The sequence below is a fragment of the Eubalaena glacialis genome, chromosome 13 (genome assembly GCF_028564815.1).
Source record: "Eubalaena glacialis isolate mEubGla1 chromosome 13, mEubGla1.1.hap2.+ XY, whole genome shotgun sequence".
NCBI lineage: Eukaryota > Metazoa > Chordata > Mammalia > Artiodactyla > Balaenidae > Eubalaena > Eubalaena glacialis.
The window spans coordinates 88859810-88930803 of NC_083728.1; the positions used below are offsets into that span (position 1 = coordinate 88859810).

General features: G+C 50.7%; 1 protein-coding gene across 1 annotated transcript; it reads right to left on the bottom strand.

The window, feature by feature from the left end:
* Nucleotides 1-1655: 1655 nt before the first annotated feature.
* LOC133103734 (myosin-16-like) lies at nucleotides 1656-54492 on the bottom strand. Its single transcript, XM_061209248.1, is given in 43 exon segments — nucleotides 1656-1856; nucleotides 2898-3098; nucleotides 3643-3813; nucleotides 4719-4844; nucleotides 5801-6004; nucleotides 7246-7438; nucleotides 9454-9557; nucleotides 9650-9786; nucleotides 10950-11166; nucleotides 12219-12351; nucleotides 13640-13836; nucleotides 14211-14338; nucleotides 15931-16048; nucleotides 16932-17177; nucleotides 17471-17557; nucleotides 18216-18272; nucleotides 18722-18812; nucleotides 20165-20310; nucleotides 20534-20620; nucleotides 23129-23233; nucleotides 24250-24477; nucleotides 26142-26315; nucleotides 28210-28291; nucleotides 29637-29773; nucleotides 33049-33169; nucleotides 34348-34465; nucleotides 34848-34935; nucleotides 35852-35910; nucleotides 36703-36829; nucleotides 38534-38644; nucleotides 38646-38714; nucleotides 40217-40387; nucleotides 41997-42265; nucleotides 43135-43269; nucleotides 44079-44186; nucleotides 45627-45725; nucleotides 46100-46163; nucleotides 47119-47211; nucleotides 47933-48029; nucleotides 48355-48382; nucleotides 48984-49140; nucleotides 51764-51907; nucleotides 54283-54492. Coding segments are annotated over 43 exon segments (5838 nt in total).
* Nucleotides 54493-70994: the final 16502 nt, after the last annotated feature.

Genomic DNA, 70994 nt, shown 5'->3' on the forward strand with positions numbered 1-70994 from the left:
TTTTGCTCCCTCCCTAAGCAAATGGTGAGAAAAGGCTCAGCTTGAATTCAAAGGTCAATGGGGTTATCACTTCTGGCTAGAACCCAAACTGACCCGGTCCTGAGAGATAGAGAGCTGTGAGTGGGGGACCTTACCCTCACCAAGGGCTGACTCAACTGGATGCTTGAACACGAGGCCAGAAAAAAATTCCCAGAATCCGTGGAGGTTGAACATCAGCACGTGGCACTGAGACTCCAAATCCCTGCCCCTCCCAACCTAAACCAAGTCCTTGATCATGAGTTGTCCCGGTTCATCCTAATCAGACGGTAACCTTATCAATCTCTACAGTAATTAAAATAAAGGACAGCCTGCCTTACCATAGCACAGGGCTTGTGTGACCATGGGCGTCACTGAACTTCCCTGAGCTCATTTTCCTCACCTGACCAATGCAGATATTTATACCTACCTCACGGGGTAAATTAGAGTGAGAAACATTTACCACATGTCTGGCTCTTGTGAAAGTAGAAGAAACCTGCATTCCCTGGCTCCTGTTTCTGTAAGGGGAGATTTCTGCTACAGCACTGGTTCTCAAACTTGCCCATATGTCTGAATCACCTGGAGGGCTGGTTAAACCTCAAATGCAGGGCCCACCCCCAGAGCTTCTGCTTCAGTAGGTCTGGCATGGAGGCCAAGAATTCGCATTTCTAACAACTTCCCAGGTGATGCTGAGGTGGCTGCTGGTCCAAAGGACCACATTTTGGGAACCACTGCTCTAGAATAATGTTCTTTGCTTCTCACCTTTCCCTTGCTCCTCTCATGGGAAGAGGAGTGGTTTATCCTGTGCTTGGAAGAAGGAACCAGGAAGGCGGGGATGAACCCCATCTGGTCTCCTTTTGGATCTACCTGCAGGGTCGATGAGCTCTGGTCATTCCTGCCCTTGGAGTAGGGGCTGCTCCCCAGGGAGCAGGGCTGCGGTTGTTCAGTTCTGCAGGTACTTTTAATTCTGGGGTGAAGTACAAGGATGCTCATGGTGGACACCCATTAATTCTCAATCTAGAGTTGTATCATAATAAAACTAACATTGTGACTTTTATGTATTTGTCTCCTGTATTCTCAATTGGCTCTGGATTAAGGAAAATAATAAAAGACTATTAAAAAAAATTTCCCCTAAAATCCCACCTGCACTCAGTGCTCAAGAAATGGTAGCTGTGATGATGATGATTTCCTTGATGTTAGAAAGCTAAATTCAGCCAGCATTGATGAAATCCTCAGGGATGATACTGTGGGGGATATGAAAGATGAATGCACACCACCTATAAGCTTGCAAATGTCCCTACGGTTCTCCAGTGAAAACAAGCATGTACTGAGCACCTATCTGCCAGGCCTAGTGTGAAGGGGCATCAGACGCAGAACTTGCCTCCCAAGAGCTTCCACTCAGATGGGGGAGCATCACGACCACCAGCACCTGTGACACAAGTGGACAGCATCACACCTGAGAGTGCTGAGGGAGTGTTGCGGCTGAAGGGACAGGGGAGGCTTTGGGATCCCCGTGGCATAAGGTCGGGGCATGGCAGACAGGAAGCAGAGAAGTTGGAAAGAGCAAAGCAAGAGCAGGGAAGGTGAACTTGGAGCGTGGAGTCCACACCTACCGGCTGTGAGCTGGGACACGTGGCACCTCACTCCTCAGAAAGGGTTTTGGAGGTGCCTGTCTTGGACACCTGGATGATCTCCACAGAGGTGATGCCTTTGCTGGCCACACAGTGTCTGGTGCGCAGCTTGTTCTGGGCGGTCTCCGCCATGCCGGCCCGCTCCTCGGCGTCATCCAGCTCATGTACCGTCTTCCTATAGTGAGCCAAGGTCTGGTTGGCCTGCTCCTCCTGTGACAAAGGCACAGTGGAAAATGGGGCATAAACCTGGCTTGTTCTGGCTAAACGTGCATTGTTTTCAGTTCTACATGGACATCTTAAGAGTCCAGTCGTTCTGTAAGGCTTATTAGGAAACACAGCAGTCCTGGGTCAGGGGCATCCGCCAGGTCACCACGGACACCCACCTTCAGTGCTTTTAGCTGATTGTTTTTGGCTTTGACGTCCATATTTCTAAATAAAATGTGCTCTGTTGCGGCTTCTGTAATGTGTGGTTTTAGGCATTAGCTATTGGTACCCCACCATGGAAGATGTGGATTTGGTGTTTTCTTGAGCCCCTGTCACACATTTCCCACCCCCTCATCTTCCCAAGAGAGTCATAGTGTCGTTTTGGTTAGGACCGTATTTCCTGTAAGCCTGCCTTATTGAGCCTTTTGGGAACAGTGTTAGGTGCGTGGGTGGATGATGGAGTCAACGTGGTGGTCCCAGAACTGGCAGCAAACGACAGCAGAGTCAAATATCTACATCCTGGGTGGGGGACGATGGTGGCGGCAGGTGGGCGTGCGGTCTAGGGTTGAGACTTGAAGCTGCCATTTGCTAGCCGTGTGACTTTGACTGAAATAACATAAGTACCCTACTCTGGGCTGTTTCCTCACCTGTGAAATAGGTTAAGAGTATCAGCCTTCCTGCCTTGTGTCAAGGGGATCAAATAAGGGAAGGTCCTGGTGTTTAACCTTCTGACCAGGAGGGAGAGGCCACAAGGGGCAGTGGAAGCAGGACGGAGGCACCCGAGACCTTCCCTGGCTTTAGATCCCACCGAAGTAGGTGCTTTAGTTAGCACGGGTGTCCTCGGGGGATATTTTCATTTTTTAAACGTTCTTATCTCCGGTGTGTCGTGTCTCGTCCACTCCCCATGTGATAGCGAGGATGAAGTGCTGTGGACAGGAAGCCATCTTCTGGCCATGACTTGAGTCCTCTCCTGTGGTTCCTTCTAACCAAGGCTGGAAACCTGGGCTGGGAAGGGGGGCGAATTGGGGCCACACGGCGGGCACCCACCGCCTCCTCGATCTGCCGCTTGTAGACCTTCAGCTTGCTCTGCAGCTTCTCCACCAGCTCCTGCATGCGCTGGTTGGTCTTGTGGTCCTCCTCCGTCTGGAAGACCAGCTCTTTGAGGCGCCGCTCATGCTTCCGCAGTGTCTTGACCGTTTCCACGTGCCGTTTCTGCTCTCCATCCAGCTCCGTCTCCAGTTCTTTGATCTGGGGGTGGGGGGTGGGGAGGAGAGGAATGCGGCTGGGGGAACGCGGGTTTTTGAACTTCAGAGCTCAGTGGCCTTGGGCAGGGGTGTCGTGGTGTCCACTTCCTGCCCAGAGGTGAGCCCTGCCCAGGAGGGTTGGGTGGGCTCAGCCTTTCACAGCAGGTGGTCAGATGCCTTGAGCCTCAAGTTTCCTCCTCTGGAAAATGGGGGAGGCAGGGGTGGGACAAGGTGACCGACCCCCTGGGCCCTTCCAGCTCTTGACATTCCATGAGGTAAAGACGGAGGCTCGTTTTAAGTAAGTAGTAAGAGAGGAATAATGTTGGAAACAGAGACTGGGAACAGAGACAGAGGAAGAATATGGGGAGCCACTCTGCTTGGGGGCTAAGGACACTCTGGGGGGAAGGTGACAGGGAGAGGAGGAGGAGAGGAGACCTTTGTAGAAATAGATTAGAGGCCCAGCTCCTCATCAGATGCTTGGCACTTTTGGGGGGAAGAGACCCCCTTCCGATCTCCTCTTTCCCTCTCTGGTTCAGTGCCCCCCTCACCCTGGCTTCCAGCTTCGTGACGGTGCGTTTCCCTCCCTTGAGAGCCAGCTGCTCAGCCTCCTCCATCTTGGCCTGCAAGTCCTTGATGGTGACTTCGTAGTTCTTCTTGACTTTCTCCAGGTGCATGCAGTGGTCCTGCTCTTGCCGGAGTTCCTCGGCCATGCGGGCAGCCTGGGGGCGGAGGGGGGAGGAAGCACTGGAGCTGGAGCTGGGCCCCCATCCAGGCTCCTAGTGCCTTTGAGGGACGAGGGACCTCGTCTCCCAGCCTCTGGGACACCAAGCGGTGGACAAGAGGACCCTGGCTGACATGCTGCTGGGGTGCAGTCGAGGGGGTGCCCCATGCTCCCACGTCCCTCCGAGTGACGGGAGGAGGCAGGCGCCTGTGCTCAGAACCAGGCCGCTCAATCCCATGGACCCGCCAGCCGGCGCTCTCCAGCCAGACTCTGCTGTCTCCTCCATGAGGGGCACAGCACAGAGAGCGGGAAAAACACAGGTCTGAGTAGAAAGTCCAAGGTCTGCACCCAGCCCCAGTCATTTAACCCACTTGTTCTTGTATAAAATATTCATGGAGGGCTTACAGCGTGCCGGGTACCAGTCTATGATCTCAGGACACAGCACCAAATAAGACCAACAATGTTCCTGAGCTCCTGGCATTTCAGTCAAGCCTAAGGAGCTTGACGATAAAATCTGTGTTTCCTCATCTTTAAAGTGGGGCACGTAGCAACCACCACTGAGCACCCAAAGGGATACTAGGGTGAAAACACTTGGAGGCCTCCCTTGCCGACCTCCAGCCCTGAACCCCTGGGCACGGCACCCATCTTCCTTTCACTAACCCTCCCCTTAAGGCTGGTTCAAGGCTCCTCTCCTTGCCAAAATACCTGCCCAGATGAGCCCACTTCAACGGCTCCTTTGGTCTGTGTCCCCAGGCCTCATGCCCTAATCTCTTGGCTTTTCAGAAACCAAAGGAGGCGGCCTTCCCTGCCTAGGGTGGCCTGGTCGCTGGCAGGGGGCCTGGCTGGGGTGGGGGTAGGGTGCCCAGGCCCCGCCTGGCTGCGGCAGGCAGTGCACGCACTTACGTCCGTCATGGCTTTCTTGGCCCTCTCGTCGACCGAGCGGAACTCACTGGTGAGCTCCTCGTGCTCGTTGGAGATGCGCTGGACATCAGACTCCAGCTTACGCTTGACCACGAGGAGGCTTTGGTTCTGGAGGAGGAAACGAAGACATTGCCATGAGCCTGGAGTCTGCACAGCCCTTCCTGTGTCCAGGAAAAGCCACCCTCTCCCAGACCCCCAACAAGAAATGGCCCTGGGCCCCCTGCTTGGGGTGAAGGTCTCTATCCTGCATTCTTCTCGGAGTTTTAGATTAGAATTTGCATCACACGGAGCCTGGGAAGAACATCATTTAGGCCTGGGGTGGGTGGTAGCTCTAGTACAATCCTGAACTTGGAGCTGGGAAGACCAGGTTCAAGCCCTAGTGCTTCTGCCTGTGTGTCTACTTTTTACCCCTGGGATTGGTCTTTTTATCTCTAAAGTGGGGTTGTAATCCCTATATGTCCCATGTACGTTTTTTTCTTTTGGTGAATTCGCATGAGATGGTGAGTAAGGATGAAGCCGTGCTGCTAAAGGACTGTACTGTGAGCGGCAGGAAGGACCCGTGTCACCGCGGGGGTCCCTGGTGTTGACCATGGGTGTGCCACTCAACTCTCGGCCGCAGTTTTTCATTTGTACCACGAATGTCGGACTTTGGAATATTCTAGATCCCTTCCAGTTCTGAAGTTCTATCTTCAGTACACTGGGCTGGGGGCGGGGGTAACGGTTGTCCTTAAAATTGGCTACATCATCAGAATCTCACGAGGAGTTTCTAAAAGTTTCGATTCCCGGGGGTCCCACCACAGACTCACTGGCTCAGAATCTCCAGGGGAGAGTCTGCGAGTCTGTCTTGAAAAGCTCTGCACTGATAAATGGTTAAGATGGTACGTTTTACGTTACGGGTTTTTTTGTTTGTTTGTTTTCTAACCATAACAGAAAGCTCGCTCTGCAGGTGCATTCTGAGGATCTGCCGAGTGGGCCTTTGAGGGGAGCCCATGAGGTTGGGGCGCCGCCCCGGCCTCACCCCAGCGCCCCGCGTGGGAGTCCACGTGGCCGGGAGCTGCCCCTACCTGGACGCTGAGCTCACTGTGCCGCTCGGTGACCTCCACCACCTCCTGCTCCAGCAGCTTGCGGGCGCGCTCGCTGCCCTCCAGGGCCGAGCGCACCTCGTCCAGCTCCGTCTGCAGCAGGCTCAGGCGCCGCTCCTGCAGGCTGTACTCCTCCCGCAGCTGCGCGTGCTGCCGGGCGTCCTCGTCCATCTGGACCTGCAGGTCCTGGGGGACGAGAGACCCTGGCCTGAGCCCTTCTCCCACGGCCAGGGGTTGCCCAGGCCTGAGGGTGCTATGACCTTCCTGGCCCGGGCTCAGCGGGGAGCTGGGGTGAGGGTGGGGAGGTGGAGGCCTCAGGGGAAGAGAGTGCAAAGTGCAGCCCTGCCCTGGGGAGTTCAGGGTCTGGTTGATGCAGGGCCCAGGTGTCTGGAGGATCTGTCCAGCCTGGTCAGCATGAGGTCCGGGATTTCCTGATGACGAGGACCTGGTGTTTCCAGCAGGGTCTTCTCAAGGAGGCCTTCCTCAGTGACCTTTGACAGTTACACCCTGCCCTGGCTAATTCCCGTCTCCCTTCTCCTGTCTTGTTCTTTCTCCATAGCACTTCTCACCATTTTTTTTTTTTTTTTAGATTCGGTTGTTGCCTGTCCTTTTGAATTAAAACTTTAATCATTTTATCCAAACATAAATATTCCATAAAATATACAGTTATAACTTTTTAAAATTTATTTTTGGCTGCACTGGGTCTTCGTTGCTGCGTGTGGGCTTTCTCTAGTTGCGGCGAGCGGGGCTACTCTTCGTTGCGGTGCACGGGCTTCTCATTGCAGTGGCTTCTCTTGTTGTGGAGCACGGGCCCTAGGCGCACGGGCTCAGTAGTTGTGGCTCGCGGGCTTAGTTGCTCCGCGGCATCTCACCATTTTTAATACTACAGTTTTATTTATTTGTTGCTTATTATTTGTCTGCAGGGAAGTTTGTTTGTTTTATCCATTCTTGTACCCCTAGCACCTAATACAGTGCCAGGACAGGGCAGGGCTCCAGTAAACACATGTTGAATGCATGGGTCCAGCTATGCATGTGCTACAGACCAGGCTGATGACAGCAAGTGATAGAGCAGGCCTTCAGCTCTATTTAAGGTGAGTGGTTGGTATATGGGTGTTTGTTATGTTCTTTATTTTTCTATGTCTGTAATCATTTCTAATAAGTCAAAAATGATTTTAAAAAGCAAGACAGGCCCAACTTCCTGATTCCCTCCTTCCCTCTTTCCAGTGGTCCAGGATATGGATCTTGGTAGTTGGGGTCTCTCATTTATACGGTCCCAAGTCTCCTGCTCCCTAGGCTGCCAGCCACCCCACGTTCTTGCTCTCGTGCCTTTATCCTGGCTGGACAGGCATGTCATTCGCTCCCAGTGAGCCTGCAGGCTCGGGGATGGCTGGCTTTGTGATTAGTTCTTCCTGCTCCCAGATTGCTACCTTGATTTGCTGTTGCAGCCTTTTCAGCGTCTTCACAAGTTCGCTGTTGTTCTTGTTGGCGTGGTCCAGCTGGATTTCCATCTCATTCAGGTCTGTCTCCATCTTCTTCTTGAGCCGAAGTGCCTCTGCCCGGCCCTTGGCCTCCGCCTCCAGGCTGGCCTGCAAGGATTCGATGGCCCTCTGGTGGTTCTTCCTGCAAGTCCAAGCAGAGAAGGCCTTGGCGTACTGGGCCCACTGTTCGGGATGTGCTAAACCTCCCTAGATAAGAAGTCTTAGCAATAATGTGGATACGGCCACCATGCTGTGAGATTAAACTGTATCTCCTCTTAAAGTCTTTAAGTGGGGGAGCATCATGCTTTGGAAAAAGGAATGGAAGGTCAATGTTTACCATGTGTCTTTGTGATCTCAATTCATTTAATATGCAAAACAGCCCTGCAAGGAAACTGAGGCTCCAACATGACGAAAAACACGCCAAAGATCACCCTTTAGTCCACAATGGAGTCAGAATTCAAAGCCAGATGCTAAGGTCTCTGTTTTGTTTTCATTACAAAATGTGAGCTTTGGCTATACAGGTCAGAATCTCTCTTTTCAAAGCAACAGTCAAGTGACCAAAGAAAAAAATAGATAAATTGGACTTCATCAAAATTTAAGACTTTTGTGCTTCAAAGGATATTATCAATAAAGTGAAAAGACAACCCACAGAATGGGAGAAAATATTTGCAAATCAAATATCTGATAAGGGTCTAATATCCAGAATAAATAAAGAACTCTTAAAATCAACAATAAAAAGATAACCCAGTTTTTGGGAAAGAACTTGAATGGACATTTCTCCAAACCAGATATATAGCTGGTCAATAAGCACATAAAAGATGCTCAGCATCATTAGCCATCATGGAAATGCAATTCACGTCCACCAGGATGGCTATAATCAAATGGCTACTCTAAGTACTTCATATAAATGGAATCATACAGTATTTGTCTTCTTGTGACTGGCTTATTTCACTTAGCATAATGTCCTCAAGGTTCATTCATGTTATAGCATGTGTCAGAATTTCCTTCCTTTTTAAGGCTGAATAATATTCCACTGTATGGATGGACCACATTTTGTGTATCTATTCATTCATCACTGGGCATTTTGGTTGCTTCCCCACTTTTGCTATTATGAATAACGCTGCAATGAACTTGGGTGTACAAATATCTCTTTGAGACCCTGATTTTAATTCGTCTGGGTATATACTCAGAAGTGGAATTGCTGGATCGTATGGTAATTCTATTTAAAAAAATTTGAGGAATCTCCATACTGTTTTCCACAGCAGCTGTACCATTATTTTACATTCCCACCAACAGTGTACAAGGGTTCCAATTTCTCCACATCCTTGCCAACACTTGTTATTTTCTGTTTTTTGGATAGTAGCTATCCTAATGGAAGAGAGGTGGTATCTCGTAGTTTTGATTTGTATTTCCCTAATGACTAATGATACTGAGCATCTTTCCATGTACTTGTTGGCCATTTGTATAACTTCTTTGGAGAAATGTCTATTCGAGTCCTTTACCCATTTTTTTTAAAAAAAATATTGAAGTATAGTTGATTTACAGTGTTGCGTTAATTTCTGCTGTACAGCAAAGTGATTCAGTAATACATATATATACATTCTTTTTCATGTTCTTTTCCATTATGGTTTATTACAGGATATTGACTATAGTTCCCTGTGCTATACAGTAGGACCTTGTTGTTTATCCATTCTATATGTTTGCATCTGCTAATATCAAACTCCCAATCCATCTCTCCCCCACCTCCCCTCCCCCTTGGCAACCACAAGTCTGTTCTCTACGTCTCTGAGTCTATTTCTGTTTCATAAATAAGTTCATTTGAATCATATTTCAGATTCCACATGTAAGTGATATCATGTGGTATTTGTCTTTCTCCTTCTGATTTACTTCACTACCCATTTTTGAATTGGGTTATTATCTCATGGGGTTTTGTGATGAATCACTAAAGTACTACATTTCTAAGTGCAAACCAGAGAGTGCCACATTAGTATAAGGTACCATCATTATTCCCATTTCACAGCTGAGGAAACAGGTTCAGAGAGGCTCACCTAAATTGCCCAAGCTCACACATGACTGGTATGTGGCAGAGACCCAGGCTTCTGGACTGTGCTCCATCATGCTACCTAGACTCAGTCTCCTGCCCCATCAGCCTCATACCTAGTAGCTTCAAATTCCTCTTCTTTCTCGTGGATTCTCCGGTCGATATCAGCTTTCACCTGAGCCAGTTCCAGCTGAATTCGAATCACCTTGCTCTCTTCAACCTGCCAGGAATATAAACATCAGTCTTCCTGGCCCAGCAGGTGTGTGGTCCCTGGCCAAGGTCCAGCCCCCAATGTGATGACCACATGGTTACCTCCAGGGAAGACTCAGCTTCCTCCAGGGCCACCTGGAGTTCTTCCTTCTCAATCTCCAATTTTTTCTTCATTTTCTGCAGCTCATGTATACTCCGTCCTCCCTCACCCAGCTGATCAATCAGTTCCTTTATCTCCTCTGAGAAAGGAATATTCTTGTTAACAAGAAGCAATATTCTTGTTAACAAGAAGAATATTCTTGTTAACAAGAAGCATGAGGACTACCGGCTTCCTGGGGTAGTGGCATGTGACACAGTTATTCCTCCATCTTTTCTCACCTGCACCAGGAGCTGATAGGGGGTGGAGGCAGGGACCCTCAGCAGCACCTGATCATAACCCCCCCCCTCCTCTTTTCCTTACTCTCCTAGCCCAGTCAACCTATATCTGGTTCAGCTCTTCCTCCCCAATCTTTAACTTGTATTTACTTTATGCCCAAGTCCTTCAGTACTTACACTTCTGAAACTAAGAAAGCAGAGGCCTCAAACACTTGACTCTCAAGATTATCTCCTGTAAGCAGAGAGCTCCTCTGGGAGTGACTCATAGGACCTTGGGCAGCTTTGGGGACAATCAAGGACCATCTTTTTCTACCCTCCATTGCAGTGATGCTACATCAACCCCCCCGGGACTCAAATACAACCCTGGGGAGGAAGCAGGGTGGGGCAACCCAGATTGAGGAAACCCTGCATTGACTGAGTTTTCATTTCTGCCGCTCAGCAGAACAGGGACCCCAAAACAGTTCTTCAAAAATGGAAAAAAAGTGACGTCTCTTGAACACGGAGTTTGTGTTTAGAAAAACCACAAAAACAAATAATACAAATTTCATGTGGCAAGATTATCTTTAAGAGATAACCAACACTTTTCAAGCAATATCCAACAGAATGAAATTCCAGCCTGAGATTCCTATATGTAAGAAACACATAGGCATACACATATTATTTACATATGGTAGATGGAAGGGCTCAATATCTAAAATCTCCTGAGCCCTTATTTGACCAGCTACTCTACCGAGTGAAGACTTGAGACATTTTTATCTTATTTCATTATCGCAACAGCCTTACACGGAAGGCAGTGTTATTTCCCCATTTTACAGATGAGGCACAGAAGAACTAGGTAACTCACCTGCCTGAAGTTATACTGCTGAATGCCCACATGCTTTGACCAAGTGCTTGCCAGCCAGTCAGCAAACACTGATTGTGCACCTACTATGCGCTGGGTGCTCAGACACATGACGTGAAGGGGCGGGGGGGTGGGTCCGGCTGTGTCCTCGGCCCTGCAGGCCCGTCCATCTTCCCCCAGACTCACCCTGCAGGGTCTTGTTCTCCTTCTTCACCGACTCCAGGTGCTCCAGGGACTCCTCGAAGACGGTCTTGATCTTGAAGCTCTCCGTCATGTACATGCGGCACTCCTTCTGGGAGGCGTCCGCCTCCACCTGCAGCTCCTCGCACTTCCGCTGCCACTCAGCCAGCATCTTGTCAAAGACCCGCTGCCTCTTGTCCAGGGCGGCGGCAGCGGCGTTGGCCTGGGGTGAGGTGGGGATGGAGTCAGGGGTCTGCCTTTCCTGTGCCTTTCCCCTCCGTCTGCCCCCTCCCTTCCTTCCCTCTACCTCTCCAGTAACTCTGGTGACCCCAGACTTCTTCGAATGGGGATAGAATTCAACATTTGTGGCACAAGCACAGAACAGGGAGTCCAGAAATAATTATGTTTCGGTTCCAGAACATCTACTACTAGACGTGTGACCTTGGGCAGCCCACCTTATCTTCCCAGGTGAGGGTTTTCTCAGGTGTAAAAGGAGGGATCTGGGCCACAACAGCCTTCCCAGATTTATGACATTCACCTAACTCCCCATAACGTATTTCTCTATAACAGACTAATATACATTATATATCATTGCCCAACTCAGAGATGGGTGGGTATTATTTTTCTTGTGGATCAAAGCTCCTTATTCTTAGACATTATTTTCACAGCCCTTCCATCTTTTTCATAACTCCCCACAACTGTGTATTTGCTGCTGCACAATATTAGATGTTGTAAATTTCTGCTTAATTTCTTCTTCTTTTTTCTGCTTAACTTCTTAATTTGGAGGGAGCAAAAACCTTCTTGGGATTTTAGGACTTTTTTCCCCCAAAGCCTCTCACATGGTTATGACCTTATTTGGACCAAGACTGGGTTGGTGTGTGCCAGTGGAAATCTTATTTAATTCTGCTAAAGACTGGCAAATCAGTCTGAACTAGGGATGCAAACGGGAATATTTAGCCACACAAAGTGTGTGGGACATGGTTTGCAGAAGAGAAAGGGGAACAGGGGCAATAGGTTCCTGGACTTCCTGGGACTGAGTTTTATCCTTGTCACGGACCTATTTAAATAGTGGCTGGTTGAGTTAAGATCTTAGAATCATGAGCATGATGACACACGTTCAAGCAGTGAGCAGTGGGCCTGACTGCAAACCCTGTTCTCCACCCTCTTGGGCCACCTGTTCCTTCTTGCTAACCCAACATGTGACGGTCTCATCCAGCTTCCCATGGGCTGTTGGACCCGGCAAATGGTCAGCCTTGGAGCATTTGGCCCTCTGACCTTCTCCAAGTCGATGGTGAGGTCCTCGACTTCTGCCTGGAGTCTCTGTTTGTTTTTCTCGAGGGAGGCGGCTCGGGCCTGGGCGGCTTTGGCCGTCTCTTCTGCCTCCTGGAGCCTGGCGGCCAGTTTTCTCCTGTGGATGAGAGCAAGAGAGGCCATCAGGGAAACATAGGCATCCACCGGCAGGGGGGCCCAGCATGGCGCTGAGCTCTGGTGTCACAATGGAAAAGGTGCAGATAAAAAGGGGGGTGTTTGGAACAGAGCAACCAGTGTCCAGTCATCCATTCCACAAATATTCATTGTTTCTACTCAGTGCCAAGTCCTGTTCTAGGCATTAGGGAAACAGCAGTGAATAAAACAGACTAAGATCCCTGCCCTCATAAAACTTCTGTTCTAGAGGGGGGACAGAAAACAGAACAAAATGACATAAGCACTATGGGAAAATAAAGCAGGGAGGGGACATATATGCAAAGGGAAGGACCCTGTGGGTGTCTGGGGAAGAGGTTCCAGGCAGAGAGAGGGGAGGGTTTGAAATGGAGGTTTAGCTCGGAGTGAGAGCCTGGGGTGGGACCAGGCAGCCCCCGTAGCTCTCAATAGAAAATATTAGAAAAGGGCTGGAGGGCAGGAGGTGGAGCTGCCGGAAGGCAGGTGTAGGCTCAGCGAATAAAGAGCGCCAGATAAAGATTGATGTCAGCTGGAAGGCACTGCGCTTACTGCTGTCACCACAAATTCCAGTGGATGGAAGGCACCAGTGGCAGGCTGGGGTCCCCTCCCTGCCTGGTACCGGGGGCTCACACGCAGGCCTTCCCTGGGTGCCCTGGCCCACAGGCACCCATGCCAGCCTCTTCTTGTGCAAGAGGGCAGCTCTGAGCCACGTTCACGTGTCCACTCTTGTTTCCTCAGGCCCGTCAATCAGAGCGTTTGTGTCTCTAGTTTGAGAAGGAAGGAAGCTCAAAGGACTTGAGGGCATTCACCACAGAGCTGGGGAACTGGCCGAGGGGGGACCTCTGCCGCGGAGCGTGGCCCGTGTCCTCCCGGCCTCACCCCAGTCCCGCCAGGCCCGTGGAAGCGTCCTGAGCACTTCAGAGGCAGAGAAGCCCTGCCTGGAGGCAGATCCCACCCCCCCACCCATCCTGACTTCCCTGCAGGGAGCCTGAGCATTTCTGGGCAGAAGATGTAGGTAAGAGAGCCCTTGAAGAGGGAAGCTGAAGGCAGTGGGGCATGCAGTGCGTGAGCTGGTGAGGGCACGAAGTGGGCTCCCTGTCCTGACACTCGTCCCCCCTTTAAGAGAAGCCCCTGAACTGCCCTCTCCTGGGTGTGGCCCTGGCATCAGCTGTGGCTGTTGTGCTCAGACCCCCACCTTGTACCCACCCACCAACCCGCTGGCCTCCCCGGCCCTCCTGGTGCAGGGTGACGCTCACTTGGTCTCCTCCAGCTCCTCGGTCCTCTGGATGACGTCCATCTCGTACTTGGTCCTCCAGGTGGTCACCTCGGTGTTGAGTTTGGACACAAGGCGCTGCAGCTCCGACTTGCCTCCCTGCTCCTCCTCCAGCTGCTCCTTCAGCAGGTCCAGGTCGTGCTTGGTGTTGGCGAGACTCACCACGGCCGTGCTGCAGGACTGCGGTGACCAGACCAGCCTGTCAGGGCGCCCCCAGTCTCTGTGGCACCCAGGGCCATCACTTAGAGATACATGACATCGGATCAACACTGCAGCAAGTAAAGGCGGGGCGGGGGGCGGGGGGGAAGACACAGGAGTCTACAATCCAAACCACCAGGGTTTAACTTTCCTTGATTTCTTCCAATTACTATCCACAAGGATACGTAATTTCGTTAATTTCATTTAGTCGCACACATAGCGTACTCTGGTTTTGTTGTTAACTCTTTTACTTGCTGTGGAATCAAATATTTTTCATGTTCCTTCTACATCTTCATAACATAAGACTTTCTTCAAGGAGGCAGCTCTGTCACCCTCTACCTCACCCCCAAACCAACCTTGGACTCTTCATCCAGCTGCCTCTTGTAATCGTCCACCTGTGATGTCAGGGACGCCTTTATCCTCAGGATCTGATTAAGCTGGCTCTGGGATTCTTCATATTCCCGGCTCAGTTCACTGTTTTCAGCTGGGCGAGAAGGGAACGGGAGAAGCGTTGGGTGGAGAACTAGCTCCCCCGCCAGATCCTAAGCCTTGCTCCCAAAGTGCCCATCAATATGGTGGCTTGGCCAGCTGAGCTGGAATGGGGAGCACGGCGACCACCACATCAGCTGCCCAAATCAAGTGGGCCCAGGAGGGGAGCAAGTGCCCAAGGGTCGCCACCATCCAGGTGATTTGCATGGGATAAGCGGCTTCAGATAACGAAGCCCCTGGCAAGAGATACAGCAAAGAAGTTTGGAGAAAACAGTCGGGCTGAGAGTGTTTACTTTGAAAAATGCATTTGTCACGGTCCTAGAACCTACACTCCTGTCATTTGTGGACTGATTTCTGGAGCCAGAGGCCAGGAGAAGGTGCATGAGCCAGAGAACCAGCAAGGGTTCCCAGTTCTGCCCTGTATCTTCGGTTTTGTGACCGTGGGCAAGTCACTTCACCTCACTGAGTTTCACTCTTCTTATCCATCAAATGGGGATATTGATTTTTAAAAGTATTCAGAATGTGGGGCTTCCCTGGTGGCGCAGTGGTTGAGAATCTGCCTGCCAATGCAGGGGACGCGGGTTCGAGCCCTGGTCTGGGAAGATCCCACATGCCGCGGAGCAACTAGGCCCGTGAGCCACAATTACTGAGCCTGTGCATCTGGAGCCTGTGCTCCGCAACAAGAGAGGCCGCGATAGTGAGAGGCCCGCGCACCGCGATGAAGAGTGGCCCCCGCTTGCCGCAACTGGAGAAAGCCCTCGCACAGAAACGAAGACCCAACACAGCTATAAATAAATAAATTAATTTTAAAAAAAATTAAAAAAAAAAAAAGTATTCAGAATGTGGAACATAAGGCCAAAGGAGGTTCTCTGGTGTCAAACGAGAGTGTTGTCTAACTGGTGCGCCTCAGGAGTGTTAACTTCTCGAAGGAAATGCACCTTTGCTTGACTTAACTGTTGACCCCTCTTTAGAGCCCACACTCTGCGAAGTCAGATGTTAACTTGCATATTGATGAGTTGCAAATTATTTTTGACCTAGAGATGCAGAGAGTTTCTTCTGGTAGAAAAAACCCCAAATCAAACCTAGAGGTTGCAGTATTATTGCCGCATAGGATATGAACCAGTTTTGCATCTAACTCAGCAGAGTTACTGAAACATTCCTTTCCCGACTGGCTATGTAAATCTCGGCCCCCTCAGGTGCTTTTCAAAGGCAGTTTTACCATTTTTCTGGTTCCCTCATTAGTGACACGTGTTCGCTTTACGTTAGTAGGCAGGTCATGTTTTAAAATGTTTGAAAACTGTGTTTTGTCGGTATTACTGCTCCTCCCACTGATCTCACGGGGTGATTGAGAGAACTGATATGAAAATGTTTTGGATAGATAGTGTTCCCTGTTTTACACTGTCAAGATGTTACTTGGAGCACTCAGTGGGTGGAAGAAAATCTTCTCGTCTCGTCACAGGGGATGTGGATTTTCCAAGGTCAAGGAAGCTCTGGGAGGGCACCCAGGTACTCCTTCAGTTTCCTTGAGGATCCCCGCTCCTTTCCATGCGCTGTTCCTTAGGAAGCTGCGGGGAGGGGAGAGCTCACCTTGGAGGCGGGTCCTGATGGCGTTGATTTCCGCCTGGTTCCGCTCCAGCTCAGCCACCTTGGCATTGGCCTCTGATAAGTTATCTTCCAGCTTTCGGACGTGGGCCTCGGCGTTCATCTGCTCAGGGAGAACGAACCCAGTGGGGAAATGGGGAGGCCCAGGCCAGACCCTCCCTGCTTCCCAGCTGTGCTGCCCTAGTGCAGCCTCCCAGGCCACCTGCCTCATCCTTCTAGAACATCCCTGTCTCAGAAACCTCCAGCGGCTCACCATTTTCTATCAACGTAAGCCCAGAGACTTTGGGTTGGCACACAGCCCCTCACTTCCGGGCCCCTGCTGACCTCACCCGATAGGAAAATGCCGGGAGCCAGTTAATTTAAGGAAAAATACCAGCATTAGAGCAGGCGTCTGCAGATAAAACAGGAACTACGAAGATGCCTCGTGCGTGTCTGAAGTTTGGACACACTAGTTGGCTGGGACCTGGACCCGCAAAGCATCATCCCTGCTCACCTTCGGAGCACCACCCGCCACTTCCCTTGTGTCACAAGAAGACTCTTCCTGTGGCAGGGGCTGGATAAATGCATGTTGAGTGGCTTAATTTCACTTTAATTGTACTTAATTTTCTTTCTTGCCACGTATCACTTTTTCATTGTGGCAATGATTGTTTCTCCTACTAAGTCTCCAACTCCTGGAGGATATAGTCATACTAATGTCATGATGACCCTAATAGCTCACATTTATTGAGCTTTTCTTATGTGCCAGGAACTGTCATAGCCCTAACAACAGCACTATGAGGTGGGGATTATCATTATTCCCCATTTTACAGATGGGGAAACCGAGGCATGGTTAGGTTGTGCACCTTGGCTGAGGTTATACACACAGCCAGTGGGGTCTGTGACGGGTCCATCTTGGTTCCCTTCACAGCATCTAGAATGGGCCTCGGGCCTGTCGTGAGGCTCGGGGGATATTATTCGTGAAGGCTCTGCGGGGTGTCCCCGCTCACCTTGGACTTCTGTATGGTCCCCACGCTGGCGTTGAGGTCGTCGATCTTGGCCTTCATGACCTGCTTGTCCTTCTCCAGCTTGGACTTGACCCTCTGCAGGTTCTCCACGTGCTCGGTCAGCTCGGCCATGGAGTCTGTGTGCTTCCTGCGCAGTGTGGAGGCCGCTGCCTCGCTCTGCAGGGCCGCCTCCTCCAGCTCCCGCCGCAGCTTCAGCAGCTCGGGCTCCCGCCTGCGGTTCTGCTCGATCTGGGGGCGGAGCAAAAGCAGGGCTCGCGGGCTGGCCGGTGCTGGCCTCCCTGGGGCATTCGGTCCAAATCCCACCTGCATCCACTGAAGCGAGGAGCCCCAGAAGAAAGTGGACTGAACCAGCCCCCTCTTGCCTATTCTTTATCGTTGATTGGTTTCTCCTCAAGGGAGCCCCGGGAATTCAGCAAGAACTAACTGGTCTTTATCGCCCTGCTCATCGTCCAGCATTTTTTTCTCCCGCAGGCAGGCAGGCAGGCAGGAATCGGGGTTCCTGGACACCCCGAGGATGGTACCTGAGCAGACGTGGCTCCCCCAGCCTCTTCCAGCCTGTCACTGAGGTCTTCGAGGTCTCGGGACAGGTCACTGCGTTGTTTCTCCACCTGGGGGGAGATGGGATGACACTGACCTTGGCCGTCCAAGAGCCCCTGTTTCTCTGGTAAGGATTGTGATGACCGCGTGGCGTCTGTGAGGCCAGGGGCCTGCGCTTGGGGAGCTCCGCACTCTCCCCGTCACCCCCCACACTCAGCAGAGGATGCTGTCTGTCCTCTTCCCTGCACTGGGGGGGCCTTAGTGCCCATCCTGCCCCCCAGCCCAGCTGGGCTGAAACTGGAGTTAGGTGTGTTACGATCCGTCTCCCTATAGGATCCCTGCCCTCAAGCCTCCCTCCACTCCTGGCTCTTCCTTTCACACCTTTGTACCTGTGCACATAAGTGCTATTTGATTCCCTTTGCCTAGAAACTCCTCCCCGCCTCAGCCTGTTGAATTCAATCTTCCAGTCCCCAGGCTAACATTGCCCACTCTCCTTGGACCGCACAACAAAGAGCATCTGTGCCTCTTGCGTCGTCATTAATGGGCACGTGTAGCACAGTGCCTGGCACACAGTAGGTGCTCAAGAAACAACGAAGCCTTTCCAACCGGAACCCCGTCCTCCTCTCTACTGGTTTCCCAACAGGAGTTTCTGCTCGTGGTTGGATTGTGGCTTCACTGGGTCCTTTGCCTCAGGAAAGGAGGCAGGAAGCGTAGACGCGTCTCACTTACCTTGGCTCTCATTGCCCTCTCAGCCTCCAGCTCTTCCTCCAGCTCCTCGATTCGGGCCTAGCAGGCAAATAAGCAGACAGAGCAGGGCATTTATCTCTCCTCGGTGAAGTTAGAGACCTACCCACTGGCCTTTTAGAATGAAAATGATTGAAGGCAGCTAAGTGTATGCGGGACGCTGTCAAAAGCAGAGGGAAGCGGGGCACAGAGAGTGTGTGCAATGGCCCTGAGGCAGGAGGGAGGCTGGGGTGTGTGAGACCCTGCAAGGGGCCAGAGGAGCTGGACGGAATGGTGGGGGAACGGTGGGTGACGAGCCAGGGAGGGAGCAGCGGCTATTGTGGAGGGCCCTGTGGCCACTGTGGGGACTCGGAATTTATCTCAGCATGAGGTGGACATGAGTCAGTCTCCGAGGACTCTGTGGCAGCGGCAGATCAGCTGATGTGAGCAAAGACGCAGGCCAGTGCCTTTCAAAAGAGGATCTGGGTCTCCTCCGTCCCGCACAGACAGACCTGGTGTTCCTTTAGTTTCCGCTGCAGCGTGGAATTCAGAGACTGCTCGTCCTCGTATTTAGAGTTGACAGAATTGATTTCCATATCCCTCCTGCAAGAGAAGGTTTGACCTCCTGAGGAAAAGCTCTGAGGCTAGACCAGCAAGCTGGCACGGGAATGGAGCTGGGGCTGCCGGGGGAGACCTCAACCCTGCTGAGACCCACTCAGCCCTGACCCCTGGCCTTCTCACCCTACAGATGAGTCGCTCTACAGAGCCCCAGGATCTGCTCCACTGGTTTTTCACTCACTCATTCATTCACTTGTGCATTTATTAGTTTGCCTTCCATTTATTGAGTCCCTCCTGGTGCCAGACATTGTCTGGGGTTCCAGGGACACATCAGTGAACAAAACGGACAGAAGTCACTGCTCTGGTGCAGCTTACAGTCTAGGGGCTCCAGAATCACACGGATGCTTGGCCTTTTTAGGGAAAACGTTCCTCCAAAAACTTTCTGCAAAAGGCTGTCTCCTCCTGATGTGTGAGTTCCATGTGTCAAGAGCCACGTGTGAGAGCTGAGATGCCAGAGACCAAGCAGATGGGGAGGATGGGCAGGGTCACCCGCACCTTCTGGGTGTGCCTCCCAAGAAATGTGCTGAGATGCAGATTTAGCTGCACACGCCCTCTTGGCAGCCTGTGGTGCTTTAGAATTGCCCTAGCAAAATGTACTTCAAAGATGCATTGTCCAGGGCACTTCCCTGGTGGCACAGTGGCTGAGACTCTGTGCTTCCAGTGCAGGGGGCCCGCGTTTGATCCCTGGTGAGGGAACTAGATCCCACATGCATGCCGCAACTAAGAGTTCGCATACCACAACTAAGGAGACCATGTGCCACAACTAAGGAGCCCACCTGTCACAACTAAGACCTGGCACAACCAAATAAAATAAATAAATACTTTTTAAAAAGATGCATTGTCCAAATTCTGCCCCCTAAAAACTTTCCTTACCTGCCTCCTTATCTCCATCCCTTCAGCCTCTTACTCGGTTCCGGTTTATGCTTGGACTATTGCAGTAGTTGTCTTCCTGCTTTCTCCACCCCACACGTCCTCCATGTTATTACCAGGGTGGTATTGCTAACATACCCCCTCAACTCCTTATGATCTTTGAGAGCCCAATTTGCAGGTTTCTGCAAAGACTCCCTGACCTCTGGGGTGGGTGCATTGTTTAGTACCTGTGTCCTTTCCAGCGCCCAAAATGCCCTGTGTGAGGCTGGGAGCTCCCTGAGAACAGGGAAGCACCTGCTCCTCCCTCCCTAATCCTCCGAGCTGAGCACAGTGCCTGGCACAGAGCAGGTGCAGGGGACATGCATTGATACACATGAAGCCCTCAGCAGAGTGCCTGGCGCCGGGTGCCATCCAGGAAGTGCTAGATATTGCTAACACTGCTACGGGCAAAATGAAAGACTGCGTACTTCTTCACCGCCTCCTCGAGATCTAGCTTGGACCACTCCATCTCATTGAGATTGTCAATGGTCATCTTCAAGTCACTCTCAGCTTTCTGGCGAGCTTTTTCCACTTCCGCCCGGATTTTCTTTTCCTGTTCCCAATTATCCTCCAGCTGCGGAGACAAAAAATACAAAAGAAGGTAGAGGGTGTGTGTGTGGGGGCGGGGGTTGTCTGAGGCCAGAATGCAATAAAGAACCAGACTGGGCCTGGTTCCTTAGCTGTGGCATCAGAAGGGGCCTCACTTCCCAGTTCCCCAAAATGTATCTGAGGCCCCTGTGCTCTGGGACAGACCTGACCGTCGAGCTATAGAATCAGACCCAGCGACGGGGCATTACCTCGTGGATCTGGGTGCTAAGCTTGCTGTTGTTCCTGGTCAGATGGTTCACCTTGTCCTCCTCGGCTTGCAGGTCATCAAGGGTTTTCTGGAAGGAAAGAGACACATGTGTGTCCTGTGAGGCAGGCGGGAGCAGCTGAACAGATCTGTTTCTCTGCCGTCACTTCCGAGCTGAGTTGATGATGTCAGTGATCAGTTACAGAGCACCTGCTCCTGGGTGGTGGGTGAGGCCACGGCACACTGATCACCCGTCAGCCACAGGTGGACCCCTAGGGGTCAGTTGGGGGCTCTGGTTCTCCACGGGGCATATAGGAAATCTGGGGGGGCGGTGCTTCTGGTTGTCACAATGATTGGGGGCCTCACTGGTACTTTGTGGGTGCTTCCAGGGACGCTGGACATCTGGCTTTGCTCTGGATAATGGGTGCCATGAAGAATAATTCTGCAGTTCACACACTTGCTGTCCCATCCAGCCATTCATGTAAGTAAACAACTATTTATACTTTTCTGAACCTAGAACCCAGTACCTCTTCACACATAACTCAACATTTTTTTCATTTAGTATACGCTACAATTTTAAAGAATGATCTACCACGAAAACTAAGAGAAGATTTACTTCTTGTTGTTAAAATCTCCCTGAGAATTATTCACTGTTTTGTAAAATTGCATCACTGGTAGCAACCGCACTTGGCTACCTGAGTCACCAACACCCCCTCGGGTGCCCGTCTACAGCCGTCAAAGACGGGCTTGGGCAGGCAGCCCTCCTAGATCTGCCTGAGCTTTTACACTTTGACAGCCCCATTATTTATTATAAATTACTTTCATTCATTTCTCCTTTTTTTTTTTAATTTTTAAGTATATTTATTTTATTTATTTATTTTTGGCCTCATTGGGTGTTCATTGCTGCATATGGGCTTTCTCTAGTTGCAGCTCTTCGTTGCGGTGCTCAGGCTTCTCTGCGGTGGCTTCTCGTTGCAGAGCACGGGCTCTAGGCACGTGGGCTTCAGTAGTTGTGGCTCGCGGGCTCTAGAGTGCAGGCTTAGTAGTTGTCGCGCATGGGCTTTGTTGTTCCACGGCATGTGGGATCTTCCCGGACCAGGGTTCGAACCCATGTCCCCTGCATTGGCAGGCAGATTCTCAACCACTGTGCCACCAGGGAAGCCCCATTTCTCCTTTTATATGGAAGGGCACTCTATTGATTTTTCTGAAGTTATATATTAGTTACATTATTATAATTTTCAATTCAGGATAGTAAGAGGGCGTTCCAAAATACAGCTGATCCTCATTATCCGTGAATTATCTATTTGCCAATTGACCTACTCGCTAAAATTTATTTGTAATCCCCAAATCAGTACTCATGGTGCTTTCGTGGTCATTCGTGGACATGCAAAGCGGGGCATGTTCCCAGCTGAGGTCGGATAAATGATGCTCTGTCTCCTTGGTTCGGCTCAGACTGCAAACACGTGTCCTTTTCCCAGTCTATGTAGTGCCACGTTTTCTACATGTCAGTGTTCTTTGTTGGTGATTTCACTGCTTACAGTGGCACCAAGCACAGTTCTGCAGTGCTGTCTGGCGTTCCTGACGCAAGAAGGCTGTGATGTGCCTTGCAGAGAAAATCTGTGTGTTGGATGAGCTTCATTCAGGCCTGAGATACAGGGGCTGTTGACCGTGAGTTCAATGTCAAGGTATCAACAATATGTACTAAATAAGGTGTTTTTCAACAGAAATACACATAAAACAAGATAATGTATTGATCACCATCATATGTATGATGTACTGATGGGTTGACGAAAACGCTGTGACCAGAGGCTCGCAGGAACATAACCCTGTATTTCCCCGAGAGCAGAGGTTCAGTATTTGCTAATTCAGTGACTCTGTAGAACATCGCTACCTCGAATAATGAGAACTGAGCGTATTTGCTATAACAGGGGGCTCTGGGTTTGATATGATGGAGAGTCACAGTCTAAGGGGAGGTGTTTCCAGAGACGACAGAGAAATGTGCTCGGGGGACATACTGTAGATTCATGATGTCAGCAAACACAGGGCTGAGGGTCCACTGTCTGGTTCCGGGCTTCAGTTTGCTCCTGGCACCTGTGTCTAGGCTAGGAGGTGCTCCACGCCACGGTCAGCACTGGTGGGTGGTCAGAGTTGGCTCCACACTCAGGAGCAACCGGAACAGTCGGGTGGGCTCCCCGTGACCTCAGGAGCTCATGCCTGTCGTTGCCGCAATGAATCAGGGCTCCCTGGTGCTTTAGAGCTCACAGGGCACTTCCATATGCCCACTTCATCCTTACGACTCTGGGAGCATCCCTCCCAGTGTGCCTGGACCATTCTGACGCATGCCTGCTGTCCCCTTTCACTCTGAAACCTGTCCTAGTTTGGGTGATAAATGCTATGTTCACCCCACTTAACAACAAACCTGGAAGGAAGGTAGCAAGTGACTGTGTCCACTTCACTGATGAGGGCATTGTGATTTAGGGAGACTCTGTGACTTCCCCAAGGGCCCCCGCTGAGGGGCGGCAAAGCCGGGATTCGAATGAGGGTCTCCCGTCTCCGAGCTCCATTTGCTCCACCAAGAGGAGAAGTGGCCGGTGCCTACCTGGTGCAGCTCCTCCAGGGCCCTCTTCTCCTTCTGGAGCTTGGCGATAGAGTCTTCTCGAAGCGAGAGGTCCCCAGTCAGGGTGCGGACCTTGTGATCCAGGGCCTGGAGTTGGGGAGGGTGGGGAGAGGCTGGACTTTAAGGCTGGGAACACCCTCAGGGGGAGAAGGGAGGGGAGCATTTGCCCCGAGAGAGGGCTCTCAGCTTGGCTGCTGCCCGGAGTCACCTGGGAGCCTACGAGATACCAATGCCCAGGGCACAGCCCAGCCAAGCAAGTCAGAATCTTGGGGGTGAGGGGGCAGAGAGAACACCGTCAGGCCTTGGCTACTCAGAGCCTGGTCCTTGGACGGCAGCCGGGGCTTCGCCGGGGACTGTGTTGGAAACATAGCCCCTGGGCCCCTCAGGACCTGCTGGCCCAGGGCCTGCGTCTTGTTGAGGTCCCCGTGGTTCGAGTGCACATCAAAGCTGCAGACGCCCCGGTTTAGGCAGCGTCCACCTCCCCCTGCTCGGGGACCCCACCCACTGCGAGATAGGAAGGGGGCCTGGGACCAAGGGCCAGCCAGACGGTACCAGGAGCCAGGGAGCCACTTGGAGGGGCAGCAGCTGTTTGTTTGGGCAGAAATCCAACAGCTAAAGGTGACCCCACCTTACAATACGGTTGCTTCCTCTGGGAAGGGGGAGGGGTGGACATGGTGCTGCAGAAGGGTGTTCTGGGAGGCGCCCCAGGGATGCGGAGGCTGAGTGGGCAGAAGGCCAGGCAGACGCCCAGGCATCCCAGGCACGAGGAGGACCAGCCAGGCCTGGGCGTCCCCACGAGGGGAACAGCTCTCAGCCCCCTGAGTCAGCTGCTCTGTCCAGACAATGGACGTGTGCTCTGTCTGCTCTATCCGACATTGTAGCACTTGCTGCGAGCGGCTACTGAGCCCTCCATATGCGGCCAGGTTGACTGAGGAACGACATTTGAAATTGTACTGAAGTAAGTTAAAATAGCTGCATGTGGCTGGTGGCTCGGGTCCCGGGCAGCACGGCTGTATGGGCTGTGGGTGTGGCCCCTGCAGGGCAGCGGGCTGGGGCTTCCCTGGCCCTGGGAGGAGCAGGGTCTGGCCCAGGGGCCTCCCCACCTGCTTCTCCTTCTCCGTCTTGGCCAGCGTGGTCTCCAGGCCCTCCAGGTCCCGCTTGAGGTCACTGAGCTCCCCCTCCAGCTTGCGCTTGGTGGCGCTCAGTGAGGCCGATGTGCCCTCCTCCTCCTCCAGCCTCTCCCGCATGCCGGAGATCCGGCTCTCCAGCTCCAACTTGCTCTTCATCATCTGGGTCAGGCGCTCCCCCGCACCCATCAGGTTCTCTTGCTCCTGGTGGAGGAAGGAGAGTATTGGTCAAAGGCAGGGTCCGGGCACCTGCAGGGGAACGTGCTGACGGATAGGCCTCGGGCTGATGGGCCCCCAACAAACGTGTCCTGGGGGCTGGACAGGGGCTGGCTATCTCTGAGCTTCTTGGTGACAAAGCCTCGTCCAGGAGTGTGGTCCCCAGACCAGCAGCAGCAGCATCACCTGCGAGCCGGTTAGAATGCAAACTCTCAGGCCCCACCTGTGACCTGTTCATCTGAATCTGCTTTTTAACGAGATCCCAGGTGATGAGATGCACTTAAGGTGTTAGCGGAGTGGTCTAGGAGAAGTCCGGGCCACTCAGGCAGGACGCCTCTGTCCGTTCAGGCTCTGCCATCTCATCCACTGATCCCATGTGGGCCTATGCTTGCATCCGCCAACGTGGAGGGGCATGTCCACCCAAATAGCTCCCAGCATTGATTTAGCACTTTCGTGTTGACAAACCCTTTCCTGTCCCTGGTTTCTCCTTATAACAACACTGAGAAGCAAGCCAGACAGGTGTTATCTGTAAGCTAGGGTTCAGAGATGAGGGAACCGATATGCAGAGGGGGTGGAGTTGTCCAAAGTCACACAGGCAGTAAGTGGCAGAGGAGGGACAACCGGGGTGTCCACTGGGGTCTCCCTGAGATGGGGTCAGTGGTGTAAGACAACAACTGGCCATGGAGTCAGAAGACCAGACCAGCGAGGTGACTTTTGGTTCGTGGCATAAATTTACTGAAATTCAGTTCTCTGCAAAATAAGGGAAATGATCATCGTGAGGCATAAAGGGATGGAGCGCACGGAGGCGCTTCTGTAAATGGAAGATTCTTTTATCCTTGTATTCACGCTCGGCCTTGGCCTCCCCAAACATAAAATGAGGGTCCTAGCCTGAGCAACTTCTCAGGGGTGTGGAAAGGATGGGAGAAAAGATGTCAGAGACAGCGTGGGGAAAATGGATAGCTAATGCAAGTGCTGACGCTCTCGGCTGAGGAGACACGGCTGTGACAGAGCAGGAATGACCAAGATGGGACTGGACCCCTCCCGGTCGTGGGTCTTCTACTGACCGGCTTGGGACCTTGATCAAGTCTCTAAAGGTCGGTCAAGTGGAGTTTCCTACCCTGAAGATACACATGAAAATCGGGCATCTTATGAGGTGGTTGTGAAGCTCAAACCAGAGAAGGAAGGACCCTTGTAAACCAGAAGGGTCACAGCAGTGAAGCCGCTCATCGTACCGGGAGTCAGGCTCCCCGCAGAAACTAGGTCATATGTTCTCCCCTCTGTGTTTGCACTTGATGGGCGAGGAAAAGGAGGCGGAGAAAAGAGGGCAAGTTCCCTAGGTCCCCAGGGAGCCAGGCTCACCCCAGAGGTGCTCCTCCCACCGTCTCGTGGCCCCCATGTCTGGACAATCCCCCAGGCCCAGCATGTACTGTATGTGTGTGTGCCCAGCCTGCTGCTGTGGGCAATCAGGAATTTGACAGAGTCTTTTTGGTAGTTGGGTCCAGGGTGACATGGCAATGAAAGAAAGAGAAGGCTGGGAATTCCCCAACGTCTGGAAGGACACAGCTTCTTGGAAGGCCACTCTCCCTCCTTCTCTGGGTCTGACTCTTGCCAAGGCCCCCAGCTGCTGCCGCTGCCCCCAGGGCCCCACATGCTGCCTGCAGCTGGATGGTGAGGTCATTCTTCTCCTGGCTGAGCGTGGCCATCTTCTCCTCCAGATCCTTGAACTTGCTTAGCAGCTCCTGCGTCTTGGCCATGGCGTTCCTCAGCTCCTCCTCCTTGGCCTTCATCTCCTCCTCTTGGCGCGCCACATTCAGGAGTGGCTTGACCTGGGTGGTGAACAACACTGCAGAGTGTTAGGGGGATGGGCTTTGCCAGGGGGCTAGGTGGTGGGCTGCTTTGCCTTCAACCAGGAATAGTCGCTCCTCTTCTGCACCCACAGCACCTGTCTGGACCTCTCTGTGCATTTGGCACTTCTCATCCTGCAAGAGTGCCTGGGTCCATTGGGTCCTCTGCCCTGCTAGACCACGAGCCCTGCCCTCTGCCCCTCCCCATCTCCCTCCTGCCCTCGGTGTCTCTACAGCACCAAGCAGAGCAGGCAGGACAGGCCCTCGGGATATTTCCTGATCAATGGATACATTATTCGCGAGCGCAAACACCATGGATTTGGGAGAAGGAATCACCTCTCTTTGAGGATGACAGATAAACCTGTCATCGCCAGCCTGGTCTGTGGGGATCTGGGATACTGCAGTGCAAAATTTGCATAAAAAGGTGATAGTAAGCATCACTTGCAACTGTGTTACACTTTTTATCCAGTGAAAGCCTCCCCCAAGGTGGTGTTTTTTTCCATTGATTCAGCCTATCTGATTTAGTTAAATAAGATTAGAGCTCACTTAACATGCTAAGAGTAAAGGATTTTAACTTAATTTTATGTTTTTACTCATTGGAACAGGATCTTGCTCCGCTATGTTTAATTGGTGAAGTTTTACTTTCTGGTAAAGAGCAGAGAAGTTTCTAGGCTCTGTCTCCTTGTCATCTGTGGTCACTTATGTCTGGCTTGGAAGGAATCTTAAAGGCCGTTGGTCTGGGGCTTCCCAAAGGGTAATACATACACTGAGGGGGCAGGTGAGATGGATTCACCCTTTGCACGGAAAACTTTTGATTTTCATTGTTACATAGTTACTTTAAAAATAATTTTGAAAAGTAATAGTTTAATACATGATTTTGAAAAATAATAATTTTTAAAAATGAAAAGAACTCGTGAAATCCACAGTTTTATGCATAACGTTTGCTTAGGATGAGACAGGTAAGGATGCGAAGTTTCCTTTTAAAATAAAAATTTTGAAATAAAAAAGTGAGTTGATGTAAAGAAAGAAGGTCAGTCATAGAACAGGTGGGGGAAGTGCCATACTGACTAAATTTGAGAAATTTTTGTTTAGATCCCTCTGCCGTCTCAGGCCCTCCTGTGCGTGGGTACAGCTGGGGATGCAGAACTTACTATCCCTCCCTTTCAATTTGTGGGCAGCATGGATTGTTAGAAAGGTCTTCCCTATGGGGAGGGGAGAGAAGCTTCTGCTTGAGCTGTCGGGGGCTCAGGGCCCCCAAGGATGACCTGGAGCCTGTGCCAACCCTCCACGTAGCTGCCCTGAACACCCCGCCCCTCAAGACAGCACTGCCCTCCGGCCCCCTGAATGCGGCAGCCCTGCCCCCGGGTCCAGTGGCGTGCTTCCTTGTAACAAGGACCCCAGGTGGGACGCCATGCCCCAGCGCGACTGGAGCCTCATGCAGTAGGGTGGTTCGTGGCCTCCTGCATTTGTTGAGGGTGGCCTAGTTGCCTGGGCGGCTGCAGCCTCACCTCCTGGCTGACTCACTCACCCCCACTGCTGCCTCAGAACAGCCTGGGAAAGGAGAGGTCGGATCCCATGATTTCCTAAAGTCCAGGACTTCACTGAAGGAGTTGAGATGCTTCCACATGCCCAGGGGTGAGGCACTGCGCACCAAGCCCACTTTTGTGGGGAGGGGGCTCTCTGCATCCTAAGTGCGTTTTATTTTGAGGGATGAGTTGAAAGGTGGGAAGACACACTATCGTTTTTCTCAGGGAGGACTCAGCCCCCACCTGGAAGGAAGCTACACTCTTCCTCCAAGGTGCCCTCATTTTCAGACTGTCCCTGCAGCATCCCCAGGAGGCCCCTCCGCCCAGGACTGCGGCCCCTCAGTCCTCACCTTGTTGTAGAGCTTCCACCAGCCCCAGAAACGCAGCTCCAGGAACTTGCGTGTGTTCCGCTGGATGACCTTCAGGCCAATTCTGCCAAAAAAAAAAAAAAAAGGGAAGAATGCAGCGTTGCATGGGTTAAAATGAAGGAGTGTGTGGCGGGGGTGGGGGGGCAGGACGGGGGACTGGCCTCCCCGATGGAACCAGCTCCTCCCGGACAGCTCAGGGCTGAGCTCATTTCCCCTCCTCTGCTCCCTCACCAGAAATCATCCGTTAGTCTCCAAATCCCATCCGTCTGCGGTCTCTGGAATCAGCCCTCCTTGTCCCTGACAGCTTCCTTCAACTGTCATTTACTGAGGATCTTCTGTGCACTGAGTCCCACCACTCAGCCCCTAACTGGTGTCCCTGCTTTTGGCCGGGGTCACAGGGGGCCTGCTGGTGGATATCAGGACTTCATTACTGTTATTATTTATTCATTACTGTTATTATTACTAATACTATGACCACAAGAGCCAGACTCAACCACATGGCAGCCAGGGCAGCCGGAACTATTTTCTAATTACCATTTTAGGGAGATGGCTGAAAAACACAATTCTGAGGGCAGCGATTTGGGACGAGGATTTCTGGCTTCTAATCCTGACTCTTTCTGCATGAACCTGGCCCAGTACCTTAACCCCTCTGATCTCAGTTTCCACATCTGTAAAATGGGGGTGCTGATCCTACCACATCCCTCTCACAGCATCATCGTATGGATCAAGTAAGGGGAAGGCTGTGAAAGTGACTTGTAGACTGTAAAGAGAAGGGTTTATATTAGGTGGTCCCTGTTAGGAGTTGAATTGTGTCCCCTCCCAAAAGATACTCTGAAGTCCTAACCCCCAGAACCTGTGAATGTGATCTTATTTGGAAATAAGAGTCTTTGCAGATGGAATTAACTTAGTAAGATGAGGTCATATTGGAGTAGTGGGGGGCCCCTAACCCAAGATGACTGGTGTCCTTATAAAAAGAAGGAAGACCATGTGAAAACAGACACAGTAGAAGACCTTGTGAGGACAGAGGCAGAGACTGGAGAGATGCAGCCACAAGCCAAGGAGTGCCTGGGGCTACCAGGACTGCAAGAGGCAAGAAAGGCTTCTCCCCTCGAGGCTTTGGAGGGAGCTTGCCTGCCAACACCTTAATTTCAGACTCCTGGCCTCCAGAATCATGGGAAAATAAATTTCTGTTGTTTTAAGGCACCTGGTTTGTGGTACTTTGTTAATGGCAGCCCCAGGAAACCAACACAGGCCCCAAAGAGGGTTCTTAAGGACAGCAGAGACATTGGCACCCTCCCTATCTCACTGCCCAGTGTCACTGGTGGAGCTGAGCACCGTGTGTGTGGAGGGGTCCCTGGTCGTTCCATGTGGATGGTGTGGCTTCAGTGGGCCTGCCCCACCGGTGCTACCTTCGTTCCAGCATCTTCTTGAACTCGACCCTCATGAGGAAACCCCGGAGCCGACACTGAAGCATCGTCATGATCTTGGCCAGACGCTCGTCCCGCATGTCCTCGAGCTTGGCCAGGACGCCTGCTCGGAAGAAGACCTGGGGGAAAGACACATGGATCTGAGAATAGCCCCTCTGTCACCAAAGCAGCTGCTTAGCGGGGAGTTCAAAATCAAAGAACAAGAAGTTCCGACGAGTCCTTCAGAGTTCAGAGACCCTGGGAAACAGCTGGCCCTGGCCTGGACATCTGCACGGCAGGGCATGCCAGCCTCGGCATCTATTTCCTCTTGCTCTTGGACACTCCTATGGGCTCTAGTCCTGGCCTTGCAATTACTAGCTGGGTCACCTTGGACAAGCCTCCTCACATCTCAGGGCCTCAGTGCCTCATCTGTGAAATGGGGCTGTTGATCCCTCCCTTAGAGGGTTGCTATAAAAATTAAATGAGATAACAGGGGGAAAGTACTTCTGCAAACTGTGAAGCTCTGAGTAAAATGTGGTAGATCGTTTGGATCTTCACTGCTACCTATGGTGACTGCCTGGCAGCAGGGTGCCAACGGGCCTTCCTTTTTACCACTATGCAAAGCAGCCTTGGGACAGTCATGGTCCCGTGGGATACGGGAGTGGGAAGAGGGGGTAGTGGTCAGCAGGGGGAGTTGACTTTCTAGAAAGGGGACAGAGTTTTCCCAGTGGTGCACAATTTCAGGCATCCGGCTCTGTTCTATGAGTGGGACTCGTCCTCAGGAAAACAAGAACAGCTTTGCAATGCATGTTAGAAAGGGCCAGAAACACTCAACCTCAGGGCAATGCGAATTAAGGTCACAAGATACCACTCCCCCTCCCCACAACCTGCAACACTGAAGACTTCTGATAAAACAAGTGTTGGCAAGTATGTGAATCAACGAGGGGGTGGGTGGTGAGTAAGTACAGTTTTGGAAATTGGTTGTCACTCCCTCAGTGTGTATCTCAACCCTGGCTGCACATCATCCTCACCTGGAGGGCTTTGGAAAGATGCCGTTGCCTGGGCACAGGTGACTTCAAACAGTTTCTGGGGTGGGGAGCTCAGGCATCAGTGTTCCAACCTCTCTGCCCCCACCCTCAGTCTAGATGATTCTAACGTACAGCCAAGGTTGAAAACTTTGTTCTAGAGAGATTCTTGCATAGGGCCATGTGTGAGGATGTTGATAGCAGCATTGTTGGTAACTGAAAAAAGAAGGAGCAATCCAATTTCCAAGGACAGGAGACAGGACAGTTGTGGCATGGCCATCAGAAGTCCTATGATACGGCTGTGACCATGAACGAATGTCACATACCAGCCAACAAGGATGAATCTTAGAAACATGATTAAGTGACAAAAGCATGTCAGATAAGAGTATATCAAGTATGATACTTTCATGAAGCTCAAAACCAGGCAAACCTTGGGCTATGTGCATATGTGATAAAACTGTTTTTGAAAAGGCAAGGGTACAGTTAACATTCAGGACAAAGGTTACTCCTGGGGGTGGGGAGGAAGGAGAGGAAAGAGATGTAAAGATGAAGTTCTGGGTTTTTAAGTGGGCTCATGGGTGATCGCTTTATCAGTGTGTTTTATAATGCACCATATTTTTATAGGCTTCTAATAGGACATGATAGAAACTTCTGGAAGTATAGAAGGACTCAGGAGACCCACACCTGGCCTCAGCCTGCTTTGGATGTGCTAGGGCACCTTGGTTAAGTCACTCTCCTTGGGGGAACTTGGTCTCTTCCCCTGTCCAGTGAGAGTGCAGGACCCCAAGTCTTTTCAGCTCTGGGAATCTCTGATTCTACATGTGGGGGTGGGGATTAGACCCCCAGATGAATTTAAAGATGAGGATGCTTGGATACTGACAGGAAAGGACGGAAAAGGATGCTTCTTCCCTCTGCCCTCTCCCCACCAATCATGGGGTAGAGACATTGGGCTTGGTATTTCCAGATTAATTGTGGTTGAGGTTTGGTCTTTGAGGAGCAGTGAGGCAAGCATGTGGCCGGTGGGGAAGGGCCCACATGAGCCAAAGCCAGGGATGGGGACACAGTGTACAGGCGGAGTCATTCTCTTCTTTGTTCTGCCCCTGCCGCCAGAGCCTGCCTGGCACCGGGGAGCAAAGTAGTCCCCAGCAGCCCTGGGCCTTTACCTGGACCTGAGGTGCCCCATGCAACCCTTGAACAACAGCAAGATCAGTCTGTCTGCCCAGGGGTAGCTGTGTCAGATACAAGTCATGTGACTTCCCTGATCCCATGACGAGGGGCCTGAGGCCTGCTCTGTCCTGCCTAGTTCTGTGAAATTGGGCACGTCACCTCTATGTCTTCTCCAGGCTTTCTTAAGTTTCCCATCCATCAAAGGTGGGGTGGGGGAAGGAGCTGGTCTCCGAGGTTCTCTCCGGCTCAGGTATTCAGTGATTCTGTGACAAAGCCTGAGAGTTCCCGTAAGTCAATTTATCTCCACACAGCATGTCTCAGCGGTGCAGGAGGCCAAAGCTAATGGTTCTGGCAGGTTTGAAGGCAGTATTACAATCCTGCTAACACCAATGGCTACAAAGCAAGCTGTAGGGAGCTAGGGACTCTTTCTGTTCTGTCCACCTGCGTATCCCTAAGCCTAGAACTGTGCCTGGCACGGAGGAGGCACTCTGTACGTGTTGGATGTACAGGCAGCTGGGAGCTTCCCTGGGCATCGTGCCACACCAGGCCCGCGGAGAAGCTGGGCCTGCCTGTGCCCTCTGCAAGACCAGGATGGGCAGGTGACCCACTCCAGGCTGCACAGCAGCAGGCTCCGAGCCTGAGGCAAAGCCAGGGCCCCTCCTGCCTCACCCTGACTGTCACGTTGGGGTGCAGTCTGGTTGGGCAGGTGTTGATGGACACCTCCTACCATCAGCCTGGCCCTTACAATCCTGACAGGACTCTGCGGGGCCAGGAAGTGGGACAGACATGGGCCCCATGAGTCAGGACCAGGCGGCCGCTCTGTCTGAGTCAACCCTGACTCGCCTGCCAGCTCAGGGCTGGGGCTCGCAGTGTGGGTGGTCTGGGATTAGGGTGCTTCACCCCCAGACCTCGCCCACACACGTACCGTGGTGTCCCGGTCCAGTCCAGGACCTTGATTCCGATCGGCTGCTTTTATTCTTAGAAATCTGTGGCCCATGCAGTCCTAATATTCTCCTGTTTATTGAGTACCTCTCTGTCTGAGCTGGGTTCTCACGCACGCTACTCCCAATCCTGTGAGATTGGCTTTACCAGCCCTGATTTTTCGGAAGAGGACACAGAGGCTCTCAGCAGCTGAGGGGCTTGACCGCCTGGTCTACGGCTGAGCTGGAATTCAAACCCTGACACCCACCTTCCTGGGACAGGGCTGAGTGGGAAGACCCTACCTTGGTGTGTCCGATTTTGTATTCATTCACATCCAAGTCGATGGCCCCGAGCAGCAGCTCTGAGGCCTTCTTGTTGTCCACGAACCCCTGGGGAATCGCGCTGGGGTTCAGCACTTGGTACCTGTCGGGAGAGACGATGGCAGTCCCCATCATCCCCAAGTTGGCAGCCCAGGAAGTCTGCCCTCACAGTTATCATCGACCTGTGAGATGGCCTTCAAATCAGGGATTGGACTTGTTCCGCAGAGGCCCACGGCAGGCAGGGGACTGACAGGAGACGCTGGGGAGTAGATGTCGGTGTGGGTCGGAAGTTCAGCGGGGAGGTGGCCTTAGAAATGAAGACATGAAAATCTTTCCTTCCTGATCTTTTCCTCCAGACATGGGAGAACCGCTTCTTTTCCTGACCTGCCAGTAGGTCCCTTAGTCCTTCCCCAGCTAGGGACTTCAGAGGGCTTGGACAAGATGACCTCTAGTGACCCTTCTTGCTCCATCAATCTGCGGTCCTATGTTCTAGCGATTAGGGAAGGGGTCGAAGTAAATTAACCTCTCACGTGGAGGTCTCAGTTTGGGTTCCCCCAGAATCAGACCTTGAGACCAGGATTCAAGTGCAAGTAGTTTATCTGAGAGGTGGCAGAGTTGGGGAGTGGGTCAGGGAAGCCAGCAAAAGGCATGTTATCAAGCCAGTTACCACAACAGGCAACTGGGGCTTCAGGCTGCTGGGGGACCCTTGTGTGCTGGGAACAGCTCCCCCTGGCTCACAAGCGCCTTTGTGCATCTCTCCCCAACCCTGCATTCAGTGATGTCACATTGGTAGCTTGAAGTCAGCCGTGGTGGGAGTATTTATACCATGGAAATCGGTAGATACTACAAATCAGGGCTTCTTTTTTTAAAAAAAATTTTAACTTGGAGGGCCCATTGTTAAACATTTACCAACACACAGCTGTCTGAGAGCCTGTATAGAACATGCCTCAGAGTTAGCCCATCATCAGGGTGAGGGAGCTGAAGCATTTATATGTCAACTGTCCTTAGTCATTGGTCGAGGGCTGCTCCTGGGGAGGCATTAATTCCTGATACTTTCAGCCTGCCAAGTAGCAAAGCAGGCTCTAGCAGCCAGAGAGAGCCCTCGGGCAAAGAAATGCAGGTGCTGGCTATTGAAAGTTGGGCCATTGTGTACTGAAGTAGACAGTGAGATAGTGTCCATCACTGTACCCATAGTGTCTGCTCCAATGAGACTACATTTATCAAGAGTCAACCCCTGGAGACCGAGAACTGTACTCAAGGTATCAGGAAGACACCACTCACCTCTGTTTGAACTCTGGGTACTGCAGCCTGTTTGGGAAGCCCTTCCTGCAAATACGGATGCCTTCCAGGACTCCATTGCAAGCCAGCTGGTGCATGATCAGGTGGGCGTCCACCACACCTGCCAAGAGGGAGGGCACAGGATGGGGAGTCACTACCCTAGGGTACCCTAGGCCACTCCTTGCCACTCAAGGAGGCTGAACTGAATATCCAGGTCTTCAACCCTAATCTCCTCCAGTCACTGCCCAGGGTGTCCCAGGTCCCCCACAATTCAGCCAAGGCCCAAAGGCTCTCCTGAGTGTGACTTCTGCCTAGGTGGGCACCACTCTGCTTTACAAAGTAGCTAGAACGTGCTGTTTGGATGATCCATTGTTGGAGGTTCTTTCAGTGCCCCGTTTTACCCCAATCATTCCTGGTGATTAAAAGTGGACTTAATTTGGAGTGAACCCCAACTTCACACGTCCTGAGGGCTTCCAGCTGGGAGACATGTCCCCATGATGTACCTGGTTGCTTGAACTCATTGGGGACAATACAGCGGACAAAATGGGGGGAGGTGCTGTGGAGGGTGGCCATCAGCTTGTTCAACTGCTCCTGGGGGTAGAGGGAAAGAAAGAGTGAAGCTCGGCATTGGTGTTGCAGGACACCCATGCTCAGGAGAGGTATTTGTTTAGAGTTTAATTAATTTAATTACAATTACAATTCAGTGCTTTGGTCACACCAGCCACTTTTCAGGTACTCACTAACCACGTGTGGCTAGTGGCTATCGTACTGGACAGCATATTGGACAGTGGCTGCCATATTGGACAGAAGAGAACATTTCCATCATCGCAGAAAGTTCTGTCAGATAGTGATGCTCTCAAAGGTCCAGTAACTTGACCAAAGTGACATGTTTTACAGAAAGAGGGACCCTCTGAGTTCAGTGCTGGCTCATCATAGAATCTTGCTACTAGAAGGAACCGTAGTGCCTGTGTGGACAAATCCCTCGCCATTTTTAACTTCCCTACTGGATGATCCCTCCTCTTCCACTTGGATACGTCCAATGAGGTGGCCCACTCTGCCTCAGGACAGCCGGATCCTTGGGAAGTATTGAAATCATTCTTTGTGCAACATCTCACCATTGGCTACATTTCTGCCCTTGGAATATGTTTCCAACAGTGCCCAAACTTTGTGGAAGTTGTGCCCAGCCCAGAAGACCTGCCAGCACAAGATCTTAGGCACTGATATTTCCACTTGTTATGTTGGGCAAGTCCCATCATTCTCTGGGTTTCAATCTGAAACAACGCAGTTAGACTGGACCATCTTTAAGGGTTTTTTCTGCCCTATGGTCCCGTGGTTCTGCCCCCTCTTCAGAAGGAAACGGACCCCTGAAATGAAAGAGGCAACCATAGGCATAGAAATGAAATCATCCTGTCCTGGGCCATGAGGTGGCAGCCAGACCACTACACCATTGGAAGGGATGGGTGGGGGCAGTGGTCACAAGGTAGCCTCTGGGGCAGCCCCTACTTACCCTGTAGAAGTTGGAGACGGTCATGAAGGAGGACCCTCGTTTCTGCTTCTTGCTTCCAGCTGAGGAAGAGAGATAAACATGTTTCACATCAGTACCCAGCACAGGGGCAGGCAGCCCCATTCAGTGCTCTGTGTCAAGGACGTGCGTTCTCTGGTTTTGAAATGACTTGTCTGGGGACTAGGTGAGGTGGGACCCCCCACACCAGGAAAAACGAGATTTACCAGGGAGAGGGTGAACGGGCTGACTGTGGCATAACAGTCACAAGGAGTGCCGTGCTTCCTGGTGGGTCTGTAGCCCTTTGTGATTTAGGGCTGGCCCAAGGCAACGCACTGCTGCCATTGCCTGGGGAGGAGGAAGAGCCCGTGCTGTCTGGAGGAACTGCATGCTGGTGGCGCACACATCTCTGAGCCCAAGGAGATTCGCAGTTCTTGTCTCTCTAAGTGGCGGCCCTGTTGGGTGTTCCCCTATGGGTCACATGACCTCGACTGGCTAGGAGGCAGAGCTGAGCTTGACATTTGGCTCAGACAGGAGAGCAGGGAGCAGAAAATAAGCACAGAGCTTTGGGGCATCAACTTTTCCAAAGCAATATCGCTCCACCTAGACGTGATATGGGCCCAGTGATCAATTCGGTTGATGGAAGAAGCTCCCAGGATGCATCTGTACCTCTTTATTGCAGTAGCATCCATAGCTGATCTCAAGCAACTTGTCATTCATTCATTCATTCGTTTGTTCATTCATTCATTCATTCAACAAGAGTCAAATATGAGAGTTTTTGTTTTCTTTTTTTTCTCCTTCTGGCCGCTAAAGGGTATCAGCACAGAGAGACTGGGCACACGAGGGGTCAGCCATACTTGGAGCCTCCTCTTCTTTGAAGAGAAGGGCTAGGAGCCCCAGGCTTGATTTCTGGAACAAGCCCACCACTGTTTCATTCAGGGGGTCTTTGTTCTTCTCCAGCCAGCCCGTGTTGTTGTAACCCACCTGGAGGGGGGCAAATGCCAGTGGTTACATTTCAGGCCCAGATTCCACCTTTCAGGTCCCACAGCCAGAACCTCGACCTACATCTCTGTCCACTCTGGGTTCCCCAACCTTCAGCCCCATCTCCTGGGACTTCAGTTCCTGTCCTGATGACTTGCCTGGAGTCCTGGGATGTCCATGAACCCCCATCTCTTGGGCATTTGCAGTTTGCCTGTCTAGGGCACCCTGTCTCTGAGCTTTACCCACACACCAGGACTCCCCAGCTACTCTTTGCCAGGTGTGACCTTCTCTTACATGTCTTGCTTTGCTGGCCACACTGAGCCTCCCTGACCCCTGGGTCTTCTACCCAGGTTGGCTGATCTTATTCCTGGCTCAGTGATTGACCTTGACCAGTGGCATCCCAAGCAACATGAAGAACTCCCTACAAGGGCATCTGTTCTCTCCTTGCTGAGAAGCACACATCCCCCCGCCATTGCCTGTTGGGAGGGGGGCTCCATCCATCCAAACTGGGGGCTTCCTGTGTCCAAGTAATTGGACATCCACTAATTTCTGGTTCCCATTTTGCCATGTAGCCCCGGCTGGAGAGGCAAAGAGGAAGGTGCCTTTCAGATCCTTCCATTGAGCACAGAGAACCTAGGGACGCAGATGAGAAGACAAAACCTTTGGGCTTTCCTTCTCCCATGTGGTGTATGACATTCATCACCTCAGGGCCTCATCTTAGGGCCTTCTTGGAAGTGCATAGGCCCCATTTGACTTTGGATGTCCCGTTGCTACAAACACCGAGCCCTTCTCATTTCATCGTGGAGGGTGGGGTGGAACACTGCAATTTGGCCCCAAGCCCGTTTGCTCTGGGTAGTGGCGCAGTCCATTTGGCCAGTAATTGGCATTATCATGGTTGTTGAGATCATAAAAGCTTGGCCCCGATGCCCAGTCCAACAGCAGCTTTCCTGACAGCTCTGTCCTAAGCCTGCCATTTCCCCGCAGCGAAACCCAGAGAGGCTCAACAAACTCCTTGGTAACAGGAGGCATTGGCATTGATGGCAACACTGATTGTTTCCCCCATCAATTGTTCAAATAAACCTGAGTCCTGGCTGCACTTAATTTCCCTCTTCCCCAAGGACTAGGTTTGTCATGAGTGAAAAAGCCACTCCGTAAATGTCACCTTGTTAGTTTGGTGGCCACGTGCTGTCAGAGGGATGAATCAATCAACTGGGGAATAATTGATGGACTCAAGGACTTTTTTTCCTTCTTTTTGCAAGTTTTGTCTTTTTTTTTTTTTGGCCTTGCTGCGTGGCATGTGGGATCTTAGGTCCCCCAACCAGGGACTGAACCCGTGCACCCTGCCGTAGAAGCACGGCGTCCTAACCACTGGACCGCCAGGGAATTCCCTGCAAGCGTCGCCATTTCTGACCAAGATCGAAGTTCAGCCATCAAACGGAGGGCCGTAGACAATGGCATGGCCCTGGCGGGTCTGAGGGCATGAACTGCTGGGCATCCTTGGCTAGATTGCTTTGGAACTCCCAGAGGGAGAAGTGAGGAGGAAGTACAAGCCAGAGGTCATTTCGATCAGCTGATCACCCTGTTTGATGGTGGCTGGGTTAGTGGGAGGGAGGAAGCCTCAGGGAGGGTGTGGCAGGACAGACCTACATTTGTGGGAGCTGGAGGCACCGGGCAGGTGGCCACAGGGGGTGCCGAGCAGGTACTCACGGTGGCTGCATAGTGGACAAGCTCGAAGTGGGCCTCGGGCCCCTTGCCCTTGCTGCCCTTGGGCTTGAGGAAGTTGCTGCACTTGCCCAGGTGGTTGTCATACAGGGCTGATCTTGAACGTGGCGTCGGTGGCCTTGGGGAAGACACACTGTTCCTCCAAGATGGAGAAGATGCCCATGGGCTAGAAGGGAAGAGGAGCGGATGGCATTAGAGGGGGCCGACAGGGTGACTCTGGTGCTGCCCTGGGGCTGGTGGGAGGGGTGGCCCAGACCCCACGAGGCCGGCCAGGATGCAGAACTCTGGGCAGTGACCTCTGGGAAAGGTCTAGTCTTCCGTGGCCTTCGAATGCCACGACCTTTTAGACTTGAAAGAGGCTAGAATTCATTAGGTCCAAGAGAAGGGAAGACTGACGTCTCTGAGGGGGCTACATAGCTCCCCAAATGCTAATCCCACCCAAATAGTGGTGCCAGGCAGGCCTGCCTCTCAGAAAAATGGTGACATCATCAATGACACCTGTCTTCTCTTCTAAGGCAGGCTCCTGGAAGAAGGCAACGCTTGATCCCAAAGCTCAAGCATGAGGGCGTTTCAGGCTCTGTGACAGCTGGACAGGCAGGTATTTGTAGGTGTTGCGGGACAGGCAGTCCACTGCCTGTTTTGGAGACTTCCAGGGAGGTAAGGCTGGCCCCTATTGAAGACCTCTGGCTGCCTGGATGATAGCTTCTCTATGACGGGCCTGAGGGTGAACCTCGGAGACAAGGTATGTTCTTTATTTTTTAACTTTTTACTTTGAAATAATTTCAGGCTTGCAAAAATGGTGCAAAGCATTCCTGTATATCCTTCATCCAACTTCTCCAAATGTTACCATAACCTCTGTACATAATGATGAAAACTAAGAAATCAGATTAAGAAATCAAAGTCTGTTCGGACTTTGTTCAAATTTTGTCATCTGTCTTGTTAATGTCCTTTTTCTATCCCTTTTCTGCATTTAATCAAACAGTATATATTATTTTTTCTTTTCTTTTAAATTTTTTTAAAAGATTTATTTCACTGAAGTGTAGTTGATTTACAATTTTGTGTTAATTTCTGCTGTACAGCAAAGTGATTCAGTTATACATATATATATACATTCTTTTTCATATTCTTTTCCATTATGGTTTATCACAAGATATTGAAGATAGTTCTCTGTGTTATACAGTAGGACCTTGTTGTTTATCCATTATATATGTAATAATTTGCATTTGCTAATCCTATATATTCCTGAATGAGACCATTTGTTAAAACATTCCCTATGGTGTGATTACAGGGGAGGCTATTAGTTGGGCTATTAGTTGGGCTATTAAAACCCAACTCTGCCACTCATAGGATGGATGACCTTGGATAGGTGACTTCCTTTTTCTGTGCCTCAATGTTCCCATCTGTGAAATGGTTATAATAACTTCCTCCCCACCATTGGTAGCTTGTGATGATCCAATGAGTGAAGGCATAAAACAGCTGAACTAACAGTGGCCATTGCAGTGGCTGTTGTACCCATTTTGCAGAGAGGAAGCTTCAGGTCAGATAAACTGAGGTCATCAGCCATGTTGCTGACTCCCCCGAAACCACAGGCCCCAGTGAAATCCCTTCCTGAGATGTGCCCCAGGGTCCCGACCTCTCTCCAAGCCCCTCCTTTGAGAAGTGTGGTACCTTTTCCAGGAGGTCGATGCAGGCCTGCAGGTCAAGGCCAAAGTCGATGAAGACCCATTCGATGCCCTCCTTCTTATACTCCTCCTGCTCCAACACGAACATGTGGTGGTTGAAAAACTGCTGCAACTTCTCGTTGGTGAAATTAATGCACAGCTGTTCGAAGCTGTTGAACTGCGGCAGGAAGACAGAAAGAGGTGTATTAGCCTGGACGCAGACACAGCCTCTCCCGGGATTGAGAGCTGGTCCACAAGCAGAGCTAAAGCTTGCTGAGGGCCCACCAGTGTCTGGCATTTCCCCAGATGCACCCACCACCCAGTCAGCGCTCCCATCGGCCCTGCGAGAAGCCCTTCTCAGCTACCCTCCCCTGCAAAGGCACAGAGCCCGGGCCACCCAATGCTGCTGCCAGCACCCGAAACTCAGACTCTAGCCCCGTATGGTTCATGAACATCAACGTGCGAAGAACCATTTTATTTCTCGAGATGGATCATTTGAGATGCTTTATGGGTCTGACCTCCTGTGTGCCTTTAGACAGTTCTCTCTCTCTCTCTGGTTTTTCTCATCCTCATCTGGAGGAGAAAGCTGTTTGAGGGGTTTATAAGCCTTTTTATTTTTTTTAAACCAGAGACTGCTTTCTCTGAATGAAACCCCGTGCTGAAGCCTCATACGAGAAACAGGTCAAAGGAGAGGTGCCATTGTCATCACAGAGCAACCTGCATGGAGCACGTACACGTGTCAGACCCTGGCTAAGCTGCATCTGCTCAAAACCCTTCCAAGGCAAGAATGATCAGCGTCCTCATAAAAGACGGGGACACGGAGGCACACTTGGAAGTGGAGGAGCTGGGATTCCAGCCCCATTTGTCTATTGCACCTGCCCTGCTGTTGACACAGGTGTCCTCCTCTCTCCCTGGCCTCACCCTGCTGGCCATCAACGGCTGCCCAGGAGTCCAGGCAGCGTGGTCTGGAAACTCTCTCTAAGGCTCTTTCCACCTATGGAATTAAATGATTCTATTGTTGACAGCAGCCACATTAGCCTTTTAGAGCCTGAGAGAAATTGGGCTAAACTGTTTTTTTTTAACCCATCTGTGGCTAGTAGAAATCTTAGAATAATAGGACAGTGGAGCTGAAATGGGCCTTAGAGGTCATCTCTTCCAGCCTGCTCATTTTAGAGTTGAGACAACTGAGGCTCAGAGAGGGATCGTCACTGTCCGAAGGCCACACAGCTAGTTGGTGGCCAACCCGAGTCCAGAGCCAGGTCTCCCAACTCCTAATCATGCTGCCTCCAATTACAAAAGTAAAATCTTCCTGACCCACGGCACTCATCTTATGATGAGACCTGAGCCTCATTTGTGTGGGCAAGAGGTGGGAGCCACCAGTAGTGTGCTGATAAATCAGCTCTCTCTCTCAAAAAAAAAAAAAAAAAGCCTGATTTGTAGTGTTGGCTGATCTCCATGGTGTAAATACACCTCGGACATGTGTCAACAGGATGGCAACTGGTCACAGAGTTCTTGAAAATTCACCAGTCAGTTCTGGTGAGCCAGTACAGGCTGGATCCAGCCAACACGGCACTCATTCTATGTTATGTTCTCCCCGTTCTTTGTGACTTGGCACCGTACAAATGAAGATGGAACTTTCCGGAGGCCAGAAGTCAGAGAGCCAGGAGCAGACTGAGATGGGCCGGCCCCAGGTCCAAGGTGAGAAACAAGAGAACCTTGGTGAAAAGTCGCTTATCAAAGGAGGGTGGCCACCCCAAAGCAGAGACGGAATGCGAGGCCAGACACACCTCAAAGATCTCGAAGCCGGCAATGTCCAGCACCCCGATGAAGAACTGCCTTTGCATCTTGGTGTCCAAGGTCTTGTTGATCCTGACCACCAGCCACTTGAACATCTTGTCATAGATGGCCTTGCCCAGGGCCCTGATGGAGTTCTGGCACTGTTCCATGTTCTGGCCCTTCTGCACAAACTCGTTGCCTACTTTGACCCGGGGCCTGGTGATGCCCTTCTGGAGCTCCCCAGAATTGAGACCCATGAGATGGGCGACTTTGTCGGCCACTGAGTAGGGATGGAAGAAGCAGGTGAGTGAAAGAAAGATGGTGCCCTGCCCCAGAGAACCCCAGCACTGTCTATCATGTTTAGAGGAGGGGTTGGGGGGAGGGGGAGGAGACCCCCATGTTGCCAACAAGAAAACAGACGTCTGAAGCTGTACCATAGATATACCGTGGAATACTATGCAGCCATAAAAAGAACAAAATTTTGGCATCTGCAGCAACATGGCTGGACTTGGAGATCATTATGTTAGGTACAATAAGACAGATAAAGACAAGTACTGTATGATATCACTTATATGTGGAATCTAAAAAATACAACGAACTAGTGAATATAACCAAAAAGAAGCAGACTCACAGATATAGAGAACAAACTAGTGGCTACCAGTGGGGAGAGGGAAGGGGGGGAGGGGAAAGATAGGGGTAGGGGAGTAAGGGGTACAAACTATTAGGTATAAAATAAGCTACAAGGGTATATTGTACAACACAGAGAGTATAGCCAATATTTTATAATAACTATAAATGGAGTATAACCTGTAAAAATTGTGAAGCACTATATTGTACACCTGTCACTTATATAATATTATACATCAACTATACTTCAATTAAAACAATTTAAGAATGAGGGGAAAAAAAAGAAAACAGAGGTCTGATACGGTTTCCACGCTTGCTCAAGGTGAAGGGGCAAAGCAATATAGAAGCCAAAATTATGTCTCCGACTCTGTCGTGCCTTCCCAAGGATCTTGATGTCTGGATATCAAAGGAACATTCTCGGTTTACAGCGTGTCTCTGAAATGTGCAGGAAGCCCTAGAGAGCCCCGAGCCCCTACCCCCGCCAGCTGCTTCCTCCCTGCACGGCCCCCGCCCCACACCTACCCTCCGTGGTGTCCACTTCAGCCTGCTCCTCTCTGGGCTCCTGCTTGAACTTCATGTTGCCAAAGTGCATGATGCCCCCAGTCAGCTTATACACGCCGATCTTCTCCTCAGGGCTGAAGCCCAGCACGTCAAAGCCTACCTGCAAGGCCACAGGGAGAAGAAAGTCAAGAAACTCCTGGCTCCCTGTTCCACAGAGTGGAGGCCACCGTGGGGTGGCACCTATGGGCTGCCGCGGCACACTGTGGACTCTGGAGGTCAGACACACCCTGACCAGAGAGAGAGAGGACTGTTTTCCTCCAAGGAGTCCAGACCAGACGCTCCATGAGATAGTCATTGTATTTCTTTAACCTCTCTGGCCTCAGTTTAGTCTTCTGCAAAATGGGTGGTGGTAGGTGGTCATAAGGATAAACCAGAATGATGTGTAAATGTTTAGTCCTGTGCTTGACACATAATAATAACCAGGAAGTAGTGTTATTCTTCCCATCATTATTACTGTTTAGGCTCCTTGCTAGGTACCGGGAGAAGGGGAAGGCAAAGGTGCATCAGGAATCAATTCGGCTGTCAAGGAGGAGAGAGTACACAATATTCCTAACAGAATTCTCAGGTGCTCCATGTCACAAAGAAGGAGAGAGAGGGTGCCGTGGGAACTGGTGAGGCTAGAGGGTCACATCTAGCTGGGCTGGGGAGGAGGAAAAGTCACATGGAGTAGTCGGCCCCGTTAAGTCCCTATCACTTTCCAATTCAACTCTGCAAAGAGAAACTGCTTGCTACGACAGCCTTGGGGAAAATGCCAGCTGCAACCCCAGAAATCTCCATGGGAGAATCCAGGCTGCTGCCTGGTGGCTCTGAGTGTCCCCCCTCCCCATCCCCGACCCACCCAGTACTGGTGGCAGTGCCTGCAGGGCCCCAAAGTTTCCCTGTCTTTCACCAGCCATGCTGAGTACTCACGTCTGTGACCTGCAGCTCCTCCCCATCGTCCATGTTGTCCACCATGGTGACGCCCTGGCTCACCCAGCAGTACTGCTTAGGGTTGGGGACCAGCAGCATACTCTCTGCCAAGAGCAGGAAAGCGGGTTAGCAGCTTGGTGACACGTGGTTTTCTTCTTCTTCATTTTTAACCCATATCTCTACATGCCTCCCATGTGCCAGGCATGATGGTGTCATCGTGGGGGTTACAGGGCTGAATACGACGTGGTCCCTGCCCTCTGGGATCACCCAGAGTCATGGAGGGACTTGAACAGGGCATATGAAGAACTTTAGAGTGGCAAGAGGGTCTCTGGAACTTGGTTGTGCCCTTTGTCACTTGGCGCAGTACCTGGCACCTAGTAGGCAACCAGTAGATATTTTTGGAATAAACGAGTGCATATCTTTCTCCTTTCTCTCTCCTGTAAAGAGAAGATCGCACTCAAAGGCAGAAGGTAACAGGACAATTGCAGCAGGCAATAGTAATCACTTGCATATAATATGCATGGGATGTTGTCACTTTTACAAAGAAATATGCTCACTTCTATTTTTCTTCAAATATGTGCCCCTCTTGGTCTATCTTTGTTTCTTCACTTTTGGAAGAGACATGGATGCAAGAAATATTTTCCTCTCCTTTCCTCTCTACTGTTGAGAAAAACTACAGCCCAGGAAGGAAGATAAATGGTGCCTGCCACTCTGCTCTAGGGTCAGAAAGGCAATAGAGCTTGGTGGGGAGTGTGGTAGACAGGAGTGCTTGAGCTCCATCCAAAGGGTCCACCACCACTCAACTGCCTTGATCAGTGCTACATGGGAGGGCAGGCCCATGGCTACCAGATCTTCTGCTATTCCAGAGAAACCAGGAAATAGGGTTTTTAATGTGAAGCTTTCCAATTTCAAAATGGCATATATTAATTTAAAAGTACACTGTGTCCAACACAAATAAAACACACCTGTGGGTGGGGGATGATACTCAATGCCTCAGTCTCTGGCTGGGTTAGGAGGTGTGTATGTGGAACACTGAGTCTTCATCCCTCTCTGGACCTTAGATCCTGAGCAGGTCTGCCATGGACAGTTGAGCAGGTTGTTGCTTGCACAAGGGCATCAACCTGAGGGGGTGAGTGCAGTGTGCTTGCCAAGCTGTGTACTCAGTGGGCTACGTCCACTCAGAGGGGAGCCTGTCACATGCAGTCGTCCTGGGCTGACATCTCTGCTGCTGTCCGAGCAAGACATGGGGTGTCTAAAGCCCTATGTCCCAGGTCCATGTCTCAGCCATGAGTTGCAGGCATCTCAAGGCCCCATCTGTGAAATGGGCCAACAATAGTGTGAAGCCTCATAGGCTGTTGTGAAGATGGATATGAGTAGAACTTTGAGAAACTTCCCTGTAACCTCTTCACATAACTCTAAACTAAAGGGATTCATGTAGAACTGCAGGTATGACACCAAACCCTCCATACATGGGAATTCTTTCGTTATTGAAAACAGAGGAAAAGCGAGTTAAGGGACAATCAGACAGACATAAAGATCTTTACCGACAAGCTCAGGCTTCTTGTTAGAGAGAATCTGGTAGAAAATGTGGTAGCTCCTCTCAGCTGCTTGCTGTGAGATGACACGAGATTTCTCTAAGAGATCTGGAAAAGAATAAGCAGACATGCCCATGAGTTCAGCCCATTCTCCTGGAGTGCAGGGCTCCATGGAAAGCAGGGCTCCCCTCCCCATAAAGCCCAGGGCCATGGCCAGTCATGGGTCCACTCTTCTTCTGCCCCAGACCCATGGCCTGGGCGGGGGGCTGGCTCCTGAAGGGGGGGAAGCCGGGGGCAGGGCCGGCCTCCTGGGTGTGGCAGGCTGTGTTCAGAAGGACCCCACACTTGAGTCCCTCTGCTGCTGTTTTGAAATTCTTAACGCTTTTTGAACAAGGAGCCCCGCGCTTTCATTGTGCGCTGCACCCCATGCATTGTGTAGCTGGTCCCGGCCCAAAGAACCCTCCCAAAGCGGCCTGACTCACAGCTCTCGATGTCAGCTCCGGCCAGTTTGCCTGTAGCTCCGAAGTGGATCCGGATGAACTTGCCCTGAGCAGGGAGGAGAGGGGAGGGTCGTGAGGGGGGACGTGTGCAGCTCTAGACCAACTTGCGACCCGGGTTTGGCCGCCCCGCCCCCCGAATTCTAAGGGCACCGCAGGAAGGTAACTGGGCCAGAGGCGGCTGTATGTGGAGTTGTGGGTTTCCCACTCGGATGGGCAGAGAAGGAGGGTCTTGGAGCTAAATCTAGGGTCTGGGGGTAGCCTGCAGCTTTGGGACCTTGTGGGGCAGACGAGTGCCCCACAGGAGGGGCTGGGGCCCTTTGGAATTCGGCTTTGAGGCAGGAGTGGTGGGAATTTGGCCAGCCACATATAGGGGGCGCTGTACCACGTCTCCTTATGGAGAGACACCACATCCCTCTCCCTGACCTTTGGCAGAACCAAGGACAAACTCTCCTGGAAATAGGACTCTCTGTATCTCCATCACCTTTTGCCCTCGCCTCTACTCACCTGCCCCCACCTCCTCCCTGCCCAGCCCTGTTTCCCCAGGCAGTGAGAGGCCCCAGCCGGAGATGGGGGTTCAGCAGGGAAAGGCAGGGCACTACAGAGCTCCTTCTATGACCCCAGCTCCCACCAGACCAGCTTCAGAATCCACCAGGGCCCCGGGGACAGCGCCTCTTCTACATCCGGCCAGCCGTGGTCCCCCTGGTTGGGGGCGGGACGTTGTCAGCTTCCAGCCACTGCAAATCTCTGGCTCTCCTGTTTTAATTTCTCAGCCCCTCCATCACTGTGTACCCACATCTCTGCATTCGAGCACCTGGATGTCAATACTGAACTGGGCTCTAGTTGATATAGACCCTGACGGATAAAAATCTCTGGGAAGGAGATGCCATGACTTGACTCATCCCATTGGTGAGTTTCAATCAGCCCTGATTTCCTTCCTTGGAATGGGGTGATAATGCCTGTCCTGCCACCCCCAGGGCCACCACTGCCGCTGTCACACTTACGGAACGGGAGGAATTGTTGTTTCTGGTGGTCTTGGCGTTCCCGAATGCCTTCAGCACAGGGTTTGCCTGGATGATTTGATCCTCCAGGGACCCCTGACCCAGAGAGAAACACCAGGTGGGGTGCCCTGTCAGCTGCTGCCTGGGGACCCAGGGCTTTCAAATGACAATGGCGTATGTGCCAGGAACCCAGGAGGGGCACAGCCTTGGGGAGGCAGGGAGAGCGGGACTAGAGGGGACCTGGGAGGAGGGCCACCGCCTAAGTAAGGACTGTCCCCCTGCAGACCCTGACATTGGAGGGCCCCTGCCAGATGAGAGGCTTTGACTCTTAGCTGCTGTTTCTTCCTTTTGCTCTTGGTGGAGAGATTCCTATGTGAACCTGAAAACCCATCCCCGGGCATCCCTGGTCTTCCACCGAAGTCTTCCTTTCCTCTTTGTCAGCTTTTTACAGCTGCCGCTGGCCCAGCTAGTGCTCCCTGCGCTCTGGGGCTGCCAGGGCCTGCAGAAGCAGCTTAACCAGGAGCTGGCATTCCCCTTTCTACCCTGCTAAGCACAAGGGGCTCTAGCATTGGCACTTCTGGGGGCAGACGTGGCCTGGGGTATCAAGTCTATCCAGTGGGTCAGATCCGGGACTGCAGCCACCTTCTCCCTATGGGTCCCCACCCAAGTCGCTTCCCTCTAAGCCTTCGTCTCCTCATCTGTAAAGCGGCCCTAACCCAGAGAGCAGCTGTGAGGCTCACACGGGCTCTGCTGTGTGTACCCAAAGACGGGAGGGGGCTGGGGATGAGAGGCCCCGAGTGTGCCCAGTCGGCCCTACCTTCCCATCCGAGGACTGTTTTCCAGTTCCTCCCATGTTGGCAAAGTACTGGATGACCTTCTTCGTGTTCTCAGTCTTGCCTGCACCAGATTCTCCACTGCAGGTGGAAAACGGGAGCAGATGAGTGAAGGACAAAGAGGGGATTGGCCGCAGAGAAGCAAAGCGATGAAAGGTACGGGCTGGGCATCATCACATCTCACCCATCAGGGACAGACAGGGTGGGGCAGGAGGGGACTTGGGGACATGGAGGCCCCCCCACTCGGTTTAGCAGATGCAGCCTTAGTCGTCCCCGCTAAGCCCACTCGCTCTCTTCCTGCAAATTTCCATACAAAGTCCTGCCAATTCTAAGAAGGCTTAATGACATGTGTAAGACACAAACCTAATTATATGTCTATAGACTGAGAGGCAGGAGGGACACTTACGTGATTAGCATAGACTGATTTTCACGCTCTGTAGGGAGGGAACCGTCAACAGGAAGGTGTAATTAGAAAACACTTAGAAACTTGACATTTGGCATCACCCTAACCACACCGTCTGCATCTCCCTGCATCCCACCCGGCTTGGAGCATGGCTGCAGTGGCCCGCGGACGCCGAAGACCTAGGATCCCGTGGGGTCTGAGGCTACACGCCTGCCTCTGCAGCCCATATCCTTGCAGAAGGGGCCAAAAATTTACCAGCCACTCTGTTTCTATAAGCACCGTCCCATAAAGCTGCCTAGTCGTAAGCAACGTAAAGAGAAATAGTAATAAAAATCACGTTGTACCGTATGGTGAAGATCACACAGGGAATGGTTAAGGGTTGACTTGAGTTCTCTACATTATTTAGTTTGGCATCCCATGTTTTTGTGATGCTTAAATGAGATGGGATGTGAGGTAGGGCAGGTACTTAGCAAGTGCACTTACCGAGCAATATTTTAAAAAATCTTCAACGGGTGATGAGGGGTCAGGGTTGGGATTGGGTAGCACATGGGTCTAATACATCTGGAGCCCCAATGGCAAAGGGACTTTTCTTGCCCTGCCATGACAGCCCCAGCGGACCCCATTGCACGCACCCATGAGCATGTCGTGGTAGGAGATGTCCGAAATGGAGAAAAGGTGGGGCAGTGTCTCCGTACGCTTCTTGCCTTTGTGCATGTTGGCCACGCGGGCCCCGTAGATGGGCAGCCACCGGTAGGGGTTGACGGTCACACAGAACAAGCCTGAGTAGGTCTGGCGGGAGAGAAGGAAGATGGTTAGCTGGCCCTCCCTCCCGATGCCCTCTTCCCTCCAGATCCTGGCCCATCACAGAGCATCCTGGCTGGATCGTCCTGTCAACCTAGAGAGGTACAGTGATGTTCTCTCTGGGGGAAAAAATCTATGTCTGAGTCTTTATTCAGTAAACAAAACCAGCCTTCTCTTTAATATATATCTGTTTCATTTTCTTTTGGCTTAATTATCTGAATCCATAACATCGTCATTTGTATGGATAAATACGCAGCAAAAAGTCCCCCAGCTGCTCAGTGTCTGCCCCCTCCTCCCACAGGGAAGCTCCGCGTTGGTTTCTAATACCCCTTTCCACGGTTTTTGATGCACATATACAAACAAATCCAGAGACACGTTCGTATCCCCTCACCTTGTTTTTAAAACAAGCAATAGTATTCTATGATACTGATTTATTTTTATTTTTTTAATTAAAAAGTTTTTTGTAGTTAATTTACAATGTTGTGTTAATTTCTGCTGTACAGCAAAGTGATTCAGTTATACATATATATATTCTTTTTCATATTCTTTTCCATTATGGTTTACCACAGGATATTGAATATAGTTCCCTGTGCTATACAGTAGGACTTTGTTGTTTATCCATCCTATGTATAATAATTTGCATCTGCTAATCCCAAACTCCCAATCCTTCCCTCCCCTACCCCTCTCCCCCTTGGCAACCACAAGTCTGTTCTTTTTGTGAATCTGTTTCTGTTTCATAGATATGTTCATTTGTGTCCTATTTTAGGTTCCACATATAAGTGATATATGATACTGTTTTATATCTTGCTTTTTCCACTTACTATACAGGGGAGATTTTCCATGAGGGTTCATGGAGTCCTTACTATGTGGACACAGTCCAACTGGTGGACAACTGGGTTTGATCTACTCTTAAGAAGAGACACCACCTTCTCTTTTCACCCCATGGCAATTTTTTAAGGAAATCATCCCAGTTTTTAAAAATCAGAGAAACCAATGAGGTAGTGAAATAAATTATTTGAGGGCAGGAAATGGCCAAATCCATGGGTCCCAAACTTCTCCTGCTGGACACTCACATTGACCTCTGGTGCCCCCTCTTTTCATGTAAACTTTAAAACTTTCCATTTTGGTCCAAGTGGGAATACACGCCCCCCCCCCCCCCCCAGTTTCTCCTTAGGAGAGCTGTAATATATTGCGTTTTTGAAGGGAACCTTATTAAATAGAAAGTGACCCAAAGAAAGGGGAGCAAAGAGAAGAGGAAGAGAACCCACGTAAAGACTTGAGAGGATGATGCACTGTGTCTTATCCTGGGACCCAGCCACTGAGTCACTCTTTCCCTCCAGCCCTGTCTGCAGGGTGGGGTGGGGCAGGTAGTAGACCAGAAGCTAGTTCTGTCCCTGTTTGGGTCAGAATGTAAAAGAGAGGTCCCCCGCCACCCTTGCAGGAGGGACACGAGAGGGCAGCAGTCGGGGCCTTGGAGCTGTCCTGCCTGCCCCAGTGTTTCAATCAGTGGTTCAAACGAGGTGTTTGGATTTAAGAGGAGACTCCTGCCCTGGTCCCTCAGGCCACACTCCACAGAGCCTGCAGCCCCTTAGCCCAAAGACATGGTGTGGCCACCCACAGGAGCAAGGGCTCAGCTGCAGGGGGGCCCTGAGTAAGCACCAGCCCTGAGCTTGGCCACTGAGCCCACACGGACATTCTCAGCCAAAGCTCCAGGCTCAGCCAGGGGCAGATGTGGCTCTTCCCAGGCTGAGGTTCAGTGATGCCCCACTAGGCTCCAGGCCCAGCAAATATCCCCAAGAGCTTTCCAGAGATCCTCCAGCACTGCATGGGGCTATGGTGCTGCTGAGGGTCTGAATCTGGAACTAAAGTAGTATTGAGGAGGACAAGGGGAGGAAGCATGTGGCAGTTCTCTTGGCTGTCACCAGAACCCAGAAGAGGAAATCCCCAGCGGCCTCTGACCTTGAAGTCAGGCCCCAGCTCACCTAGTACTACCGGATAGCCTCTTTCCTTTTAAGTAAAGACATCTAGAGAGACAAACACCAAAACTTCCTTATATCCCATTTTGAGTTTAGCCACCAGCACCTTCGGGAAGTCTTAGGATTTCCAAGATGGTCAGGGGGACTGATGGTAACCCGCTTTGCTCATCCTAGCACAGGGCTCAGTGTTTGTTGAATGAATGAATGGTTGGATGGAATTGGCTAGAAGGAAGGGAGAAAGGAAGGATGGAGGAAGGAAGGAAAGGAGAGATGAATGGATGGACGGAGGGTGGATGGACGGACAGGGAAGGCCGTCTACTGAGGCCACATGAAGTCACTAGGGGGAAAATGATGTTTTGATTGGAGAGTTTGCAGGGGTGGGGTCAGGAGGAAGACTTCTGGATGACAGCCTCAGCAAAGGGTGTGTCAGCTGCCCATGGGGATCGTACCATCACTGAGATGCCAAAGCCTTGGGGTGGAAATTCTAACACGTCAAAAACGTCCCTCTGCCCTTGTCCCAGACATAATGTGTATGGGTAGCTGGGGAGGGTAGAGTAGCTGCCCCCTCCCCATCAGGAGAGGGGCAGAAGATCTGCAGCCTCCCCTTCCTCCCCACGCCCAGCCCTGGCACTCACATAGATCCTCATGTTGACGTAGCGTTGACGTAGGTTGTCCAGGACGCTGGCCTCGTTCAGGAAGGTCATGTCGGCCATGTCGCTGACTTGGTAGAATTTGGGTGGGTTCATCTGCTGGATATCATCCTTCTTCATGGTGAGCGTCTGGGGGGGTCAAGACACAGCAGCACATGCATTAAGACATAGTACTGTCACAGCCACAGTGGCGTCGGGCACAGGGTACCACCCACTCTCTGGTGTCCTGCAAAAAGCTGGAATCAGTGGGTCCACCTCCTGGTCCAGCCATGTCTCATTGACTTGGGATGGGGAAGAACTTCCAAGGCCATATGAGCCCTAACTGCCTCCCCTCTGAAGTAGGGATGACAGTGGCTTCCTTGGCTGGTTGCTGGGAGGACTATATGAACTTAAGTGGCATCAAGTAAAAAGACCTTGAAGTTCCTTCCCTACATTCAGAGCACCTCCGACCTGTGTTTCTCTTCCAGCCAAGTCCATTCTGGTAGCTGATCAGAACTTGCTCACTGATCCCAGGGACCCTTTGCAGAGATGTGACTCTTGGCTCTCTGCCTTGAGAATTAGTGGTGGTTTCTAAATAGCAATGAACTTTTCCATTAAAAATAAAAAGACATTCCCCTGCTCCCACCGAACCACCTTGAAGGATAAAATTGAAAGCAAGCAAGCAAGCAAATAAGACCAAAAAAAAAAAAAAAGACAACAATGATGAGCAGTAGATATTTTAGGGTGAAAATAATATAACATTAAGAGTCTGGAGCTCCTGTGCACAGCAGGCAAATCCCATCCCCGCTCTGCACCCCAATTTTTCCTCTGTAAATGAAAACTCATGCCAGCTCTTAAATGGCAGTGTCTGGGTCCGAAGTTCAAGACATGTGATCCAGAAAACAAATATCTTTCAGCTGCCTGAAGCCTGAGATGTGAGGCTTAAACACCTGCTGGGATTTCTGGGACTTCTAATAATTTATGAGTCCAACAGGCAGATAATTTGAAATCTTGACAGTTCTGGAAAATCCACCCAGTAATGGTCACCATACCCCTAGTAAATCAGGCTAGGTTTCATTCAGAGCCCATTTCTGGTAGTTGCTGATCTCTGGTCCTCGCCCACAGGCAAACTCTTCTCTTACAGCCGCAGCAGAGAAATGGAAGCCTGTGCCTTTATCGCAGGAGCCAGACGAGTCGGTCTTCTCTGTCCCAAACCCGGCTGGATGGCCTGTCTACCGCAGATGCTCACAGAAGTTGTGTTGTCCTTAAATTGCACCCAAACTGGGGCCTCTGGGGCTCCACTCTCATCATCCATCATTCATGGCAACACTGCAGTGCCCTGCCTTTCTGAAAAGGATGTTTCTCCTGAGAGGTAAGCTTGACTTTCACGTTCAAACCCACTTTACCACAGCTATAGCCTCATCTTTCTGTGGCCACTCCCCTCAAAGGGAGGGGAGGCACACAGTAAAGCTTAGACGTTGCAAGTTCTGATGGTGGAATGTCTCTGTTCTTTTATTTGTGAAATTAACCAAGGATTGACTTCACACTCCCCGGATGCAGCCCAACCATGGAAGATGAGGTGGTTCTGTAGAGGGGTCATGGGCATTGGAGCCAGATACAGCAAGCTTTGAATCTGAGTTCATCACTTTCTGTCTTTGTGACTGTAGGCAAATTACCTAAAATCTCTTTGATCCTCTGCAAAATAGGGTCCATACATCCTACTATATCAAGTTATTGAAAGGGTTAAGCAAAAGGTCTAGCGCCTCCCCAGGAGTCTGCTCCAGGGGAGGGGTTTCATGAACCAAAAGTTCTATCCACTCTCTCAAGTCATGCCTTGTAGCTGAACGCTGTGGACCAGCAGAGAGTGGTGTGCTAGTAAACTAGCTGCATGGGGAAAAAAAAAAATCCCCGATTTGTACCGTTGGTCAATTCCACCATGGCTGACATCAGGCTGCCAAAGGTTTAACAACCAGTTGCAAAGCCCCCGAATGTTTAGCATTAGATCCTTACAAGCCAGGGCAAGCCAGCCCCAGCACACCACCTCCATGCAGCAAGGGGCTTGGTGCCACCATCTGTAGCTCATGACGCTGGAGAGCTTACTCAGGTTGGCCAGGGTGTCCCGGGGCCCTGTCTCGCATTCCTCATGCCATCATGGGCACATAGCGCAACTCCTGATGGGTGGGATGCTCCTTTTTATTCTTAGAAAATAGATTCCCCATGAAAGGTGTTTGGGGCTTTAAAGATAAGTAACTCTCCTGATAATCTCTCTCACACATGCACTGTTTTAGAGCATACAAAGTACTTTCATGTCCTATCATGTTGGACTCTCTGTTGTAAGAGAGCCAAAGCTCAGAGAGGGAAAGTGTCCTGCTCAGGGCCCCACAGCTTGAGTGTCATTGAGTCTGAACTTGAACCCAGCACAGGGGACTCGGAGGCATCTGCTCTTTTTGCCACCTTGCCTCTTGAGCCCGGGTGTCCACCACTCCTAAAGCTCAATTTCATCCTGGGAATTATTCCCCACCCACCTGGTTGGTGATCGTCTTCACAGTGACCTGGTCGCCCTGTTCGGACTGGATCTCCCCAGAAATGAAGCCCTCCTTCTCATCCTTGACCCAGCAAGACCTCTTGATGTCATAGGGCTTGTTCATGGCTTCGATCCTCTCCTTTTCGGAAGGTGTCAGGAAGGGCATTGGGTCCACATCGTCCCCACATTCGCCTCTGGATCCACTGGGCATCGTGGCTTGGCTGAGGGAGGAGCAAGAAGGAACCACGGGTGGGAACCAGGACTTCCCTGGGTGCTAGAGGGGAAAGAGGATAGTTTGTCAAGACTGTTGTATGGCCTGGGGCAAATGCCTGGGAGAGACATGGGGCTGCTTCTCTCATGTCACTTTGAATGTCTTGCTGCTATTAGATCTTAGTAACCAAGAATAAGAGAGAAGCTGATAACTCCTCAGAGTTGTGTACCCCTAGCCACCACAAAACACTTCTGCATCTGTGGTCCCATATGCCCCTCACACTAAGGCTGTGAGGTAGGGGTCAGGGAGTCCATTTTATGGAGGAGAAGACGAAGGCCAAAAGAGGTTAAAGCATGTACTTTTAACCATGAACGAGGACGAGAAAAGGATTACCACTTGGTTTTCATTTTCCCTTAAGGTCTGAGCAGAGGCCACAAGCCACCGTAGTACCAGCACTGCTGTGGCTTGTCCCCAACAGAAATCACAGCTATTCTCCTTTCATTGTAGCAGGCATCTCCAAATATGACTTACCCTTTTCTCAACTTTGAAGTGATTGTCTCATGAGACCCTCGGTTAGAAGTTGTTATTTAAATCTACTAACAAAAAAGTACACTTTTAATTGCTATATCACAAACTGATTTTGTAATATTTTGATAACTGGGTTTTAATACCACTGGTTTCCTTTGTGACCCTACATAGTTTATTTTATGCATTTAAAAACTCTAATCTGAGCAGAGGTCCACAGGCTTTACCAGATGCTAAGCGAGTCCCTGGTACAGAATAATTGCCCCCGGTTCAATGGTTACCTCTCTTAAGATGAGGCCAGCCTGGGGTCAAGGCTGGACCTCTTGGTTTCCAAATGCAGACAAACCAGGAAGGAGGAGGACTGGGGACTTTCAGTAGCAAAGAGAGAAGTCAGGGGCATCGCAGTTTGTCTTGGGGGTGAAGAAACGTCTTGGAGGTTTGGGGAGGATGTGGTTCTGAGCCCCATTGTCAGCAGTGCTGTTCTCAAGCCAAGGGTACAACCTTCACCTTTAAGTAACCCAGCTGGGGATGGAGCATCTCACGATGGTGCCCCCAGACACCTGCTACACCAAGGTATCCTCGGGGGAGCTCCAGCGTTTCCTGCCAGGGGTCCTGGTGTTTCCAAAAGAGGCTGAGCCAGGACAGGCAAGCGATGGAGGCAAAGCCAGACACTTTCTCCTCTTCTCATCTCGCTGTGGGGTCCAGCTTAGAGTTCTGATTGGAGCCTGGGTTCCCCAACCCCAAAGCTGGTCCATTTTGCAGAAAATAAGAATGAGAGAAGGGGTATGGGTTGGGGGGGGTAGGGGTCCTGTGCCTTCGTGGGCCACTGACCTCTTTGTCCATCTGGTGATGTCTGTGGTCTCACTGGACAAAATTTTAAATTCAGGTAATAAACTGTATAAGATCACCAAGGTAACAAATGACATTGAAATGTAATTAACACAGTACTAAACATGCATGATACAGCACTACGTGTGCTTCCTAACGGCAGATCTAACAACCACTTTAGTTTTGAAGCAACCGTGAGAATTAACAATCTTTTGACCTCTCTGCAACAATTGTAATATGATATGAAAATATCGGTGACTTCCGTTGCTGACAAAGTCACAGGTATTGCTAATACGACTGCGTTAAAAAGGGGAGGAAATGATACATTTCAGTTAAGCGTAGTGAACATCACGATGCAATTGTTTTCCCACTGGAGACCCCCCAGCCCAGGGTAGGAACCCTGCCTGATCCCTCCTGAGTCCCGTCTCTGGGGAGCACAGGGCTGGGAGTCCTTGGTTTCTGCTGGTAGCTTTGGACGGTATTTGTCCAGCATCCAGGGGACCGGGCTGTCACTCAGCTCTGCCACAAGTCACCGTGGGCAGCTCAGTGGCCTCGTTGTCCCCCACCCCCTTTCTGGAAGATACAATTGCACAACATAAACTTCCTTTTGCCATTTGTTGTCCCTGATGACACCAAAGCATTGCCTTTTTGCGGTCTCATTTTCGTGGTTCTGTTTGACATAGATGGAAGTCACCAGGGACATGAGACCAAAATCCACATGAAAAGAAAATGCGAGTATCAGCAAGGTCAGATTTTTAAAAATGCATTAGGCTTGTCATTAAAACAGAACAACTGCTCCTGTCTCAGCGCTGGGTTCCTTTTTAATTGTCCTAATGGGGGAGGAAGGGCCAGAAATTCTCCTTTGTTTATTACAATTAGGCTGCTTGCTTTTTTTTTTTTTAATGGTGGTTTTGCCATGAACCACAGGCTAAGGTATGATGGCTGTTGCCCTGGCCTGGTGGCCTGGGGCACAGACCCCTGGGACCAGGCACTGCCTGAGGGCTGTGCAGGCCACTGACACTAGGTCCCACCCCTCTCAGTGGCCACCAGCCTCCTGCTCAATTGTGACCCCACCTTCCAGGGCCCCCTGCATCCAAACCACTCCTGCCCCCTCCCCCCGCCCCCAGACAACTGCTTTTCCAGGCATCTTTGATAACCAAGACCCATTTTTCAAAATCATGAACCACAAAACAGAAAAAATTCAGCTTGTGGAATGCAAAAGCTAAAAGGGTCCTCAGTGGGGAGAGATGCATTACAGAGTGTGGGAAGGGGGTGGTGGGGATTGAACCCAGCGTGACTCCAGCATCCCCTCAATCCCCTGGGGGGAGGCGGGTGGTGCAATGAAGTGGGGTTGATCTGGGTTCAAATCCTGTCTCGCTGTGGAACGAGGCAGCTCTCTCCTGCCCCGTAGATCCAGATCCCTTGGAGCATTGAATGATGTGCCCACTCTGCAGCCCCTCAAGAAATGCCCACCCCTTAGTCCCCCTTGCAAATCTCTCATCATTACACCTCTTTTCCTCTGGAGGCTTCTCCACGGCACCCCCTCCCCGTTTCCCATCTCCCCCAGCATCCTCTATGGTACCCACCTGAGACCACACTGGAAGAGACTGGGTGCCCAGCAGAGGCTGGCCATTCCCTTTTATACCTGCCCAACAGGTCTGAGCCAGCAAAACTTAAAAAAGAAAAGAACCTCCCAGGTCTCCAGTGGCTCAGCTGGCCTCACCTTCCAGGACTTGACTGAACACTCCTGGGTCCCTTAGGGGGGATCAGTGAATGCCCTGATTCTAGGACATTTGCTTTCCTCCTATTGCCCTTGTGGGGAAACTGGTGACCTCAGCCCAGGGATGCAGGCTGTGGGCAGAAATAGAACAGCTGGCTAATGAGTTTTCCTCTTAAAGCTGGAACTGCACCATGGAGGGGGCTGATGATCAAGGAGTAAGGCCCCGGGTGGGCTCATCCGAAGCCTTGGGCATGGATGAGCCTGGATAACAATTGGTTGATGACTTTGCCCCTTTCACAAACTCAGGACAGAAATACGAACTTGGACTTCCCTCCCTTGATGATGGCCGTGGGCCCCCTCCAACCCACCACGGCACCTTGGTGTGGTGGCAGAGCCCATGGGGCACCTTGGTGTGGTGGCAGCTTTGAGTTCTAAAGCCTTACCTCTGATTCTTCCGTGGTTTTCCATGCATTTCATGGCCTTGAGCAAGTCCCTGTCCTCTCTGGGCTTGTCTTTCCCATCTATAAAATGGGATGGATGGATTCTAAGAGTCCTTTGTGCCCTTCTCAAGCTTGGAGATGGCCTCTGGGTCTGGAGGGAGAAACTGCCTGGGGGACTTTCTTCCTGGCTTCTGCCATCACCCCATCTCCACCCCGAGGTCCCTAATTCACTATTTTTTTAATTGATAAAAAAGTAACATAAAATTAACCATTTTAAGTGAATAACTCAGTGGCATTTAGTATATTCACAATGTCATGCAACTGCCTACCAACTCTATCTAGTTCCAAAACATTTTCATCAGCTCAAAAGGAAACCTACAACCCATTAAACAGTTTCTCCCCCAGTCCTTGTCAATCACCAATCTGCTCTCTGTCTTTATAGTTTTACCTCTTCTAGGGATTTCATATGAATAGAATCATACAATATATGACCTTTTGTGCCTGACTTCTTTCATTTAGCATGGTTTCAAAGTTCATCCACATTGTAACGTGTATCAGCACTTCATTCCTTTTTATGGCTGAATGATCTTCCTTTGCATGGATGGACCATAGTTTCTTTATCCATTCATCCATTGATGGACATTTGGGTTGTTCCCACCTTTTGACTATTGTGAATCATGCTTCTGTGAACATACATGTGCATATATTTGTTTTCAATTCTTTTGGGTATTTACCTAGGAATGGAATTGCTGGGCCATTTGGTAATTCTCTGTTTAGTTCTTTGAGGAATCACCAAACTGTTTCCACAGCGGCTGAACCATTTCACATTCTCACCAGCAATTCACATGTGTTCAGATTTCTCCATATCCTCACCAACACTTGTTATTTTCCTTTTTTAAAAAAACTATGGGCGTCCTAGTGGGTGGGAAGTGGTATCTCATTATGGTTTTTATTTAGATTCCCCTGATGACTGATGATGTTGAGCATCTTTTCATGTGCTTGTTGGTGATTTGCATATCTTTGGAAAAATGTCAAGTCCTTTGCCCATTTTTAAATTGGGTTGTCTTTCTGTTCTTGAGCTGTAAGAGTTCTTTATATATTTTACATACTGGGCCCTTATCAAATACGTGATTTGCAAATATTTTCTCCCATTCTGTGGGCTTTTTCAATTTCTTGCTAAGTCCTTTAATGCACAAAAGTTAATTTTTTTTTTTAGTTTTTATTTATTTTAAAAATTTTATTGAAGTATATTTGATTTACAATGTTGTGTTAATTTCTGCTGTCCAGCAAAGTGACTCAGTTATACATATATATATTCTTTTTCATATTCTTTTCCATTATGGTTTATCACAGGTTATTGAATATAGTTCACTGTGCTATACAATAGGACCTTGTTGTTTATCCATCCTGTATATACAAGTTTGCATCTGTTAATCCCAAACTCCCAATCCTTCCCTCCCCACCCCCCCAAAAGTTAATTTTAATGAAGTCCAATTTATTTTTTATTTTGCCACCTGTGCTTTTGGTGTCATATGTAAGAAACCGCTGCCAAATTCAAAGTCATGAAGGTTTGCCCCTGTGTTTTCTTCTAAGAGTTGTATGGTTTTAGCTTTTATATTTAGGTTTGATGCCGCAATTCACTCTTAAAGGAAAAAGGAACCCATCTGAGTACAGAGCTGATTTCCCTTTTTGTCTCTCTGGGTTGGGGCCCGGGAAGCAGCTACTTTAAACCCAAAGAATCGTTTATTTAGTACATAGTAATGTTCTGCAGATGTTTTCTATTATCATCTGATCCCTACAGCATGTTATTGTATTCTGAAAACCGGAAGCTGGCAATGAAGAATCATATTGATAAGCAGTGATGACATTGACCTTTAGCAGCACCTGCTCTGCCAGAATACTTCACGCCTGAGGATGAACCTCACTTCTCCCATGTGGGACCTCAGTTTCCCCAAAGGTAAAGTCAGATTTTGACTGAGATGCCTCCAAGCATGGCTGTCCGCAATGCTGCCGAGGCACCATTCCCGCCCACCTGCTGCTCTCCAGAGTCTGATCACCTGACGGGGCTGTTCTTCATCTCTTCAGCAGCAGGACTTTTAAAGGGCAGACCTTTGTGCAGAAGTCTGGTTTGTGCAGGATAAAAGTGGAGCTTCTCTGGGTAGAGCAGGGGAGGAGGCCTCCTCACCCCCACCCTCCCTGGGGCCTTTGAGGACAGCACCCAGATAGCCAGGAGAGGCAGTGGGGGGAGCCCTCCCCTGGCAGTGGTGGCCTGGAGTCCATCCTTGGAATGCAGTGCCCCACCCAAAGTCCGGGGTCCTTCTGGCTTCTTCCCGTGATGATCTTGATGATCATCATCTTCTGGCTAATGAGCAATGGGAGTGGGCAGTGAGAATCGGGACCCGGCCCTGCCGTAGTTCTGGGAAGGGATGTTCCCCAACAGGAGGTTTTCAGCCGGCGCCCCAGCGGGAAGGAGCCTGCTCCAGTGGGGTCACTGCCTAGAGTGTGATGAAGAGACTCTTGACTAATTGGGGCAACCTTACGGGATACCAATGGAGGACGGTGAGGTACCCTCCCTACCCCTAGAGAGGTGACCGCAAAGCCACCACACCCCAGATATGGCTGTAGGAAAGGCATGGCCCTTAGGGGCTGGCACAGCTACTGCCCAGCCAGACCCAGCAGCAGCGCGGGGACCTGGGGAGGCAGCGGGGGGCAGAGGGGAAGGCCAGCCTCCTGGGACACGGAACAGGGTGGTGAAGGATGGCAAATAGATCTGGAGCAAATGTAAGACATCCAGCACCTGTCTCTTGGTTTGAGCTTCTCACGGGGGAGTTTTTAATGGTCAGCATTCCAGAAAGTTCCATCTCAGTAGTGTGCTTGGGGAAGGCCCTTGAAGTAACTGTCAGGTGACTGCTACCTCCCAAGAGTAGGTGAGCGCGTGCATTGTTCTCTGCATTTAAAAATACACTAAGAGGGACTTCCCTGGTGGTGCAGTGGTTAAGACTCCGCGCTCCCAATGCAGGGGGCCCGGGTTTGATCCCTGGTGAACTAGATCCCACATGCATGCCACAACTAAGGGAGCCCACGTGCCACAACTAAGGAGCCCACCTGCTGCAACTAAGACCCAGTGCAACCAAATAAATAAATATTTTTTAAAAGATACACTAAGAATCGCATTGGACTTGGAGTCATCTAGCCCCTAAAGATACCAGTGGGAAGTCTAGTGATGTCTTTCTATAGAAGGCAAGCTGACCTGAATCCCCTTGGGTGAAAAATTCCCTGGAGTCATGGGTTGGTGTTGGTTCAGCCACGAAAACAAAGGGCTCCCTTGTCCATGAGCTCATTTTGATCCTTCCAACAACCCAGGCAGGTGCATAGGGCAGATGAGTAATGACCTACTTTTAGCAGATGAGAAAACAGAGGCTCAGAGTGGTGAAGCGATTTGCCAGAAGACACACAGCAAGTCAGTGTCTGAGAAATGACTTTGTTTTTCTTCCTAGCACTTAAATCACTCTCCAAACAATGCATTATAGATCTACTGGATGATTTGGGGGGGTCTTGCCTCATAGAATATAAGCGTGGTGAGGGCAGGGGCTTGGTCTCTTTACCGGAAGGCACTAGAGTGTGGTGGTCAAGAACTTGGACTCAGAAACCAGATTCTCTGGGTTTGCCCCTTATGAGCTCTCTGTGCCTCAATTTTCTCGTATTGAAAATGGGGATAACAGTGGTACCTACCAAATAGGCTTGTTATGAGAATTAAATGAGCTCATACAAGTGCCTGACATCTATTAGACGGTCAATAAATATTCGCTGAATGAATGAAAGCCCGAGCTGTGTACAGGAACAATGACACTAAGTGCAATACTCTGTTCTGGGGGTTGTCAAGATGGAAGTTGTTCTTGTCATCTACATCCAGAAACCCCTGGACTTAGCATACACGGAGGGCTGGGCCCTGCCCCCAAGCAGCCGGCTTAGGAAATAGGCCTGATAGTCCTTATGTGTCAGTCTCTCCCCCCATCCCCCTTCTTTCCTTTCCCCAGTCCCTTGAGCTCTGTGCCAGGTTCTTTGCTACCCCAGCAAAGACATACAGTTAACTAGACTCTTTCTCTGCCTCTGAGGAGTTTGCTGTGTTGACTCTGTGCCTCTGGTGGGGAAATACTGTGCTGAGCGCTGTAGCGGGAGAAGGACTGGGGAGGGCAGACGAGACTGGGAGATAAAGGCGGGAGAGTAGCGCCATGTTCCATCCTAATGCTCTTTTACAGCCTGAGGACCACACCCCCAACCCTGGCAGCGCCCCTGGAGGCCCCACCCCAGTGCCAGGACCAGGGCCCAGAACCTCGGGTGGAACAGAGTGTTCTCACTCAGAGTAAGTCAAAGTAAATCGGACCCCCGTTCAGATCCGCAGGCAGGAAGCCAAAGCTGTAGATTCCCTGCCGTGTGCCAGGCCCTGGACAGGAGCCAGCTGCTCCTGGGACAGCGCCCCGCCCTCCTATGAAGCAAAGCGCCAGCTCCGGAAGGTCCACAGGGCGGGCTTTCCCAGCCTACGAGTGCCACTGCTGTTGGACATTCAGCAGTCACCCCCTCCACACATTTACTGTACACTCCCAAGGGCCTCCTGCTTATGAAGCTGGTCTGTCCATCCATGATGGTGGGGGTTTGTGGGTGGGTGTGGTCTTCTCTCCTTGTTTAAAAAGAGAAGTGTGCCCTTGTCCAATTGGATACAAAGTGTCAGCTTCTAGAACATTCTTAGAAGGCAGAGACCTCCCAACATGACTTTGAGTCTCAGTTTTGACCTTGGGTAAGTCTTTTAACCTCCATGAGCCTCCCAGTTCTTCACTATTAAATGGGAATAATAATAATAACAACAGGACTTCCCTGGTGGCGCAGTGGTTAAGAATCCGCCTGCCAATGCAGGGGACACAGGTTTGAGCCCTGGCCTGGGAAGATCCCACATGCTATGGAGCAACTAAGCCCGTGCGTCACAACTACTGAGCCTGCGCTCTAGAGCCCGCAAGCCACAACTACTGAAGCCCACGCACCTAGAGCCCGTGCTCTGCAACAAGAGAAGCCACTGCAATGAGAAGCCCATGCACTGCAATGAGAAGCCCACGCACTGCAACGAAGAGTAGCCCCTGCTCGCAGCAACTAGAGAAAGCCAGCATGCAGCAACGAAGACCCAACGCAGCCAAAAAAATAAAAATTTTAAAAATTAATAAAAAAAATAATAATTATTATTATAAAAAATAATATAATAATAATAACAACAACAACTACAACCACTAACTTCACAGAACTGATGAAATGATCAAATGGATTGTGGACTGGAAAATGCTTTTTTAAAATTTGTAAGTAATCATTGTTAATGAATTATATTGAGCACCTTTTCACATACTTATCTTCCACCTACGTATCTTCTTTGGTGAGGTGTCTGTTCAGATCTTTTGCTCATTTTTTTTTATCATCAGGTAGTTTGTTTTCTTATTATTGAATTTTGAGAGCTCTTTATATATTCTAGACACAAGGCCATTGTTGGATATGTGCTATGAAATTAGTTTCTCCTGTGGCTTGTCTTTAAATTGTGTTTAAGTGGTGATACGCTGCCTACATGTTAAGGATATCCCCACGTGACTCAGAATGGAGACCCCAAGAAATTCCCCCTCCATCCACCTCTGCTTATCTCTGGGCAGCTTCCCTGGAGCATGTTGGGCTCCTCTGAGCAAGGTCAGGTGTTGGAGCCGTGAGTTCTGAGAACTTGTCTCAGGGCTGGGGCTGGGGGGGTGGGGTGGGGACAGAGTTGGAATATATTTATCACGCCTGGTAATCCTCAGCTGGTTTCTGCAGGTGTCGGCAGAGTCGTGTCCCCGGCAGCCTGATCCCCACCCCCTCATGGGAGCATCTCATTGCCGCCTCTCTGATCGTCCCAGCTCCACATTCCACACAGTTTGGATGTGTAGGTTACTGTTAGGGTGCTGGGGCCGGGGCAGGCTGGACACATGCCTCTAGGGTATCCAGGTTCTGGAACCCTCTGATCTGAGGAAGGGCAGCTGAGTCAAGCCTGAGGCTTCTGGCCCCAACTTCCCACCTTGGGCCTGGAGCAGCCCCTCACCAGGCACTGCCCACCCAGGCTCCCGCCTCAGCTCCTCAGAGGAACCTCTTTAGAAGCCCAAAGGCCGTTATTCTGTCCTCTCCTCCTCCTTTTTTCTCTTCTCTCTCTCCCTCCCTCCTTCAGGCATCTCTGAGTTAGCTTTGCATAGAAGGGAGCGGAAGGGGAAATTCTGCCGGAGACTGCTATTGGGATGGTCAAACAAACTGTGAGGATGAAAAGTTGGAAACAACCTAAATGTCCATCCATAGGGGATTAGTTCATAATCTAACTAATTATGAACTATAAATAAAGTGAAATAAAGGCACAATGGATATTTTTTAAACTGATGACATAAATTCATATTCATTGGCATGGAACAAGGCTCACAGCAGACTGTTGGTTTTTTGTTTTGTTTTGTTTTGTTTTTTAAGAAGGGTTATAGAACAGCTTGAGCCCTGTTTTGCAAAATGGCACCTGTGTATACAGAGGCACCAAGAGCTTATCTGAAAGGATCCTCAGCCAGGTGGTCAGACCCATTAGCTCTGGGCGGCAGAATTTCAGGTGATTTTTGTTAAACCTTCTTTAAACTTATCAGTGTTACCTAAAGTTTTTCTCAATGAGAAGGACTGTTTTTAGGATCTGAAATTATTTTTTAGCATCAAAAAGGTAACAAATGTCCGTCAGAGATATCTCAAGATCCTCCCTTCGGTTTTTTGCCCCAGGGTGGTGGTTGGAGGGTACTTCCTGGCAGCTCCTGGAGCTGCATTCCCAGCTGCTGTTTGGTTCCTTGGAGGAAGCGGGGGGGGGGGGGGGGGAAATCAGTGCCCTCCCAGGAGGGTTGCAGGATGAAACCTTGGCAGGTGCAGGAAAGTTCACAGTATGCTCCTTGAAGGCCAAACATGGACACGGAGCCTGGGCCCAGAAATAGCCCCTCGCCCCAGAGACCCTTGGAATTCTGCAGGGTCATCTCAGGGAGGGGAGAGCCCGAGCAGGCCACTGCTGGAAACTTCCTTGCAGACTCTGAAATGGAAGATGAGGCCTAAGACAGGCTCCTCTAACACAAGCTGGACCTGGGCAAGGAGTTCTCCAAAGTCAACCCAGCATGACAAGTCTCTGATTCCAAGCCAACTGGAGATTTCCTAATTAATCGTGAATTCTGTGGAATCCCAGAAATATGGTGGTCAAGCCTGCTGCAGATAGATTTCTCCAGCTGTGTTTCTTTCTTTTTCATACTGCATTTAGACCTATATCTCAATTTGATTTTATTTGGCACAGTTGTGCCATTTTCATTTCATTATCTCAAAATATCTAAAAATTGTTTTCACTTTTTATTCCCCCCCGGCATCTTTCCTCTTTGTCAAGAAGTATTTATTCTTATTTTTCCGAAGGAGAGAATCTCTGCTTTCTGTGGATCCCCCAAGGTCAAATAACTGGTGAATTCAAACCTCAGCTCAGCTGAATAATCTCTCATCCATCCATCCATCAATCCACTCATTCATCTATCCAACATCCATCCATCCATCCAGTCCTGCATCCATCCATTTGTCCATTTATCATTATCATCCATCCATCCATTTACTCATCCATCCACTCATCCATCCATCCGTTCAACACATATTTATGTCACAACTCCCTTTGGGGCCCCAGACTGGGGTGGCGTGAACATTGGCCTTATTCTCCTGTACTCTGTGAGGACAGCATGTCCCCCACAGAGCCATCACAGGGAGAGGGAGTACCGTGCTGGACACACAGTGCTGTCTTTGAATACCTCCCTCCCTCCTTTATCTGGGATGATGATAATATCCATCTCACCCAGTTGTCACATGGTGAGGTGATGATGGTGGACCAAAGACCCTATGTGATCGTGAGAGCCTCGGTGCTCGAGCGATGACAACTGTGATTCTTAGTTTCTCGGCAGCAGGGACCCTGTCAGGTTCACTCCTGCACCTCGCAGAGGCCAGCACAGAGTAGGCGCCCAGGAGCTGCTCCCAAAGGAGCCGTGTCCACAGGCCAGCTCCTGAGGTCACATGGTGTCAGGGGAAAGCCACACACAACCCTGGACCCTGGGTGCGACTTGTGCCTCTGCTATTCAGCGGCCCCAATGAGGAGAAAATTCACCCCCAGAAAAGCAAATGCTTAGGACAATCAGGTGGATGAGAAACTTGGGAGGGATGGTGCCGAACAGCCCAGAAAATACAACATGCTTTGAGGAAATAACTGCTGTGTGGAAGGATTCAGGCCTGATTTTACTGGCGAGCCTCAGACTTGATAAATAATCAATGTGGTTTCCTTTTTCTGTCTTCCTTAATATCCCCTCTCCTCCTCTTCTCCTGGTTCTGGGCCAAATAGCATTTCCCAAGAATCTGAAATGAACTCCTTAAGTGTCAGCATCCTGGGAAATTAGAGTCCCCCCAGGATCTGGGGACATTCTGACACATGTGTTCACACACACAGACACACAGGGACACACACAGACAGACACATGGACACAGAGACACACAGACACAAATACACACAGATACACAGACACAACACAGACATACACAGATGCACACATACACACAGACACAGAGACACACACAGGCATACCCACACAGACACACACACAGACATGTACACACATACCCACACAGACACACACACAGACATATACACACATACACACAAGCTCGCATGTGCAGAGGCCAAGGACGGTGACAGCTGCATTTGTCAGGAGCCATGGATTCCCACAGAGCCGTGGATTCTCAAAGACTGACCTCAAGGACAAAACCTTCCCTGGATCCCCTGAAGAATTGTGACATCAAACCTCCAATTCTGGGGTTCTTTTTTTAACCCCTTTTACATTATTAATATAAATGAGTGGGCATTTATAAATAACCAGTGATGCACGGAGTTGGGGGCCTGATAGAGCAGGTGACCGGGGACATGGTAACAAGGAGGGGCCCTGACTGCAGAGGATTTAAAGACAGTGAAAACCGAGTGGAAATCAGTCTACGTTTACTAGAGCCCTGCGCTGGCCGGTATAAACCGTGTCAACGGTAAATACTCCTCCCCCTCCCCCACCACTTGGGAGTCCACTGTAAATAACAGTATTAATGATGCTACATGAACATGAAAAACATGTTCTTGTTTTAAAGAAAGAAATCAGAAGGAAGGAAATTCTGACCCCTGCTACAACATGATGGACCTTGAGGACGTCACGCTGAGTGAAATAAGACGGTCCCAGAAGGGCAACTACTGTGTGATTCCACTTATATGAGGTCCCTAGAGTCATGACATTCACACAGACAGAAAGTAGAAGGGTGGGTGCCAGGGGCTGGGGAGTCAGTGTTTAATGGGGACAGAGTTTCAGTTTGGAAAGATGAAAAGAGTTCCAGAGACGGACGGTGGTGATGGCTGCACAACAGTGTGAATGCACTTAATGCCACTCTGTGTACTCAAAAATGGTTAAAATAGTCCATTTTATGTCATGGTATTTTACTACCATAAAAAAAGAAAGAGAGAGAGAGACAGAGCGAGAGAGAGAAGGGAGGGGGGAAAGGAGGGAGGGAGGAAGGAAGGGAAACAATTGCGACCCTAGCACAGGCACACTGAGGGAAAGATGGGGCCACACAGACCTGGTCTTCCCGTCATGTAACCTCAGGCAATTCACATCGAGGTCGGCAGCCTCAGTTTCCCACTCTGTGAAATGCGATTGGTAATTCCAACTGCATCAAAGGAGTCAAGGCAGGTTAAACAAACCAGGTAAACAAACCCATCCAGGTAGTTCAATCTCGAGAATTTAACGTAAGAGTTTGTTGGAAAGGTGTAGGAACCTGCCATCAGACCAGTGGGCAAGTGGTCCCCAGGGGTCAGCCCCAAGCAGAGGTCGGGAGGGTCAAGGAAAGGGGCTCAGTGGAGGGTGGGGCTGACGGAGGAAGGAGATGGAAGCGGGGAGCTGAGGTCATGCTCCCAGCCTGGGTGGACGGGGTGGCGCTTGCCAGTGATCAGGGCTAAGGAGTCAGAGAGGATGAAGTGACCTCCACTTGAGGACTCGGATTCCATCTGGAGTGATCTTCCTGCTGCTTTTCTGAGTCCTCTGGGTGGCGACTGTGGGCTCTGTGTGGTGAGCTGATTCGATTTACTCAAAGGACGCCAGCTCAATGCTTGGCTCGGGAAGGGTATTGAGCGCGCCCACCGTACACCCTGGGTACTTCCTGGGTGATGGAGGGGGGACGCCCGGAACACAGAGGGGGCAGGGGGAGAGCCTGGCTCTGGGCCCACCACGCCCACTTATGCATTCCACAAATATAATGAGCAATGACTCTTCCTGGCCGTGGGGATAAAGCATTGAGTCAAACAGACAATGCCCCTACCCTCGTAGAGCTTATGTTCTATTTCAGGGGTGGGGATGGGAAATAAACAAGCAAGTGAATGCATTGCATTTCAGATGTTAGCAAGTGCTGCCTGGGAGAACATCAGAATGAAGTGAGTCAGGTGGGGATGCAAGGATGGGGTGAGGTTCGATTTTAGACAGGGTGACCAGGAATGGTCTCTCAAAACTGACACCTGAAGGAAGTGAGGGAGGCACAGGGAACAGCAGGTGCAAAGGCCCTGAGGCCAGCGTGGTCCTGATGTGTTTGCAGGACCGAGAGGAGGCCAGGGTGGCTGGAGCCAGAGTGGAGGGAGTAAGGTCAGAGGACGAGGATGGGAGGCAAGGCAGAGCATGAAGGGCTTCACAGGCGATTGTAGGGATGTTGGGAGCATAGGAGCATTTGAGCAACAAAGTGGTGTAACTTGACTTAAATGTTTAAAGGATCTGTGCATGTGTGTGTGTGTGTGTTTAAAAGCCCGAAGGGGCAAAGGCCAAAGCAGTGACGACTGTGATGAGGTGAGAGGGTCGCCGTCAGGCCTGGGTCCGAAGTGGAGGTGGAGAGAGGTGGGTTGTCTCAAATGCCTTGGGCAGAACAGGGAGGCCTAGAGCAATCTCTCTGCTGGCCTTGGATCCTGTGGGAATCAGGCCTCCTGTAAGTCATCCTGAATCCCCCTTTTCTGACTCCATCCCTTACCAGCCACCTCAGCTTGAAACCACGGCTTTAACTTATATCTCTGTGTCATTATCACCCACCACTGCCTCGAGCGGGTCACCGGGTCCCACCCCAGTTCTGAGCTGACTGGCCTTTGCTGTATCCCCACCTCGATGTTCTCCAGGCACCTGGATGTGCGGGTCCAACCCTGAACCCCACGCTTCACCAACTCAGAACCCCGGCTTCTCCACCCCCATCTCCTGCCGTAACCAGGGTGTCCTGGGGTCAGACACCTCCTCTTTCTAGCCCCACCTGGGAAAGAATCCTCCTCTTACCCCTTCCCTCCAGGCTAACCTAAATATTCTAAAATGACCCACTAAGAATGTTGCTTTTGGTAGGTGTGATCATGGTATTTTGGTTTTAGTTTTTAAGTCTATCTGTTAGAGATTCATTCTGAAACTTTATGGATGAAATGATATGCCTGCGATTTCCTTTATAACACACCAACCAAAATCAATACATACATAATAAAAAAGGTGGGGGGAGAAAGAAAGGTGGAGTTGGTAACTGTTGAACCTCAGTGTCCTCAAGGATTCGTTTGTACTCTTCTCTCCACTTTTACAAATTTGGAACTTTCCATAATAAAAAAAAAAAGTAAAAATAAGGCAAATAGGAACACAACCCTGCTGGGACCTTCGGGAGCTGCCTGCTGCTCTCCGGACAAAGTCCAAACACCTTCAAAGAGTGAATAACAGGTGGGTGCAGCCCCCTGACACTCTTCGGAATTCCTGGCTCAAAGAGCAAACAGACGTAATCGGTTTTATCATTGATTTAAAATCCCCTACAGGGCTTCCCTGGTGGCTCAGTGGTTAAGAATCTGCCTGCCACTGCAGGGGACACGGGTTCGAGCCCTGGTCCGGGAAGATCCCATGTGCTACAGAGCAGCTGAGCCCGTGTGCCACAGCTACTGAGCCTGTGCTCTAGAGCCCACGAGCCACAACTACTGAGCCCACAGTCCACAACTACTGAAGCCCATGCACCTAGAGCCCATGCTCTGCAACTAGAGAAGCCACCACAATGAGAAGCCTGTGCCCCGCAACAAAGAGTAGCCACCGCTCGCTACAACTAGGGAAAGCCCGTGCACAGCAACAAAGACCCAACAGCCAAAAATAAATAAATGAAATAAATTTATTTAAAAAAAATTAATTAAAAAAAAATAAAATCTCCTACAGACAGTGCAACTCCCTACTGCCTGGACCAGAGTGGATGGCTCCCTCTGCCCCTCCCCTGTACACCAGGCCATCTTTGACCTGGCACCTGACCCCATCGTCCCTCTAACAATCCTGAACAGCCTCTGTTCCCAAGTGAACCATGGCTGGGTTTTCTTGCCTCGGTGCCTTTTCCTATGCTGTTCCCTCTGCCTGGAGCATTTTTCTCACAATTTTTCACCTGCTGACTCCTTTTCCTACAGACATGGCTCTAGCATCACCTCTTCCAGGAAGCCCTCCCTGACCTCCCCTGCCCTGTGTTGTCACAATTACTCTCCTGTTCCCACTCTAGGCCCATCTCTGCTCCTGATGGGAGGGCGGGAACCAGGTCGTCTTGTTCACTGTTGCACACCAGGGCCTGAAACACAGTGGGGATAATAAATATTTGTTGAAGAGATACATGAAATTTTGTTCCTATTTCCATTTCGATACGAGGCAGACCCATTCTCGCCACCACCCAATCTTTTGCCTGCCTTGGGAAGAAACATTTGTTAACTGTTCGACAGCAGCTTTAAGCCTAATCCTTCAATTTTAGGAAGAGGCCACTCAATCTAGCTGAATCCCGGAAGCCTTTAACACCCAGAACACAAACCCTTCCCTGGAGGTAGATGCCGCCGCCCTTCGCCTCTTGAT